This window comes from Eucalyptus grandis, chromosome 1 (genome assembly GCF_016545825.1).
Source record: "Eucalyptus grandis isolate ANBG69807.140 chromosome 1, ASM1654582v1, whole genome shotgun sequence".
Classification (NCBI taxonomy): domain Eukaryota; kingdom Viridiplantae; phylum Streptophyta; class Magnoliopsida; order Myrtales; family Myrtaceae; genus Eucalyptus; species Eucalyptus grandis.
This window is the reverse complement of record NC_052612.1, coordinates 26,766,946-26,832,962: the sequence shown is the minus strand read 5'-3', so window position 1 is coordinate 26,832,962 and position 66,017 is coordinate 26,766,946. Positions and strand designations below refer to the sequence as shown.

Below are 66,017 nucleotides of genomic sequence, written 5' to 3'. Positions count from 1 at the left end.
AAATCAACTATAATTCGTTTACCATTTTTCATTCTTCAACTTAAGGCAATCCCTTCTAAGATGCCCCCTCTTGCCATAGCTCCAACAGACAACATTAGCAGTCCTAGATTGACTGCGTCTGTTCATATTAGTACTACAATTACCCACACATGTTATAGATCTTCCTCTATTTTCACCTACTAGAGCAGTAGATACAAATTCACCAAATTCTCTTCTACGAATATCCTCGCTCAAAATTAAATCTCGAACCCCGTCAAACATCAAACTTGTTGACCCAGAGGAATTACTAACAGCAGTAATAGTAGTATTCCAACTATTAGGCAATGAGGATAGCATAATCAAAGCACGTACCTCATCTTCAAAATTAATCTCAATTGAACTCAATTGACTAACAATCACATTAAATTCATTAATATGATCTGCAACTGACGCACATTCGCTCATCTTCAAATTAAACAAGCTTCGTATCAAACAGACCTTGTTGATCGTAGAGGGCTTCTCGTACATATCGGACAAGGCTTGCATCAAATCAACAGTGCTCTTCTCCTTCAGGATGTTAAACGTGACGTTACGAGCCAACGTCAGCCGAAATAACACCCATAGCTCGTCTATCCACCAAATCCCAATCAACTTGCTTCATCGACTCTAGTTTCTCCCCATATAAAGGCAAGTGCAAATTCATCCGGTAAAGATAATCTCCAATATACATCTTCCAGAAACTAAAATCCTTCCCATCAAATATGTTGATTCTCACTTTTACTTCTTCTATCACCATCGATTCGCTTCAACTTAGCCAAACCTGGCTTCGGTACCACTTGTTGCGATAGGGCGAGCAATCGAACAATAATATAGACAGATGAAGAAAATAAATCGGACACCAGATTTACGTGGTTCAGTCGTAAAGACCTACGTCCACAGGGAGAGCAGTTGCGAATTTCACTATAGATCAAGCGATACAAGGAAATTACACACTCAAATCACTCAAACACTTTCTCGGTGTTTTCCAAACCCCAATTTAACCCCAAACCCAAGTGTTTATAAATAAACAACTCACTTGGAGATAAATTCACGGCACAAAATTACCGCGTGTTCAAGCTCAAAATACAATACTCTACGTACACCTAGTTCACGTACGTACGAAATTGCGTATCTCTTCAAGCTTCTCGCGAAGGACTTGCGGCTTCGTTCATCATTGAACATGCAACTTCTTAGGGTTTCACCGACTTCATGCAAGCCACCGAAAAAGGGAAATTAAATTATGCTTTTATACGTGTGCCCAGGTCAAACATTGACCTAAGGCCCACCACAATTTGTCTTTCACGTGCGGAGAACTCGGCAGCCCTTTTTTTTTTTCTTCTTTGCATGGCCGAACAAGAAATAAGCGTGAATGTGTGCCCAAGCTTTGGGCCCATGGCCAGATTCCTTTTTCAACTTTATTTCCTCTCTAGTAAATCCTTCACAAGTCCACCGAATTCCGCGTTTTAGCAAACGCTCAAACTCGAGTCATATTTAACAATAATAATAATAATAATAATAATAATAATAATAATAATAATAAAAAATCACCAAAAACCCTTAAACTTTTACCCCAAACTTTTTTTATATGAAAAATCTTGAAATTTACCAACCATAACATAATTACCTCAAATTTTTTTTTGTCACACAAAAACCCTAAACTTCTATCCATGTGACACATTTACCCTAAACTATAGTGCATTTTGGCCTTTTTACTTTTTAAATTTTTTTTCTTTTTTTCTTCTTCTTCTCTCTTACATCTGTTGACCATAGTGGAGCCAGTGGAGGGAAGCCGGCGTCCGGCGAGGGCTGTCCTCATTGGCGTCGGGTGAGGTTCGCCCTCACTAGGGTTGCCTAGGGCAACCCTCGCCAGTGTCAAGCGAGGGCGGCCCTCGATTAAGTACGTTGGCAAGGGCCTCCCTCGCCGACGTCGGGCAAGGGGTGCCCTCACCACATCTAGCAAGGGAGGCCCTCACCCAACACCGGCGAGGGTAGCCCTCACCAGACGCCAGCTTCCCTCTACCGGCAAAGGGAAGAGAGAAGAAGGAAAAAAAAGGAAGAACCAAAAAAATAAGACAAAAATATCCTTGATGGAGCAAATGTGTCACAGTTTGCAAAATTTGGGGTTTTTCATGTCATAAAAAAAATTAGGTAAATTTGTCACTTTGGGCAAAGTTTGGGATTTTTGGTGGTCTTTTCCCTAATAATAAGCAAAAAGACAAAAGAAAAGAGAGAGAGAGAGAGAGAGAGAGAGAGAGAGGAGAGGGGGAGTCATCTTCTCTCTCTGTTTTCTCCTTCCTCCTTCCCTCTCAGCCTCTACAACTCACGCGAAGCAACAACGACGCCCGAGAACAGCCTTTGGTGGAAAAAGAAGAATAGGTCGATGACAAATGGGACGGAAGGACAGGCATTTTCAATGCCATCGAACTAAGGAGTGCGAGTGGACGGTGAAAGGACGTTGGTTCATCCACGCCATGGCCGGTCAGCCCACCAAGTACCGGTAGTCCAAGCACCTCCATCAATCAACCTCCTCGCCTATAAATAGGACATCCACAATACCAAAAATGGGGCAACAAAAGTAACGAGCTCAAAGAACTTCCCTTGAGAGACATCAAGGGAGGCTTGAGAGCGAGCGAAATCTGAATTGGAGAGAGATTGGAGGAGTGAGCTCGGAGGACTGCCTTGAGAGAAATTTGGGGCATCTTGACAATGAGTGAGTCCAAGCAGAATTGAAACCTGAATAGAGAGAGAGATAAAGAGACAGAGAGAGCTTGTGACATTGAGATTCGAGAGAGGTTTGTGTGAGTGAGCGAGATTTGAGTGCAAAGGAAGAAATCAAAGCTGAAAGAGAGAGATATCCGAGGATAGAAGCCTCCCGAGCATAACCATGGTGCCTGCGTCGCGATGCCAGGTGGGGACACCACTGGCCACCCCTTTATTCTTCCCTTTCATGTCTTGCTCAGCTTCTCCTTTCTTTGTTCTGGGTATCCCGTTGCCGTCGTCGTTGTAGCTCGTGCGATCAGGGATGCCAGAGTCGACAACACCGCCTGTTCCCATCGCACCCATCGCCGTCATCCCTGCCGCTGCCCGCCTCCATCGGCGTTGCACCCGAAAGCCCTAATCGCCGCCCCCTGCATCTCAGACTCGACTAGCTGAGCAACTTGCTTCTCACTACCGCCCCTACCCCCCACGTCTTAGGCTAGGCATGCTCTCAACTGCAACCAAGAGTCGGGTTGGCGACTGAGAACCAGGTCGGGCACACAAGTCTTAGTCGAGTAGGAATCTAGCCAATTCGGGCCAAACAAGTGTGGGCTTGCAAAGTTGCGGGCGTTGCCTTTCTTTCATTTGAGATTTGCCTAGGAGATTAAATTCTAAGTGGGCTTTTCTTTGGAGCCTAGTCCCTCAAATTCAAGACAAAGGCCCAATTTGGCAGGCCCTGGTCAATTCAGGTTAGGCTAAGCCTGATTAGGCTAGGTAGTCCAACCCAGATCCGGTTCTTCTTATAAAATAATATGATATTATTTTAATGTTAAAAATATATTTTTGTTAAAAAAATCAAAATATATTTTATATTTTCCAAAAAATAAGAAAAACCAAAAAAATAGTTTTTTTAAACAAATACATGGAAATTCTTCAAAAACCAAAAAAAAAAAAAAATGAAATCAAGTTTAAGTTAGTGGAAGCAACTGTTAGCTTATCCAATTGCGTCATTATGATGCATGGATTTTTATTAATCTTAGGAATTGAATCTCGAGAACTCGTGTCACAACCTAAATTTCGGGTGCACCACCTAAAACTAGATTAATGGACTATTAAGTCTTTAAATTTAGCTTGGGCTCTCCCAAGCCCATACCAATTCGTAACTTAAAGTTCAAATATTTAACATGCAAAAAGTTATTAACTAGGAGTCGCCACTAATCGGTTTATGGTAGGTCGATTAGACTCCTACGAACTAGAGACTAAGGGTACGAGGATTTGGTTACACTAGATTTCTCTAATGTCCTATCGGTACCATTTCTTTTTAATTTTCAAAAAAAAAAAAAGCAGCTTGGATTTATTTTAACTAAAATTACTATCATGCAATGAGTTGATCACACATATGCTCAATCATTATTAAACATTCAATAAATGAATTGCATCATACAAAGCAAACAATTTCTTTTGGTTTTCTTGAAAAGCAGAATTCTTTTATAAAAATGCATTTTTTAACTAAATGACTTAATCTTATTAATATGTAAATTCTAATTAAATGGGCCTATTATGCAAACTAGTTATTATACACGTCATAACCTAACCTCACTAATAAACAAATTATGATTAAATGATCCTATTATGCAAATTAGTTAACATGCACCTAGTATTTTTGTATTGTTTTATTGAAATTCAAAATTAATAAAAACCCTAATTAAACTATTTAAAAAGGGATAATTTTCTAATTTATTCTAGAGATTAATTTGACTTAAACCCTATTCTATCTCAAAAAACTATTTTTGGAAAAATGAAATAGTTAAAATGTGCGAATATTATCTAAAACCCTATTTTAAAAAAATTATTTAAGTCCGACCCTAACTTATTTCTAAAAATGCAATCCTAAAAATGTAATCCTTAAAAAAGATTTCTAATTTACTAAACCTATATGCTCATATAAAATTTTGATTTTTTTAATTTTATAATTTCTTTTTAGTTTTTTTTAAGATAAGTAATTATTAAATAAATATTAAATCTAAACTATCAACAAAATAAATTATTAAAATAATCGAAAAAATAACTTGTTGTCTCACAAAAACAAATTAACGATTATTCTAACTCTAATTATCACGACAAAGAGTTCAAAATAATTAAAAATCTAATCCGAAATCTTACAGATCAAATTAATAATTATATTAATTTAACAATTAAAATACTATTAAAAAGCCCAAAAATTAATATAATGAAAAAAATAATCCGACATCTTATGAATCAAATTAGTAATTACAATAATTCCGGACAAAATCCCTACGGATAATGCCTACAAATATTCATAAAACGAACGTCAACATACCATGTTCCAACTACTTAAACAATAATAACTAAATAAAATAAAATAAAATAAACTAAACTACCTAAGATGGGGACTCAACCCAACAAGAGAAAACGCGGCCGCGCGTTGGTGAGTGGGCGGACCAACAACGTCAACGGGCGAGCAGGTCGCGGGCGGATGTGGCGCGAGCTGAGGCGCGAGACGGCGGAGCTGCAGACGTTGGCTGGGCGGCACTCGGGTGGAGGGTAGCGGAGACCGGCGGCGTAGAGCAGCGGCGCGAGGTGATGGGCACTGCTGGTCACGGGTTGCAGAGGGTGGCGCAGCTACAGGCGTCGGGCTCGCAGGTCGCTGGCGGCTGGCTGCTGGGTGGCGACGGCAGGTTGGTGCTCGAGCGTCAGGCAACAGCGAAGATGAGCGAGCAGCAGGTCGCTGTTGTGGGCGAGCAGAGGCGCGCAGCGCTCGGAGCAGTCGTCGGGCGTCGGGCGCGACCACTGGATCAGAGGTGCTGCCGGTGTGGTGGCGGGTGTTCGCGGGACGGAAGTACAGGCGAGCAGCAAATCGCGAGTCGACGGGGGAGAGGGGAAGCGGCGTCGAGCGGAGGCGAACAGGAGGTGTTGGTGTGGCGGCCGGTGCGGAATCGACGAAGGTACTGCTGATGCTCCGGGCAGCAGTGGACGGCAGGCAGAGGCTCAGCTGCTGCGAGGCATCGCTGGTAACGTGCGGTGGTGGGCTCGCGGCGGAGGTCTTGCAGGCGGCGAGCGGAAGCGTCGGCGAAGGGAGAGCAGCAGCAGCGGAGGCGTCGTGCAGAGCGACAGCAGCGGTGGTGAGCGGGTCGCTGCTCGCGGCGTCGAGCGGAGCAGAGGTGGTGCAGGCATCGGCGTCGGCAGCGAGATCGTGGGTGAGAGGGATCTCCGGCGGCTTGCGGGACGACGTGACCAGCGCGGGGAGCGGCTCTGGCACGGTGTCGGGTGGAAGTCGCAGGCGAGATGGGCTCGCGGTTCGGTTGCAGCAGAGGGCAGGGCAGGAGCAGCGGCGGCGGCGGAGCTGGGCTGGTGAGGTGGCGCAGGCGCGGCGGTAGGCGGCAGTTCGGGCAGCAGGGGGATCGCCGGAGGAGGAACGGCAGGAGGCAGGGATGCCCACGCGAAGAAGAAGACCTGTTTGCTTTTTTTCTTTTCTTTTTTTGTTTTTCTCTCTCTCCCTTTTTCGCTGGCCTGTCGCACGTCCTCTCTCTCTCTCTCTCTCTCTTTCTCTGCACTCACGTCTTCTCTCTTTTTCCTTCTTTCTTTTTCCTTTTGGCTTTTGAATTCCAAGGAAACCGAAGGAAGAAAGGCCTCAATAAGCTCTTTTTTTTCTCTTTTCTTTTGGCACGAATTTCCTCTCGAAATTTTTTTCGAATTCCCCCGCCCCTTTTGCTCGAAAATTTTGGTCTCCTTTATAGTGATTATGATCACTCTCTTCTATGGCAATTTTCGAGCTTCATTTTCCCATTGCCTTAATTCATGTAAATTGGAGCAAAATCTTGCAATCGGTTTGATTTATCCTCGGATGTTTCGATTCCTTCTCTTTTATCAAACTACTTACTTTTTTATTCATCTGATTTCTTTGATTGAGAATTTGCTTCCATATTTACTATGATTTAAATATTCACCAGAGCAAGTATAGCTAATCAAAATTTCCACATTCCATTCATAATCAAATCAAATTAATCATTCCCTTTTTTTTTTCCTTTTTTCTTTATGCTATGCAATTTTTATTTTATTTTTTTAATGTCGTCAAAATTTAAGTGTCAATAACTACTCCTTTGAAAGGGAGCTTGTAGAGGTTGCCTTCAAAGACAAATTAAGACTTAAATTTTGATCATGCACATGTACTAAATGATCTTCAAAGGTTTTTTTTTTTTCGGGAAAATGAATCCCATTTTAAAAGGCAAGTCATATGATGAATGGAAATGCTAATGATAAAGAAACTTACCTGGAATTACTTACCTTCAAAAGTGTAGAGTAACTCAAGATAGATTGGGGTTACATGTCTAGGACCCATATCATTTTACGATCGCCTAGTATGGCATTGTTTGGTTGTGTCTAGGACCCGTACTATTATATGGTCGCCTAAACGGGAATTCACTTTCCATAACTCATACCATTCTATGGTCGTTTGGATAGGGAAATAGATATAATCTAGGACTCATATCATTCTACAGTCGCCTAAACGGGGATTCACTTTCCAGGACCCGTACCATTTTACAATCACCTGAATGAGGAAATAGGTGTTGTCTATGACCCATACCATTCTACAGTCGCATGAATAGGAAAATAGGTGTTGTCTATGACCCATATCATTCTACGGTCACCTGATCAAAATGAACTTGGAAAAATCTTTGGGGGCAACTCCATCGAGTGCTAGTGCTTGAAAAGGAATACCCGTACGATGACAAATATTTAAGATATGGATAGAGATATACTTACCTGGTGGCATCTCTGATCCTTAGAGATATATCTCCCAAATTAATGAGGTGACTCTAGCTACGAAAGCACACCATGTCGAAGAAAGGGAAGTTCGGGCTACGGAAGCACGCCGATTTGATAGGGGGACTTTGGGCTACAGAAGCAAGCTAGGTCATATCAAGAGACACTAGGCTATGAAAGCACGCTGGATCAATAAATAAGACACCGGGCTACAAAAGCACGGCGGATCGATAAAAGGGACTTTGGGCTACAAAAGCACGCCAGGTCAATATAAATGACATCGACCTACGAAAGCACGCCGGTCGATATAAGGGACTTTGGGCTACAAAAGCACGCTAGGTCAATATAAAAGACACCGGGCTACGGAAGCACGCTAGGTCAATCTACGAAAGCACGTTAGGTCAATATAAATGGCGCCGGACTACAAAAGCACACCGGGTCGATATAAGGAACTCTGGGCTACGAAAGCAAACCAGGTCAATATAAAAGACACCGAGTTACGGAAGCACGCCAAGTCGATGAAAGGGACTCTAGGCTATGGAAGCACGTCGGGTCAATATAAATGACACCGGGCTATGAAAGCACGCCGAGTCGATATAAGGAACTCTGGGCTACGAAAGTACGCTAGGTCAATATAAAGGACACCGAGTTACGGAAACACGCCAGGTCGATGAAAGGGACCCTAGGCTACGAAAGCACACTAGGTCAATATAAATGACGCCGGGCTACGAAAGCACGTCGGGTTGATATAAGGGATTCTAGGCTACGAAAGCACGCCGGGTCAATATAAAGGACATCGAACTACGGAAGCATACCGGGTCGATGAAAGGAACTTTGATGCTACGAAAAATACCTGCACAATAACACGCCAAGTCAATATAAAGAATAACTTCGGGTGTTCTACACGGAAGCATGCCGGGTCGATGAAAATGGAAAACTTTTCCAAGCCTCGCCTCTTCTCTTCCTTCGGTTCTTGTTCTCTCTCTCTCTGCTCTCCTTGCTACGGCTCCGCCCCCCGCCGCTCTTGCCCGCCTGCTCCGGCCGAGGCGCGCCGCCACCGCCGCTCCCCTTCCCCGCGAAAGCACGCCAAGTCAATATAAAGAATACCGGGCTACGGAAGCATGCCGGGTCGATGAAAGGAACTCCAGCTCGTGAGATCGGCCAAGCCTCGAAGTGGCCACCGGTCTTGGTCGGCTCGGGCTAGGCGGCGACGGCGGAACGAGGAGGAAGAAGGAGGAGGAAGGAGGGGAAAAGCACGCCCGAAGAAGTCAATATAAAAAACAATTTTAAAAATATAAATAATTAAAAAAATCATTTTTTAAAAAATATAAATAAAAAATAAATTTTTTGGTCAATTAAAAATATTAAAATTCAATTTTTGTCAAAAATGTTTGCTGATGCACTTGGGAGAAAATACCTGCACAATAACAAGTATTTAGAGTATGGGTAGAAATATACTTACCTAATAATATCTCTGATTTTTGGGAATATGTCTTCTGGAATTTAGATATCCTGTGGAGGTCTTTCACATCCTGGTAAAATTTTGGAACATCAAGGATGGACCTTGAATGTTCGTGATTGTTCCTCATCTCCTAATATTATGAGGCATTTTCAAAGGAAGTTGAATGTCAGGAACTTGAATGTCAAAATTTCCACATTCCATTAGGAGGAGTCCACGAATTCTCTCTTGTGCAGATCACCGTGGATCAAAATGCGAAAGAGATCAAGGACACCGGCTTTCTCTGGGCTCAACAGCATGTAGCTGCCGGAGAAACTCTTGTCAGAGGCCATGGCTTTGAGGGAAAGAAGAGAGAGACGACAGCTAGGTTTCTTTTTGGTTTTTGAGGGTCTGAGTACCTGTTGTTTTGGATGAGACTTGTGCTGCTTCTTGAACTTAGCTTCAAAGGGTTATTTATAGAGGGCTCCTTGGCTGATTAACAAAGCTCTGTTTCTTGTTCTTCCTGGTTAGAAAAAATATAAGTGACAGGTGTGCTAAAGTCGACAATTAAACTGATATTTTAATCATAGAAGCAATTTTTGATGGGGTGTTGACTGTACATGGTCCAATTCTTGAGCTGTCCACCTGTATTTGAGATTACTCAAAAGTAAAAAAAAAATTATAATTCTTTGTTATGAAAGCTGATCTACTTTGATGGGCTCGTGAAGGGAAGCTAACGCGTTGAGGAGGAAGAGTCTCTTTCTGTGGTTATCTCCAACCCCCTTTCTGCATTTCGAAGGTGGTAACGACGTGATTAAATTTATTCAAGAAAATGGGTGACGACTACACTTGTCAAAATACATTCTAAACTTTTTTAAACTCATATTTAATGGGTTAGTTATGTTCATAAATTGATTAAGAATTGCAAAGCCCAAATATATAATTGTTAAATGAGTTTACAGTTTACCCAAACACAACTTACGTTCGTGATTTTCTGTTCACCCTTTATGAGAAAATAATGGCACTTTTCCCTGTATATAAACTTTCTTACCATAGTTGCAAATTAACGAAATTTAATGAGGCTACACGTCAAGATAGGAAGACTGCCACACGTGCAGAAACTCGTGTTGAAAGAGAGCTTCAAAATTTCATTGATGGAAATACTGAGATGAGAGGACTTATCCACAGCCAATGATTTTGACACTTGGGGCATTTTAGATGTAGATTAGCATGATCAAATGGGTCTTGATAGGTTCTAAGATAATCTGCATGCGTACCATCATAGCTAATCATAATTCACACTTGCATTTGGCAGACCACCGACAAAAATGGCCCTTTTTCTCCACAGAAAGAAAAACGATTTCACACGATTTTTGTCCATTTTTGGTCAACGTGAATGTCATGTGCTAAGGGGTTACTGTTATATTTACTGTTTCTCTGACCATATCCACAGGAATATCACTGCGAGTTTATGTGTTTTCAGTGTCGGACCCTTGCGCTACACAATTATTGAAGCAGGACAGCGACAACCAAAATAATCCTAGTAATTGTTGGCATTTGTATGTATACTTTATGTTTATTTCCTGAACTTCAAACCTCAATAATTTCGTCCCGGAAGTACTATTGTTCCCAAGTTTTTCTTGGATTATGTATGTTGTTGATGAGTCGACTCTCAACCTCATCTAACGCATTCTAGAGAGAGAGAGAGAGAGAGTGAGTTGTGCAGTTAGGGTTTGCATGAAATGCACCAAATTCAACGTTTGTCATCCAATGATCGGTACACATAAAGATATACAATGAATAATGGAAGGCCATCTCCATCTTCAACTCAAAAGCTTAACTCAAGATAGACATTTTGTTAAGAAATCAATATGTAAATAAGAAAATCAGTATCCATTCGAAATATATATAAATTAAAAAAAAAATTGAACTCACCAAAACGTTCCGCAAAATTTACTATTTTCCAAGAGAATCATAACCTGTAAATTTAAAACTTGAAAATTATCAAACATATAACTCGAAGAATATCGGTCCATTTCTACAATCAATATGTTTGAAAATCAATTTCTATCACTTTAAGTAATTGACCTAAGGGCAAATATTCATTAATTTAGCCATAATGGATCACTTTCCAGTAACTACGAATTCGGAAAATACAATTTGGACTTTCTTCTAATACGATACAAATAACCCAATTGACATTTCCACTTGGGGTATCTATTGTCTTCAAATTCTTGCATATTAATTGATGTAGGAATTTTCCGAAAGTCCCACTTCATCGACTCATTTTTTTGTTTTCTTTATGCATCGGAGCTACACAAGGACACAATGATATTTTCTTCTTAAAGAAAAATATCTCCAAATGATTACCTTGTGGATACTGCGCTTGATTTTTTGCTTTTTGATTTACTTCAATTCCTATTGCTTAGGTCAGAGATATCACGGAAGGAACCTCCCGACTACCCCAACCCATGTTTCAAAATTGTCAGTGGAAAGACTATCACGAGTGATTACAAAAGACACACTCTCTGCTCTTCAATGTGGAGGTGGCGACATTCAAACAAGTCTAGATATGTGGATTCCTATCCATCCATAATACCTTTAAGAAGAATTGTGGTGTAGCAAGTCTTGCTCAACAACCAAGTACAAGGAGCAATGGCACACCTGACGGAGGCTACTGGGGGCTCGGCCCCCTTCGTTCAAAATATTTTTACATTACTAAAAGTCGAAAATTTTCTAAATAAATTATATATAGGTGACATCTCTTTCCCTCACCCAACATGCAATTGGATAAAAATGAGATGTCGTGCTACAATATGATCTCATGGCCATAATTCAATACCATATATTGCCAAATAGGTGATTTTCTCTAGAAGATTAAACTATTAGAAATGCAGAAACAACATACATGTGGAGTGGGATCAACTTGCGGCCGCATAGTTGCATTTTAGTTTCTATCATTTTCTTACAACACAATTGGATCATGGTGATCCAATCTTAGGAGGCAATATCATATTGTATAAAACTATAACTATTCTTAGTCATTGTTGGTGTAGGAATAGCTGAGACCCTCCTAATCTTGTAGAATTTACATAATCCTGAGGAGTATGAGCAGGTATCCCTGGAATCAGCAGGCCAATCACTCTAACAATCCTCAATAACAATCCTTCCTTGTAGCTTGGTCCCTTCTCCCAAGTAATAACAAAGCTTCTCATGAGCTCATACCACGCATTTATCATCATCGGTATCATTGGTAGAGGCGAGAAGTAGTTCTTGTTCGGTTCTTCTGGGATGACCTACATATAAAAAATTAAGCGACCAAGAAAATTGAATGAGTAATCTTATCCAATTACAACATGCCATGGGCGGTTGACTCTTTCTTCTTTCTTCTGTTCTTTTGCCTTTTCAGCCCTGCAAAGCCAATTCCTGAAGTTCATGGACGTGACAATGTTTTTTCCTTTGGAGGAATTTTATTGCATAGACAGTCTGAATTGCAAACTCCTTCTCTTGTGCAATTTCAATCCAATGGTATATGATTTATCCACATCACAGTTTCGTTTGATATGAAATGGATGTACATAGCATTTAGCTAAAGCTACTTTGAGAACCACTTTGTCCACCAACTAATATAACTAAGCCCACAAAAAATAATTTAGGCGCGCGCGAGAGAGAGAGAGAGAGAGAGAGAGAGTTCCTCACCTTCCCTTCATATTTGCTATTGAAATAGCAACAACGCCCAAAGTGCGTGAACATGGAAGCTGAATCATCGAAAGGCAACCTAGGCACAATGTCATTGGCATAAACGAATCGAAAGTACGCAATCCGATATTCTTTCAAGACCCTCTCCATGAACTCCCCAAACTTGTCATCTCCAACCCTAGGTTGACCAAAGGTGTAGACCCCCTCCAATCTCTCCATCAGCCACGTCTCCCCGTGAATGGCCAAGATCGCTGGGAAGAGTATCGCCAACGCACCTCCCAAGCTGTGGCCGGTCAACACATACTTCACGTTGTCGTTCTCGCCAAGCAGTGACCTTAGTTTCTCCCTTATGGCATAGTAAGCGAACGGCGCGGGGGTTTTGAGAAGTGGGTCGAGCTCTTTCGGCCAACCTAGGGTCTTCTGGAGGCCTAGAGCTTTCATGAACCCGCCATGGATATTCCCAAGTCCTGGTAACTCGTACCGTGAGAGGTCAAAGTCCAAGCACCAATCGGCCGCATTGAAAGGTTCCGTGCCTCGGAAGGCGACCATGATGGTGTCACGGTCCCGTAGCATGAAGGCATGTGTGGTTACTTTCCTTTGATAATCTGCAGAAGAAAAATAACAGGTATCTGTCAACTGTTATCTTGGTATATTATCCACAGCTTTAGAGATGGCAGCATAGCTCCTTACCATTCCAAAAGTTGTAGGACCCCAAGAAATCCATCTGCACAAATGAGCGGACATAACTGTTATAAAGGACTAATTCGATTATTGTTCAGCAACATATGTCGCCTCTTTTTAGGATGGTATGGCCAGGTTCAGTTAGTATTAGGAACTTAGTCAATTAAGCTTTTTACTATAAATTATGATCAATTTTTGACACCTTTTAAGTTTAATTGTCCCCGACTAATTAAGTTGCACAGAGAGCGTGCTTCAAACGGATCAGCTTTGCGAATTCTTGTTTCTGGCCTCGCTTCTTATGTCTTTACGTGGTCACAACTTGATCCATGCTTTCATTTATAGATTAACCCCAAGCCAAGTAGTGTTTATTTCCGATTTAGATTCTGTCGTTTCACCTGCCAGTGGTGGGTGATCGTTGTTTGAAGGTAGGCCTTGTTCTCATAAGATACTTTCGAAGCCATCATGGAGAGAGCCGCATGGTACTCACTGTCCCCAGGCCTGATGCGGTTGTCCAGTTCCACTCTCTTGTCCAAATAGCCAACGATGGATGTATAGCTCCCAGACTCTCTGTCCGGCATCACTACTTTCCCTGTTCACAGCCCCACATAGTACAGTCAACATCTTTCTAAGCGTAAAGTCAACATATTGGGTAGACTAATCCTAACTTTTTAGCATGGCACTACTTGATCAATATCTTCAACTAGATATGTTTCCCAGAAAATACAGCAATTGGTCTGAGAATTTAAAACTTCTATTGGTTGGTGATCTAAGTCAGAAGAAGCTGTTCTCATGAAGACAAGATCAGTAGACCGGCGTTGATGAGTCAATTAGGTATCCGATAAGCTTAGTCGTTCTTAGTTAAATTTCTTTTAGGAAATTGATGGATCTGAGTGAACTAGATCCAAAAGGATAAAATATATCCAAATGCAATCAGACTTATTTCGAGTTGTTTTAATACAACCTTATTGTGCCATATTGCAATAACTAGATATGCAGACTGACCTCGAAAGCAGTTGACAAGAAGCCTTCCAAAGTTCCGATTGCTCGACAAGAGATTCAACAAAAACTTGATCACCGACCCGATCAAAGACAGGGGTTTGGCCACAAGAAGCAGAAGCTTCTGCACGAGAATGGATACAAACATGATCCACCTCCGCTCAAAGCTCTCCTCTCCTTCCTCGGAGGAGTCCAGGAATTCCCTTTTGTGCACATCGCTGTACATCAGAATGCGCAAGAGATCGATGACACCGGCTTTCTCTGGGCTCAACAGCAAGTAGTTGCTGCAGAAACTCTTGTCACAAGCCATGGCTTTGAGGCAAAGAAGAGAGAGGGGATTGCTAGGGGGCCTGTGTACTCGCTCTCTTGGATGGGACTTGTACTGCTTCTTGAACTTGGCTTCAAAGGCTTATTTATAGAGGTTTCTTTGTCATTGAATAACCATAGACGTAATTTCTGGTTTGGTATTTGTCTATCAATCTTTAGTCTCGGTGTACTTAGCATTACTAAAAAAAAGAAAAACGGAAGTTTTTGGCATGAAAGCCGATCGCCTTTCGATGGGTTGGTGAAGGGAAACTAAGGCGTTGTGGAGAAGGTGGGGACTCTCTCCGAGTTTCTCTATGACCCGCATTTCCGCATTTCGACGGTGTAACGACAAGTGCAATTAATATATAAGAAAGGCGGTTAAAACATGTCTTGATTTGTCTGTGGAAAATTTCATGATTTAACGTGAGACCATGTGATTCATTCATTCACGTTTTATGTTACCCCTATCATTTAATTGATGGGCACTAGAGAGATCTAAGTGGGACGCTACTAGTTCGAGCAGGGTTGGAAAACGAGGTTGTGCTAAATTCAGCGTCCTTCAAAACGTGATCAAGTTGACATACTGCTCGTGAATTTTGTGCAACGTGAATTTTGTGCCCCATCGCGTTGCACAAAATTGCTACTTGGACATACAAGACGGTCATGAATTGCCGTACTCCATCATGTTGCACACAGCTGCTACTTTGACATATAAGACAGTATGAATCATTCACTTTGAACTTGTGCGAATTTCATTTTAGAAAATGAACATCAATTATTCGGCTAAATATTAGGTCCGCAGCTTTTTTTGACGCGGCCCACATTTACGTTTTAAATTTGAAATACAGCTACATTTCTCATTATTTGGTGACTAGATCGATTCAATTTACAAATAGAGAATGAACTCTCATGCATCCAACGGATGCAATTGGTATTTGGGTCATTGTTCTAAGGGATTTTAGTGGGTTAAATTTAATTTTTAACCGAACTTTTCATTTTCTTAAAAGATATTTTTAGTGTGTATACAATATTCCACCATAGATCAAGTAATACAATAAAAATAACAATTACACCCAAGTCATTATAACAATTTCAGTGTTTCAAAGCTTCAAATTACACGCAATAATCTCACTATGTTTAGTCTCACGGTCCCTTGCAAAGGGGAAAATTGCTCAAAAAGCCCTAAAACTATTGTACAACGGCCAATTTAGTCTTAAACATTTCGATTACGTTAATTTAGTCCTAAAATTTTCTTACAATTTGCCAATTTAGTTCTAAATTTTTCATGTGCTAATTTAATCTTAAAGCTTTTGACAATTTGTCGATTTAGTCCTCGCGATCATTTTTAGACGAAAATCATTGACGTTGTAATAGAGTCAATGCCGGCCATCCTATGTGGAAGTGATAAATGATCACTTGCGTGGTGGTCATTAGTCATTAATGTAGAAAACTGTGGTGCTTTTGCTCATTAGAAAAGAGTGTCTATAGGTTAATCCCATCGGGGCCCTTTTTTATATTAAGATACATGTGCAAGTTGCGTTAGAGAAATCCCATATCCAAAAATTGACGTGTAGTAGAGCAATTAATATATCCTAGTTGGCCCATAATTCATTGGCTTAAACTTTTGAGTAAAAGTAAATTCAATTGAATATGCCGATAGGCTCAAATTTAAGTTCCCTCTTAGCAATCTCCCTAAGTGAAGATATTAGACTTTTACTACATGCTCCCAAAATTTCAATCCAAGGTGGTGGAAACTTCCCTCCTCCAAAAACCAGATTGGTGCATTTTTTCAAACACTAAGTGACTTTCACCTACACAAATGAAAAACACACTCAAAAAAACCCTAATCGTACTTCACGATAAAAAGTTTTTTTTTCTCACATAGGTCGACGGGGTCGCTTCACTTAAGATCAAAAGGACCCACAACGGAGATGCCTGGCAGCACGACAGAGCTGAGTGCTAGAGACGACATGGACAAAACGGTGGGCTGGAGCATTGTGATGGCGCGGCGGCCATGGTTGACTAGGGAGATGACCAAAAGAATAAGAAAACCAGTAGAGAGAGAAAGGGAAGAGATGGTGTTTTATTCCATCCTTTGACAGATAAAATGTACCCAAACTAGTCAGTCATTGAGGTCGCTCATGTTGTAACCCTTTGACAAACATATATTGACTATGCGATTGCTGCTTGTAAGTTTGACGATGGGGCTATCCTCTCGCCCTTTTTAGTAAACGGGACCAACTTTGCTAGCCATGCATCCTAGACCATGTAGATCAATCCCCATTAGAAGTTTTAGTTTGGAGACTCTTGTGGGGATGAGTGAATTTAGAGGGTTGGCCCATAAGATTGGATGATATGTTAGACCACTTAGCAAACCTGGGCTTGTGATTGAACTTTTCATGGACTCAAAATATAACCTAAGCCCGGCCATGCAAAGGCATTTTCATGATCCGTGCTTTAGAGGCCACGCAAGATCAGCACGATCAGGCCAACCACTTAAGGAGTTTAATTGACCTTCAGCTGGTCTGGTTAATTGAGCCTATTTCAAGGTTGTCTCTGGCCGAAAAGACTTCATTTCTGGCGTCTGATTTTTGATCCCGAATGGGTGTCGATATATCAAACAAATATATTTATTTCGTTGGATTCCAATCATATAAGCTGAGGTTGAGTTCACTAGCTTGAACAGTAGTAAGCTAAATAATACTGCTTAAGTGCTTTCACTACACGTTGATAATCAAATCGCTTAAATCTGAGATTCTAAGCTCTAGCTTAAGAAGGCTGCATTTCTCGCACCTAGAACCATCCATTTGTCATGGTTCTTTTATGTATAGTGCCATAGGACGATGATTGTAGTAATCTTGTCCAACAAGGAAAGAGGGTACTTGTTTGTCACGGCTAGAGAGATCGGATAAATTGGGACAACTTTCAATACCTTCTTGGATGGTGGAGAGACTAGGAACAAGTCAAATCTCATATATGACATCCACAAAGTGTTACCGGCAGCATATATGTGAAAGTGAATCTAAGGAGTTGGGCTAAAATTGTAATGGCGATGCTAATTGAGCTGTGTTAAAATGGATAAGTTCTTGGGAAAGTCCTTGCTATCACCTCACTAGTACCAAAATACAATTGGTGAGGACCAATATGAAATGAGCCAAAGTTGGACAATACCTATTAGGGTTTGTAAGTCGAATCAAATTGTAACGTGCGAATCATCCAAAATATAAATGTGAACTTCCATTACCTTGCGTCATCCTAGTTATAATGATGCGTTTATAGCAACACCGAACCTTTTAATACAATGAAAAAGCTCAACAATGCATGGCTTGAAAATAAAAATGAAATGGCCCTATACGATATATCGCGAAGGCTCTTTACATGATTTTTTTATGTAAAAACCCAAATATTTTCAACCAAAAAAAATTGTACATCAATAATGCACAAAAACTCTCTTTTGTATGTGTACGTGTATTATCATTTTATATAGTTATTATGTTGACTACCGATGTAAAACCTTTTTTATACATTAATCGCCGCCGGATGGGTGATGTGTGGATAATTTCATTTTTACAGCAATCTTTAAATACAAATGTCACCCATCCAACGGTCAATGTTTAAAAGAAAAAAATTCTTTACAATGGCAATGGACCTCATAAAAATCATTTATATATATATATAAATGTATATATATTATAAATTTATATATATTGGGGCTGATCTCTCCTTGCATTAGTAATGAAATAGCAATTAATGTTCAGAAGTCACTTCTACATCATGTATGATAGATGTTTTCTAAGAAAATATTGCCGTTTATTGAAGGAACCTGTAATATATGTGGACTTCAAATTTAGGTAATTAAAAATATTCCTTAAATAGGATTACCATTCAAATGTTAATCTCCTAAAAATTCTTTCGGAACTTCCCATGAGGGGGACGCTATTTATAACTTATTTTCCCTCCATTTAACTGGACGAAAACTGTTATTTGGACAGTTAAAAGATAAAATCTTTTAATAGAATAATGCACTGTAAAGAAACCCACTTACCAAAATCCATTTCAAAATGCATAAAATAAAGATTATTAGCAAAACCATAGTGGAAGCATCTGGAACCAAGAGAACCCATAATGGCCATGAATTGGTGAATACATTAATATTAGGACCTGCAATACAATACACCAGCATGTATAAGTTATCCTTATGAAATTTAAGATTATAATATACGATTGTATCTATCTTAGATCTTGTCCCAATCATAATACATCCCACCTTCGCTAAGGGACAAAGCAACGAAAGAATTTCGGTCAAATAAGAAAATTCCTCCTCACACCTGTCCTCTTCAAATGAGGAAATCCTGCCAAAACAGAATATGACCAACCAACAACAAAGTAATATATATACATATTTTAATTTTTTTGGCTACAGATGGCATTATATTTGTGTAGTAAACCATAGGAAGGCCGTATAAGGAAGAAGAAGAAAATGCTGAAAATGACTCGAAGATCTTGGTCACATGATCATATCTTCCCCGTTTAAAAAAAAATCTCCACATCTAGAAAGTTAATTTTTCATATTACTTTTTTATTTTTTGGGTTATAAGCCAAGAGGGTCGTGATGACCTTCCCAATATTCCAAATCCATACCGCAAGTAATTAATCACCTAGTACACAAGTACTCTAAAGGGTACCATGAGAGGTCATCATTGATTCTAGCTACACGATAGGCAAATAATTTCATACACCTGAAAAAAAAAATTACAACAACTAATGGATCAGCCTTTCTTTATACGAAAAATAAAGATTTGAAAAGTACTTTTTGATTATTTTTGTGTGATTAAAATAATTAGTTAATAAAAATATTTACATAATAAAAAAAAAATCATTGACTCATTTTTTAAAGAGACGTGATAAATGATTAATATTGAGCGCAAAATATTATTGGGAGGAAAGGACAAGTAGATTGTAAAGAGAGCTTCCTATAACCAGTGCATATGTGCAAGGTGCACCAATCATGCAAGTGCGTTAGGTCACACCATGCGTGAAACATAAATTTCCATCAATAAGTCCTGTCACAAAGAACATGAGAACTTATCTCGTTTTGGGAAAGAAACGATAAAACAATTTATTTATTTTTTAAGAAAAGGGGTATGGAATGTGTCAGAGATGCAATGCACTTATGCTTTCTAGGTGGTGGTGGTGGTTCCTAAATTCACGAAAGGGGGATCACCCCCCAAAACCCTAATAATAACAAATGATATATAAATCTATATATCTATGTCCTATATTGTAATGTTGGGACCTTTGTGTGATATCCCACATGGTGTCTCTTTTGCTAGATCAGGTTTGACTCACTTTTTTTTCCCAAATTTATTTGTACATGCTTTCTCTTTTTTAATATAATAAATGAGATTAGAATGACCCTTACGACAGGAACACTCATTCCACTCGCTTTTGTCTTGGGGAGCAACCTACCCTCTTGACTATCTAGAGTGATGCACAATACTAATAGTGCACAAGAAGGTGAACAATCTTGAAGCCAATATATAACGCAACATAAAATGTATGCTGATAAGATATTGGGAAGGCTTATGTCCCAGGTTAATATAATAAGTATGTTAATATAATATCATTGGCAGGTGCAACTAGATATAAAAAGAAACTAGTTAAGCTCATCAAATTCCCACTCTTAGGGCATTGAGATTAGTAGAGATGATATATGAGATGGTTGCCCGCCTCAGTCTAATTTATAGTTAAACAACTATTAACTCCATTAAAACCAAGAGAATCAACGGTTAATAATCTCAGTTTTGCTCATCTTTTTGGTGGATCGGATGATTGTCAAACATATCAATCTTGGATCAGATCATGGGTTCTTACTGAATCAACTCTCTAACATGTTTTCTTAATAATTTTTTATATTGTAGGTCTGTTTATTTTGGACAAAATTGACAATTTAGAAAACACTTTCCTAAAAATGATTGGTTATGTCGCTCAAAATAATTGCCAACAAAAGATATAATTCGTCATCAATAATAATTTATGCCTAAGCTTTTTCATAGACAATAAAAATATTTTATGTTCATACATTTTTTTTAAGTAATACTAACGGTCATGTTTAGGAAAATGTTTTCCAATCATGAGTATTCTGCAAAAATATATGGACCTTGTGTTTGACATCACGAAACGATATTGTTAGAAACTAGAGATGAGCATCAGTCGAGAGTTAAACTTGGACCGACCCCAGACCGGCCCAACCCTGCCGTTTTACTAGGTAAACCTCAGATTCATGAAATTCTCTACTAACCACATGATTTGGTTAAAATGCAAGGTAAAGGCCGGGTACATGACCTAAATATGACATTGTTTATATTGGTGGTATGAAAAATCGAACATATGTCATGCGCTTAATCCACACATACAAGTCAGTTCCTTAATTGCTTAACCAATCCCATGTGCCTTACTTTGACATGCCTCAAACACAAGATTGCACGTTTGCACGTAAAATCCCAATTTCGTGCCCCTTACCTATAGAAAGTAACGTTGCCATCATAGTTGGACTAACAAAAAGACTCAATTAATCGTTTACTTGGACATCACTTTGTCTATTTCTGCATTCAAATGCGGGATGACTTGTTGCCTTTTGAAGACCTAATTCAACAATAACAAAGTGCTCCTGTCAACCAGGGATCTATGTTATATCCAATGTCCTCGTTGGTACATTTTTGTACTCATGTATAGTCTTAAAAAGAAAAGATATATCCATATATATAATGCATATAATTACTAAAAGTAACAGTATAAATAACTTCCTAGTCGACTGCTAGGGAAAATTGAGGCTTTTTAACCGCCTGAGGACGAAATAAAAATCCCATACAACTATCTATCTATATATATTTAAATATGTATGCGTGTATATTTGTAGTTGCAAATTCTAACGACAGTCCAAAACGAGATATTATTATAGAGTACAAACCACATACATACAACAAAATCATTCATGCGTAATCATTTTCCCATCTTTGTTTTGGCTGGCCAACGAGACATCTTCTGGCAAAGGATGCAAGAGTGTGAAAGGTTCTTTTATCTGTTTGATACAAAATAGATTTATCAAAGCATAATTGTCTGATTACTTTGCAGGAAGAAGGGTAACACTCCACTCATCACAATCGTTTTGAAGAACATCACCATTCATCGCTAACTATTAAGAAAAAAGGGCAAAAAGAGGGGATGAGAAAAGATAACGCATATGAAGTTATCATCCAAATATCTGCATTGACCCCACCACTTGCCCACTCTGGAAATCCTTCCCTAAATGTGAATAATTCAAATTCCCCATTGCTGTCGCCGCCGCCGCCGCCGCCTCCGGCGAAACTGGAAAGCCAATGCCCATTCGCTTACCCGTGTTGCTCACGGCAGCCTCCTCTAGACACTGCACTTGCTTCTTCAAGAACTTGACGTAGTGAATCGCCTCGTCCAGCATCGAGGCCGTGTCCATCTTCGTGCCACCTGGGACGAGTCTCTGGAGTATCCTTATCCTCTCGCTGATCCTCTCCCTCCGGTGCCGTGCCGCCACGCTTTGGGGGTCCTTCGATATCTTCACGTTCCTCCGCTTGGGCGGCTTAATTGACTCCTGATCGATGTGGATTGGCTGCATCGCCGCTATCCGGAATATCATCTCCCTCATCGCCGCCATCGAATTCCTCTTCTCATGTAATGAATTGCCGGACATATACACACCCATCGACCCGCCCGCCGGCACCGGGCCACCTCCGCTCTTGTAAAAATTGGCCAGCAGTGGGGCGGAGGCTGGGTCATGAACCGGGTGGTTGCCAATGAACGGGATGGTTGCGGGACTTTGAGATATCGGCGCAACAGGGCTTCGTTGGTGGAGCGGCGGCAGGTAACTCCCCGCCCCCAGGCCGGTCGAACCGGAGTGTTCGGACAGGTCGTGATGCGAGGTGTCGTAGAGGTCGGGATACTTTTCGGGCTGCATCAATATCTTCATGATGTCCATGTGATCTTCTGGTGACAATTTGATCATGTCGACATCCATGAGAAGACAGAGAGCGCGAGAGAGTTGATTGTTGTGGGTCTTTCAGGGATGAGAAACGAGATGAAAGTACAAGGGCGTCGAAGATAAAGATTTTCTTGGCAGAGATAAGGATGTGAGAGAAAGAAAGCAAGAGGATGTACACAGCAATGGAGGTTAAAAGCTTTGTGGGGATGGATTATATCTCATGGACCAACCATCAAAATGGAGCTGCGAAGGTCGAAAGTGGACGGAGCCTTTATATAGCAAGTTGAGGCAAATATAATATAATTAACTGGTAAAATAAACCCAGCAAGTAAAAAATAAATAAATAAAGAAAAAAAAAAGCCTTCTCTCTCGTTTATGATGAGCCTATGATTTAAGCTCCATTTTTGTGGGGGCTACCCACTAAAAGAAAAACCCTAAATATATAAAGGCTAAGTTTAGGGTTCTGAAATTCTGGTCAAATCATGTGTGTTGTGATGAAATGTGTGGGTATCAACCACACTACGAACTACAAAATGATTTTTTGCCTCGGACATAACAAGATAATTAGATTTGAAATTTCAATGCCCATTGGTCGGAGTTGAATCAGCAGTAAGGCATCACATGCGACGCTTGAATTTAGAAGAACACAGTAACCATTCGAGTGAATTTGAAAAATACATGTCGGTCTATAGGGAAAATGATTTTTTTTCAAACGAAAGAAGGAAAATTAAATTTAAGGTACAATGCCGTTTTGAACACAAATAAGCAAAAGTCAACCATAGGATGAAGGTCGGCTGCATGGTTGAGACTTGGCTTGGGAAGTATGGGGAGATGAGGAAAACGGAAGCTGGATGTGAAATTTGGAGAAAAATAATAAAATCGATTAGTTCTCACTTAAACTAGAAATACATACATACATACATACATACATACATACATACATACATACATACATACATACATATCAATTTAAAATCTAATTTCATGAGTCTAGGCAAGTACAACTCATCTGAAAAGGCCGACGACTGGATGGCTGGAAAGAGAAAGTAGGAGGAAAGGTGCATGAACCCAATTGCTTTCCCACGAAGAGAACCTTTTTATTTGATAATTTATAAAGTATCGATTTATAGTATACTTTATGCTTTAGGGAAAAAATAAATTCACCTTTTCATGCCTGAAACATTACTACAAAACCCCACAATCACATGACCTTTGTCAGACGAACAGCCCCCTCCCTCATCGATCTCAGCTTTGCACGGCGGATTTCATCACTCCCCACCGGGTGGCTCCGCCTCCGACGGTGGATCACTCTGGCGACTTCTTGTTAGGTCTAGAGATGTTTCTATTTCGCCGACACTGTTCAACAAGAGACAAGAAAAGGTACTAACGCATAACGAAAAGGATGTGATAGCTAACCTTAGTATTAACATGTTAATCATTGAGATGCTAAGTCAAGCTTTTTGCAAAAGCGTTAAAAGTGATGATGGATGGAACTTAAACAATGAGACGTTTTTACCGATAGCCATGAATTTCGAACATGGATTATGCCCCTTATAAAAAGCCATGATGATAATACTTGAAAGGTTCAAGTCACAAAAGACCTCAAATTAATATATGTGTGATAAATTTATCCTAAATAAATTTTTTTATAGTAAAAAAATTTTAAAAGCTAAATTAGATGACACATGACAGTTTATAAATGTATCGTTTTAGAATTTTACTTTTCATTTATCACAAGTATATTAATTTATGATTTTTGCGGTATTAATACAGTTTAATATAAACTAATAAAAATGAGATTATCATAAATATATCAATTTCGGATTTTTAATGATAAACATATCAATTATGTATTAGTTAGAAGTTTTGTTGTAATATTAACTCTAATGGTAATACTTTAAACAAAGATGAATATGGAAAATAAATCGAGCCTTTTTCTCCCTCTCCATTTAGCTTCTTAAAGGTGCAGTGGCTTTGGTGGGTTGGGGGACCGGTGACACGAGCGCAGGTACTGTTAATAACTCGAAACCGTCGTTATTATCCGCAAGAGTTTCACCGGCACGCCCTTCAAGGCGGATCAGGGGAAGTTGACGGTGGAGCAAAATGCTGTCCTGCAACCCGGTAACCATGAGCTCGGGCTCGCATCCACCGTCGGGCTGGACAGATCTCGTGCCAAGGCCCGTCTCATCCAACGGCCGCACACACGAGGTGAGCTCACGTGGATCGAGCTCCCTCTGGATTTCGTTCCTGACAGCGACGGTGGCGATGCCAGCCCCGAGATTCAGCAGGAGCGATGTACTTCTCTTGCAGTTTTTAATTCCCTCTTTCGAACTGGGGAAGCGCTTCCCCGGTTGGTGGCCAAGTAGCAGCAGCAGCAGCAGAGAACCAGCAAATCTTTTTCCCCAACAATCTGCTGCGACCGCTCTTCTCTCTATCTGTCTATTCATCCTTTTTGAATTATGGATTTGCCTTTCTCCAGTTTGCAACAACTTGTGAAAGGGTCATTGGTGGTGTGGATCTTGATGGTCTTGACAATTCGAGAAACCCACCAATTGGCAATTGTGGATCTGTCCACTTCGATAAAGTCGGGGCAGATAAGTAAAAAAAATCATCTTCAAATTTCATATCTTTATCATTTTGTGACTTGTCCTTTTCAAAAATATGTATATTTGTTTTCCGGATTAAAGTTAGTCACTCGGAAAGAATGATAAAGGATACTTTAGAAAAGAAAACGACGATTGCTAGAAAAAAAAAGTGTTTGTGATGAGACGTAATGTGGTGCCTAAGAATGCAAATGAGGGTGCAAAGGTGCATTTTGAAAAATCAAGAGATGCACGGAGGTATGAGAGTGAAAACTTATGATAGTTTTAGAAATTCTTCCATAAAGTTTTCATAGTTTGAGATGTTAGATGTAGAGGGCACCAATCTGAGCATGTTTTTGCTGGTCATTTCCTCAAAAAAAAATTACATCTCTTGACACATGAATAGATATATATAGACATGGTCTTCTATGGAATAGTATAGATCTAAAGGTTTTTGTGCTTTAAGAAAATTTACATTGAAATTAATACAAAATGCATTTGGGTATGAGGCGTTAATTGATCCCTTGAGAAGTCTCCATTTTTTTGTTGTACATAGTATTCGAAGTCTGCATCATGGAGTTATGACATTCTCTAGTGTTGTCTATTACCATGTTCTATTGGGATGCACGTGTGAATGAATTATGTTAGAGAAATCTCATATCAAAATTTGATATGGTGTAAAGCTATTATTATATCTTAATTGGTCCATAACTCATTTGCTTAAGCTTTTGTTAAAGGTAGATCCAACTAGTATATTGATCGACTCAAATTTAGGCTCCTCTTAGCAATTTCTCCACATATTGATATTGAACTTCTACTACGCACTTCCAACAAACAGTATCAGAACCCATAGTTGCGCTTTCCAAGCAGGTGAGCATTGTGGTGTAACAATGTGGGCCCGTAGGAAGTTGATGTAGAATGTTGCCTAAATTAAGGAGGAGTGGACCTAACACTAAGCTCACATGGAAAATTGTTAGGATGCATGTGTGAATGAGTTGTATTAGAAAAATTCTACATCAGAGAATTGATGTGATGTAGAACAATTAAGTGGAAGCAGACATAACATTAAGCTTACACGTAAAGAGGAAATTATTAAGATGCAAATGTAAATGAGTTGTGTTAGAGAAATCTCACATTGAAGAATTAATGTGATGTAGAACAGTTAATATATCTTAGTTGACTCATAACTTATTGGCTTAAACTTTTAAGTAAATGTGAGTCCAACTAAATATAATAATGGACTCAAATTTGGGCTCCCTCTTGACAATCTCTTTACGTAAAGGTATCAAATTTTGCCGCACCAACATGTTCAAAAGAGAAGTTTGAAAAACCCCAAAACTGAAGTTGATATGAGAAAATGTGCATAACAAGCTAGTGCAATAAATATATTATAAAGAATAAGCGCACAAAGTATCCTTAAACTTGCCAAGAAAATATGAACAAAATCCTAAAACGTTAAAATAGTGTAATTATATCATAAAACCTGTTCAATCAATAACTCATACTTACTCCGGACTATCCAGGCAAAGCAAATGCGAATCTTTTTAACTTTTTGAGTGTGCGTGGTGCCCGCCACAAGTGTCACTACATCCACAAAATATATATATCAAAAACTGAAAATAGAATAACAAAGAAAAAGAAAAAGGGGGAGTAAAGTCAAAGCTCAAAATTCCAATCTCTTGAGCAGCTTGGTTTAGTTTGGTGCACCAAACGGTAGGCACCTCTCGTCAGCAATGTCGCTGAACATTCGATGCCTACAAAAAGCATCAATGATGCAATCGTCGATGCAAGACAAGAAGTTATGAATTTTATCCACGGTTGATTTTGGGTTCGAGATTAGCGAGAAGGGAAGCTTATCCTATGATGGATGCCATGAAAAGCTCAAGCACTTTATCAAAGAAAAGAAGCATCCCCCTCAGTCCGGGAACTAGTATACACCCAGCGATCACTTACGTATCTTTGCCATTTAAAATACAGAATACTTACCTAAATTTTACCTTCAAAAACCATGTTGCAGCTTGTACGTTCACATCAATTGTTCCTTAGGTCCTTATTTACGAAAACTCCATGTTTTTTTTAAGTTCATCCCTAAATTTTAAATTCTACTCACAAAAACATTCAAAACCGAACCACTCAAAGCCTAAGATGTTACAATGAGTTTACAAAGATATGCACTCTTTTTAATGTCAGATTTTGCTTAGAGAAGTGTGAATAATAATTGACACGAAATATAGAGAAATGCTGATAGTCATTAAATCCAAAGTGGGGTATCTTCTTTGTATATTTTCTTGAGATGGATTTTGGTAGCAATTGCACATCATTCTGTCACTTGACTTTCAGATATGGGCTAGCACTTGGGGCAAACTGTTGACTATGGGGAAGAACAAATAGGATCAAGTTCTCTCATAAAAATTTTCAATCTATCTTTTGAAAGTTGATGTAACTTTAGCCTTTATCTTTATAATCTAAGTCAACGGCCCATCTACCTTCGAAGGCACTTGCCTAGACTCATTCCACCGTATTACACAAATCATTTCTTGAATATTCGGAGTAAAAACAAGGAATATATATATGCTCAAACTCATGGAAATAACCCCCTTGTTCGAAAAAAACTGAAGCTTATTTCCTCCGTAAATCTAATTTTCAACTTGTAAAGTAACATGTTTATGCACGTGAAGAATGAGTGCTGTTGTCAGAATATTTCCCAAAATTATTATATTCAATTCATAATTCTTCCGCGCCCTGTTGGAGAAATTAGAAAATTGAATGTTGAATGTTCAGAAATCTCACCCCTTATCGTGTCCTGCTGACGGGCCCGTTTCATGAGCAGAAGATAACAAAATTTAATGCCACAAAAAAAAAGTACAATAAACAAAATTATCACTGCACAATAATAAAAAAATTTTAAAAATAAATTGTTGAGGAAGCGGTCCAAATTCTAAAGTCTCTTTCCATCATTACATCGAAGAATTCGAAAAATTTTGTTTGCCCATTTTGGGTCCACTTCTCCAATCTTACCTTAAATAGGCAATACCAAAGAGTCTCTGTAAATCCTGTCTATTTCAGATTTGTCTGTCCTTTTTTGTTTTAATTATTTAGATATCATTTCTGCAGGCAGGCAGAAAAATAGTTTCACGCTCTTACTCCTGCAAAAAAAAAAAAACATTAATGGCGTGTTCGACCTGGTACCGAAGTTGGGTTTTAATTAATTACGACAGTAAATAAATAGTTTTTTTTTTTTATTTTTCCTGCTATTTCCGTGCATTTCGGTGGATGAATTTATGGGTGCGCGAGAAGCGTGTAGACTCGAAACGCAGTTAGCACAAAAACGACAGTTCGTTTCATCAATGCCCTGCGCTTGGGATACCGCGCAACTTGGTCAACTCTCGTATTCAAGTCTGGCGGTGCTTTTCTGAGAAAATATGTTTTTTCTGGGTAACTTTACTTATTAGTTATTGGATATTTAAAAATTAATTTCTGGAAAATAGTTTCTCGTGTCATCTTTACGTCAGTTAAATGTCAAGTGCCTCGTGATGATTTTTTTTTTTTTTGTAACGTTAACTTTGAGATTTGTTTGGTGTTCAAAAACTGCTTGGCCCTTCTTATGAGATATATCTGCATGGAAGCACTTGGTGAAAAACTTATAAAAGTCGTCATATAGGCACGGGAACCTAATAATGTTCATCTCTAGAACAAACAAATATTGGTAAATCCATATGAAGTTATTCAAGTTAAGTATGTGATATTTTGTTCCAAAAAATTAAGGATGTGAGATAAGGACGCACAAAATATGTTTTATTATTTTTTTTAATATCTTAAATCATATATAATCTTCTCCAATTATCCAGAAACTATATTTCATCTATTTTATTTTATTTATTTTACTCTTTGGACATGAAAGTCTTTTGAAGAAGTTTGAACCATAATAAGAAAAATTTACGACAAGCATCACATAATAGAAAAAGATTAGGTTCTTTGCAACTCTTCTTTGACTTATTGATGGTAATCAAGGCGTTAACGGTGAGAAAAGATGCTAACTTCAAAACTTTAAATTAAATAAACATGATATACATCTCCCTTTTGAATAAGAATTTGATATAGTTTTACAAAAGCAAGAAATTTGCAGGGGCTTCTTTGCAAAAGGAAAAAAAGAACTCAAGTAGGAAAAGGAATCCAAGGATAATCGAGCCACGAAATGTTGGACCACACAACTTGGAGCGTTCTCGAGCTATTTATTTCAGCCCCTGGCCATCGAATTTTTTTTGTTCTTGATCATTACTGGAGTAAGTAAGTTGGTCAGCCAATGAAGCTTCGAGGCGTCCAACATGTGGAGAGCAAGGCTGATAGAGAGAGAGAGAGAGGAATTAAATGAAAAGAGAAATTGCTTGTGGTCCTTCCCTTGTAATTTACCTGCAAATATAGACATATTGTGGAGAGACAACTTGGAGGGGAAAAGAACCTTATCCTCCCCTTTCCTCCTCATCTAGAAAGGGGGAAAACACTAACTTTAAAAGGTTTGAATTCAATGGAAGGCATCTAATTGGGAGATAGGCCCCTTGAACTAAAGCTCGTGCATCCTCCCTATCTATGATCTTGACAATTGATGGATTAGGGTGGAAAGTATCCATAACTGACGTCATTCGTTACCATCTAAACTTTAGTGAGCATAAACCATGATCACAATCCACATGAAATTTCGTATTTAGTCTTTGTATCTCATGCTCTTTGATCTAAATTTTCCTCCTTCACCGCCGATCTCAAACCCCTTATGTTTTTATTTTTATTTTTTCGTTTTCTGTCTTTGTTTCTTAGCCTTGGATGTCCCGTGCGAGTTGAACCAAACTCTTCTTTGTTGCTTCTTCAGCCCATCTTCTGTTTGCTTTTCCTCCCCTGTTGGGCCCATCATACATTTCAATTTCAATTTCCAGAAATATCCACAAGCTCAAACTCATTCCCAGGTTAGGCCCAACAAAATCCTCTTTCGAGATATAAAAGTCTAAATATTCAATCGTCACAAGGGCAAGATGGGCCGGTCAAACCCATTTTCTTAACAGTTATTTTATTATATAAAAATAATATGGAAAAATAGGGTCAAAAACAGCGCCTGTGGCCTATGGATAAGGCGTCTGACTTCTAATCAGACGATTGTGGGTTCGAGTCCCACCAGGCGTGCCTCTTTGCATCGCCAATTTTTTACGACATTTTGTTTCTTTCTTAACTTTTATTTTTCTTGGATAAATCGACGTTTATTTAGCACAAAACAATTGTAACTTTTATCAAAATGTTAAACTGCAGACAAGTGGGCAATATTATTTTCTCTCGTGTTGTAAGGTTAAAAAAATTCTTTTACATTTTCAAATTCTGAAGCAAAAGTTGTAAAATTAAAGCAATATGTGTGCACAAAATACTAGCTCCATTCCTTGACTTTTCCACTCAATTCAAGAGTGCCAAAAATTTCGTGGGGCCAAATTCATCTATTGACATCCTAAACATAAATATAATAGTTCAACACAAGATGTCCAAATAAGAACATTCACGTCAAGATTGAATGAAAATTTGTACCAATTCATCTTGAGGAAAGGTTTAACTTTAAGGTAGATTCGAATAGAAACAAAAGTAGATAATGCTATTGTGCCTTAAATTACTAGAGGTGCATAATACAAGATCGGCAGCATGGTGCAAAATTGATTTTGAAATTATAAAATGCAAAAATCTACCTAAAAAATTTGAAAGTGCTTTTCATCTTTCATAATAGAACTTATTCTCTTTATTTCGACATTCATGCCAAGCAAATGGAATATGTCTTATTAGTTCTCATCACTATCAAACTTGGGTTTACGATTTGCGTGAGTCAATATTATCTTTATCTAATGAAATTAAATAATATATATATCATGAAATCTTTAATTTATATTGATATACATACCGAGTATGTTATGCTTAACTTTAAGGATTTTGCTTTCTATACTTGCACTTTTATCTTACTTTAATTTCTCCACTATCTGATCCTATCTAAAAGATGTCAAAATCCGTTCCAACAAAACAAATTGCGAATCGAGATCATGCGAAGGAAAAGAAAGAGATCAATATAGAAAAATGAAATTAGGGAAACAAGAATTTCCAGAAAACGACAATCCACAAGAAATTCCAAAAAAAAAAAAAAAAAGAAAAAGAAACTCGAAGACGCAGGATAGGTGGGCCCCAGCCGCTGGCCCAGGCGACCGGCCGCGTCTTAAAAGTTTCGTCCGACATGCCGCGGTGTCTCGGTCCTCCCGGCATTCCAGTGCTTCGCGGTACACCTCATCTTCCCCGCATCCCCAATCCCGTCTCGAAACGTAGTTAGGCTCGTGGCGTGGCGCCAACCAGGAGGCCCGAAATCCTGCGCCTCGCCGTACCCAATCGCGGAGGGAGGAACGAAACGGAGCGCTGCAATGGGGACACGTGTCGGCGGTGGGGGAACGGAACCGCGAATAGCTGTAATCCAATCGACGCCTGTCCTTTCGTGCATGTGACCCGTCTTCATCTCGGCAATAATGACTTGTCTCACCCGTCAACTCACCTCTTAAAAGCCCCCATCCCCCCAAAAAAAAAAAAAAAAAAATTGCCGCAAAAACAGATAAGTCAAATTAGGGAAAATGACATAAGAATTGCGAGAGCCTTCAACCTATTCAGTGTAATGTGCAATGTGTTTTATGAACATATATCGAATATTATACATTAAAATTTATAGATCATTTTGAATAAATTAAAAATTCGAGGATCACATTATATGTTATATGTTGAGCTGAAATTATGAACAATTTATGTCATTTTCCTTGAAATTATTATTTACGCGGTTTGGTGGGGTGGAGTCATGTGAAGTCAAACCAAATCATATTGCTTCCTATGCTCTCAATGATTCAGAATGAGATCGCCTACTTTGTTCTTTCTTCATTTTCTTGATTTATTGGATAACAAACCCATAAACAAAAGAATTGAACCTATGCTGATACCTAAAGATGCGATTGACGTTACCGCATCTCCAATCTTCTCAAATCTTGTTAGGAATAAGTGCCCCCGTAGATCAATCTTGATTGTTCTATTTAGTCTCTATTTTGTAACCATAAAATTCTCAAAGAACTAGAACGAGGTGTAAAGACCATATGCCTTACCCTTCAGATCAAGTAATTTCAAAAGTAATGATAACGTGGGTCTATCGCATCCGGCGACAATCACTCGTCTCTCTGATCGATCGGGTCCATGCAACTATATTTCTGATAAGTTCTGACAAGAAAAAATCGAACTATCGTTGGCTAAGTTGGAGTGCCCAACTTACCGGTTTGGTTTAGATTAACGAAAAGAAATCATCAATGCAGAGGGACATAACTCGTACAACGGGGATTTTGCATGATTCGATATGATGACTTTTCTTATCTTTTCGAGGGACAAAAAAGTAGTAACTTCTTTCTATGAATAAGCTTTGTTGACTTTTTAGTCAAAGGGTTAAAAATTGTCCATGCACAGTATCGTGAAGTCCTTTATTGCGAAGAAAGAAGAAGAAGAAATTGCTACAGACACGAGCACCCACTTCCCATCACCCATTCACTCTCCCTCTCTCTCTCTCTCTCTCTCTCTCTCTCTCTACCTCGCTCATGGCCTCCTCCTCCGTCTTTAGCCTCGCCCTCCTGGCCTCCCTCCTCCTCCTCCACTCCCTCCTCGCCGCCCACAGCCTCGCGGGAGCCCAAGCGGTGGCCGCCGACGAGGCGGGCCTGAAGATGATGACGTCCGACCCGACAATGGAGTGGCCGGGCGCGGCGTCCCTGTACGACGGCTTCTTCGGCGACGGCGACGGCGAGGGGGTGGGGGAGGGGGAGGAGGAGGAGATCGAGGGGGAGGCGGGCCGCCGGTCCCTGTTCTGGCACAGCATCGTGAAGTTCTACATTTCGTACGGGGCGCTGTCGGCAAACCGGGTGCCGTGCCCGCCCCGGTCGGGGAGGTCCTACTACACCCACAACTGCTTCAAGGCCAGGGGCCCCGTCCACCCCTACAACCGGGGCTGCTCCAGGATCACCCTCTGCCGGCGATGAAAGCCGGTGCCGGTGCCGGTCCGACCGCGGCAACATTGTGTTCTCTTCTTTCTTTCGTTCGGGTTGTTTTGTTGTATCGCTTAGTAGCGTGGATGCTCTGTTTCTTGATCTCGCCGGAGAAGTTGCTTAGCTGTTCCTGTCGCCGTCTGTCCTGCAGTAAGGTCGATGCTGCTAACACGTGTGTAGATTGTTGTTGTTGTTGTGGTGTTGGGACTTTGAGATCTAGTTAAAAAATATCTGAAAAATCGATTCGTTGAGAACTTTCTGAGATTTACGTGGTTGATTACCTGTCTCCAAAAGGCGCTTCAAGATCGTTCGCCGATTGGGAAAGTGTTGTTGTTCGCGCGTGGCGTACACGAGATTAGTGCTTTTGACGTAATGTTATGTCGAATTCGGGTGTGCCCAAGTACCTGACTGTGCTTAAAATAATTTGTCTGGTTTCTCATTCTCTCTAGCGATGTTGTTTTAGTACACGCACTAGCAACCTCACAATCGATATCTTAACAAATGTTTACAATGAAGTAGTTTTCGGATAAGAATGTTTGACGAGTGTTCCGAGAGCAACTGACGATCCGTGGTGGATAAATGTAGCCAATGGACCCTTTTGCCTTATGTGTGCTCATGGGCAGCGCTTTGTTTTGAGAAGGAATCGCTGCTAGATTACAAATGAATTATGCCCTTTTCTACGGTTAGAAGTAAGAAGCAAGTTTCCCAACTGCAAAATCTCATTGCCATATATGTTTTCTTTAAGTTTCCCCCATTGGCCTCTTCCTGTTCCCAACTCAAGTGGTTGGTTCGGCTTCCAAATCTTGTGTGCGCCTGAAAATCTTACTCGAACCACCTTCACATGTTGAACTGCAATGCACCTGGCTGAGAAACTCTATAAAAGATTATGTGGGCATTTCATCCTCTTGAGGTGTCGGCATATGTTCAAATAGAGCAGTAAGGTCAATGACCATTAATGTGGAAAAACTTATTCAACTATAGGATTCAAGACAATTTAGAAGATTTCACTCAAAATACTTCTGAAAAGTTCAATGATAAATTGTTACCTGAATTTCCAGTCGTGGCCAAGCATTCCAATTTCAATGTTCTTCCCACAAATTTGACCTTCAAATCTGCATTTCGCAATAATAGAGGTGCAATATCAGTACTTGCTGAGAATTTAAAATTATCATGCGAGGTCTACTGGCACAGCAGAAGTTCCAAGAACAGTGGGAAGGAAGCCAGAGAGATGCATGGTAAATGAAATATTTCCAAGAACTAAACCAACAAGAATTCCTGTTCTCATGTGGCGCTGTGAATCTGTGATGTTAATTGTCATTACCTTTAACATGTATGGCTTTGCTAAGCAACTAACACTAGCCATTAAAATTTCTCATCTTATGCCAAATTTATTTTGGTCGATTTTACTTTGTCCCTGCAAACTGTATTTTAAGGTACATATCCTATTAAATCCAAATTTTCAGTAACCATCTATTAACAGTCAAAGCATGCATCGCAAACAGACACATATGTCTTGGCTTTTTCCAAACATTAAATTCAACATATACAAGCCATTGTGCTATCAAACAACTCATTCAAATGTCATAAACGTCAATGCACTTATTAACAACCAAATAAAAGGTTGCATCTTCGCCTAATAAATCGGTGCACCGGTTTGATCTGACATGTTTAACTTCATAGCTGGAGCGTTTTTTAATGCAAGATTCTGGATAAGTCACGCTTTATTCTGATTGAGCATAAACCCAGTTGTCCAAGGTCGAAAATTATTGCAAAGGCAGCTTTTCTAATTCTGAAGTATAGAAAAGATTGCAAATGCAGCTTCCCTCATTTTAAAGTAATAAATCAGATAGCCAATGAAGTTAAATTCCACTTACAGATACTAAATCTCGCTTCTGCCCCATCTATGATGTAGCTCAATTTATCCCGACTGAGTAAACTCCTGTGACAGCTTCAGCTTCCCTCGCTAGTTGTATGATGGGCATGGGTTCCTAGAGTTCAGGAACAATGGGTCAGTGATACTGATAGATGAACACATTAACAACAAATTAGGGGTGTTCATGGTTTGGTTTGGTTCAGTCGGGAGGTATATTTAACCCAAAGTGAATACCAGTTTGCAAGAATCTCAACCCAAAACCAATAAAATTACAACACAATTCCAACCAATACCTTCGTTTATTGTCGGTTTGGTTCTGTTTCAAACAGTATCATCAAGCTAATTTATAAGAAACAAGTTTAATTCATACTTAGACTATCTCAATTCAATGTGAAATTAAAATTAAAATAACAAGCACCTCTTTCTATGCACTTACTGAAAAAAACGAAGAGCACCAAAGATCATGGAAAACTCTTTTGTGAGTATTATTTGAGATAAAAAATCAATCGATAATGGCAATCTGAGAAGTAGATTTGATGAACTTGCAACAGCAGAAGCAATTGACAACCGACACAGTTAAATGCATATAAAAAAGAAAACCAGAAAGAGGCACACAAGTGACAAGAGATATTACTTCTCAAGCTTAAAATTACAAGTTAAATGTTTCCCTTCAATCGACAACTCCATAGAAACTCTACATAATATGGGTTTCACCTTTTTCTGTAGTCCTGAGCCAGACAATGATATGTAATTACAAGTATATGTAACGGACATACACAGACACACAATGTTGTGAGGTCTTTGACAAAGAAGCCACTCAAGAGAGAGAATGCTAGAGTATGCATATCTGCCTGTTGCAATTATTCAAAACATATTCAAAATCCTGAAACAGAGGATATCCAGCTATCATTTTCATTAGGTATACCTGTACAAGTAGTTATTTGGATGGAGACATTTGACAAAAACCACTCATTCTCATCTCGATTCTTGACTTTGCTCAAGCGTCAAGAATCTTGTCAAGACAATCTGCTACCTTTGAAGTTACATGCTCCTGAAAAAACAAAAAAAACAAAAGACAAAAAATGTAAAAAAATGAAACAATAAATCAAAACCAACAAAAACATCAAAGTTTAGAAATATAGACCACCTTACATTGAAGGTGTGAGAAGGGTGATACGCGAATGGCACCATTTGTGGTTATTGATAGGGAAGGAAAACTTGAGAAAATCCACCCTCTTATGTCTGAAGGAGTAACAGCAGGATAACATCATTAGCCATGCTGCAGAAGTGCAATTCTCTTCTTTGTGGGTAATAAATGGCTGTATCCTGGATCTTTCTTTAAGCCCATCTTTTCCATACAGGACCACGTGTCTTGAGCATATCTCCATGCTCCAGTTTCAGCATATATGCTTGCTAGAAGAACATAATTTGCACAATTTTTTGGATCTAAACTGGTAAGATGTCTAGCTGCTATTTTTCCAAGTGATGCATTGCCATAAATGTGACATGCCCCCAGTATAGAAGCCCAAAGAGAAGCATTTGGTTTGATATCCATCTCTTGTATCAAGTTATACGCTTCTTCTAATTGACCACTACGAGCAGATAGATCTACCAAACAGGAAAAATGTTCTGCTCTTGGAACAATGCTGTATTTACTGATCATGTTAGTAAAGCAATCCCATCCTTCACTGGTCAATCCACTATGGCTGCAAGCAAAGAGGAGAGATAGAAATGTAACATCATTTGGCTTCAGTCCTTTAGATTCCATCTGCCTATAAAGAGCAACTGCCTCATTTCCGAAGCCATGCCTCCCATAAGAAGCAATCAATGAAGTCCATGAAATGACATTTTTCACTTGTATCTCAACAAAAGCATGAGTAGCATCTTTGATCTCGCCACATTTCCCATACATGTCAACTAGAGCATTTCCAATGGCCACATCTTTACTGGCCAGACGTTTCAGAACAAGGACATGTATTTGTCGTCCCAAGATCAATGATGCTATATCAGCACATATATGAAGTATAGAGCATAGTGTTATGTCATCAACTTCCAATTGCATACATGCTAATTCCTTCAAGATATCCAGGAAATCATTCCCAAATTTACCTTTCCGAGCATATGCATTAACAAGGGCAGTGTATGATATTAAATCCTTTTGTGCCATGCTCCTATATAAATGATGAGCAGTTCGGACACTCCCACATTTTGCATAAGCATCAATCAAAGATCCAGTCAAATCTTTGTAATATAAGAAGCCCCATTCTACTATGAATTTATGAACTTGGCTTACTTGGAGAATAGTGCCACCAACAGCACAGGCTTGTAAAACACTTCCTAGTGTGAAGCGATCAGGGGCCATGCCTGCTGAGTTTGACACAGAATATTAGCAACTAGGATTGTTGAACTTCAATAATATTATATTCTGAACCATGCAGTGGTTAATATAAAGGATTTTTTTTTTTTTTGGGAGGGGGGAGTCAATGCATGCATTCTTGCTCAATCTGGTTCAGTTAGACTGCAAGCTAAAACTTCCTCTTAAAACTCGCTCAGCTTCTACTTTGCAAATACATTTACATTTCAATCATGTACCACAATCATATTATCTTAAGTTTTCATGAGTGACTTTTCTGGGCAGCATATATAAATTGACTAATAAGATTAAGTACCCCTGCAATATATGCAACCTGCACCACAGAGTCTTTGTTCTCCTGATAAGCACACTGTAAGAAATTCATTACCATAAGGTCAAGAAACAGCAGCAAACGTTCTTTCAGCTAAAAATACCTTCTCTCATCATTAAGCGAAACAGTTGAAAAGAATTAGCAACAAGACCGCGAGTTGCATATCCTCCGATCATAGTATTCCATGTAACAGTGTCCCGCTCTGTCACTCCCCTCAAACAAGCGCTCTGCATCCTCCATCTTTCCACATTTGGAGTGAAAATCAATGAGAGCACTCTGCACGAACAAGTTACCCACCAACCTTCCCTTTTCCACACACCCTTGCACCTGCACTCCCACATCAAAACACCCGATACTAGTACAAGCCCGCAGCACACTCCCGTAAGTGAACTGGTTGGCCTTAACACCTTCCCTGCGCATCTCTACAAACGTCGTCAAAGCATCTTCAAAGCGCCCGTTCTGGCAGCACCCGGAAACCATAGCGGACCAAGACACGACACTTCTCTCGCGCATTTCATCAAACACCTTGCGCGCACTTTTCAGTTCCATGCATTTGGCGTAAAACACGAGCAATTTAGTTCTCAGGTGGACATTCGACGGAAACCCACTTGCGATGATGTGACCGTGCACCTGGCGCCCACACCCGAAGGCATTCCTCGCGATGCAGAGCTGTAAAAGTTTCATGTAAGAGCCATGGTCGAAGGGGCATTTCGGGTGCATCGGAACGAACTTGTAGAGCTTCGTGGGATGTGCCCATGCGTCAGATTACCCACACCATCTGCTAATCGAGGCCTTCTTGAACGAGCGCAATCGAATGAGTTTGACTTGGTGTTGGCTTCGCCGGCAAGCTATTCGTGCCAGAAGCCCAAAAGGGGACAAGCACACGTACATGTGCGATGGCGCTCTGATCCAAAACGAAAACGCGCCTCCTTTTTTAACGCCCTGCCCAAAAGGGCACTAACCCAAGACGCTTTTATCATCATCATCAATGATGTCAAAAAAAAAAAAAAATGTCATCATCAATTAATATTAATAATTTATTTTTAAAAAATTTAACTTAAATTTTAATAAATTCTATAACTATTTGCTAGTCTATTCAACTGCCCTTTTTTCTGTCATTTCTATTTTTTCAACGGTTTACCTAGCCGGCAAAATTAGGGGTCAAAAAATATTATAAAAAACCTCAAATTATAAAAATTCAAATATCCCTAATTTTTTTATCACTAAAAATCCAATGAGGTAAATGTGAAAAAGAACTTAATAACCCTTGATGGAACTGAAACGATGTGTATATGTGTTATGCATAAATAAGTTGAGGTTTTTTAGTGATACAAAAAAAATGTTGAAGATATTTATGTTACAGTTGACAGGTTACGGGTTTCAAGGACATTGAAAAAAGTTTGGAGTATTTATATTAGAGTGTGCATGGTCTAGGGTTTTTTATATGGTATTTGCCCTTAAATTAGAGATGGGTTTTAAAGTTAATGATGTGTTATAAAAGTTGTTCGGATGTTCCTTTATAAGGAATTTAAGCAATCTTTCAAAGTGATTCTTATCTTTTCGTGGGTTTTAATAAAACTTCTAGAATTGCATAAGTCCGGTAATCTAAGGCTCCTAAAATCCCACAACAAATTAGCCTCTTTCTTTTCTAGAAAATCCAACTTTAACTTTAACTTTAACTTTAACCAAGAAACCAAGAGACAGTTTGGAATATCTTGCTTTAGAAAGAAAGCCAGGCCTCCTTTAGTTCTTATAAATAAGGCTCTCCAAGCCCTCGTTGAGGTATGTAAAGAAATAACTTACATCCCATTCTTTTTCGTTGGCATTAATTAAATTTCTCTTTCTCCTCAAAGATCTTTCCAAGTTTATATTTTACTTATTTTCATCTGGGTTATAATTCTAAATTCCCACCTCATATGATCAAAGGAGGTTACAAAATCACTTCGAAGCATCGAAATGAAGCCTCGAAGTCTCGGTCTTCTGCTTCTCCTTCTTCTTCTATTTGAAGAAGAAGAAGAAGGAGAAGCAGAAAACCAGGACTTTGAGACCAATACGTGACGGGCCCGACATGGAAGAAGACCACAACGAAGTACGAGAAAAACTGGGGGTAGTGCTGGGGTCTCCATCTCCTATTTTTCTTCCTTTTTATCTCTGTGTAGAATTTTATTAAAAAACCTCCTTGGAAATAACATGATCCTTAATCAACAGGCTCCTTGGAGACTCGATTCCAGGTTCTTTTCGATTTCTTGATTTTCTTGTCCGTTTTCTTCATCGATCCTTTGCTTGTTTGCTTCAGAAATGTCCCGCCAATCTCATTAAAATCAATTTCGTGCTTGACAAATTAATGTTTAGGAGAGGCTAAATCTCCTTATCAACTAAAGACCACAGCTTTTTACAGCATTCGACAGGTTCTATTGATGAAATGAGTAGTCATAGTGTTAGAATATTTAAATAATAAATTACCTATTCATCTAATAGATTAAGCTTTGACGCGACTTACCCCTGTTTAGAGGTATTGCTTAACAGACGAACCTAAAGCCTATAATTAGGCACGAGCTCTCCAAAATCCATATCTCACGCGATATTAGAGTATTCTTAAGAATTTTGTAGTAAGGAGTTGACACTGATCTATTAGGGTCGGCTAAAAATCAAGCGAGACATGGGGTATGCCTCACTTCTAACACACCAAAATATTTAAAATCGGAAACTTGATTACACTAATTGACCAATTAATGTCCTTTCGATATCTAATCTTGTTTATTTTAAGAGAAAACATTTTTGTCAGACAGTTTGGATTAATTTTAGGCATATCTACTAACATGTGAAGTTATCATACTGGTGCGTAATACTTAAAATAACAATTAGCAGCCAATTAAAGCATTTAAATAAATTACATGGAAAAGCAAATATCTAACATTAAGGAAAAGAAATAATAATCTTAACTAGACTAAAGGAATCAAAATAGCAAAAACAGGCAAACAAGGGTAATTATCTTTGAGAACAATTGAAACTCTAAAGGTTTACTCAATTTTTAGCACAACGCACTTCATTTCTTGAGAAAACCGCTCATAAGGTCTTTTTGTAAAAAAATTCAAAAGAAACTTTGAATTTCCTGACATTTTTCAATTTTTATTTTATTTTCTCCTACCCGTCGTCTTCTTCCTCGGCCGTCTTCCTCAACGAGCTCACGCCCTCACCGAAGCTCCTACATTTTTAGACAAACCTCGGCCAAATCACAAGCCGCCGCCGAGCTACCACCCTTCACCGGTCGTCCACTCCGCCACCACTCGCCGGCCGACCTCCCTACCGCCGGCCGAGAACCACACCACGGCAAAACACCAAACAAAACTACGGCGACGATGGGAATGTGGCGAACGACTACACGGCCGACGCCCAGGATCGCCGAACACCACTGGAACATCCCGATAGAACACGACGCGCCCGGACGATTTGATTTCGGCTAAAAACGGGAGGACGACGAAAACTAGATCTCATTTAAGCATTTCGTCGAACGGGTGAAGGGGCGCTCGCGAATCATGAGGTTTTTCGGCGCAACTAGGAACGGAACCCAAACCGAGACTCGCCAAACAGATGAAGAAACACACGACGACCAGAGGAGGAATGGACGGGGCCAGAGTTCGCGCGAGCCGGTCGGCCGCGACCCTCCGGCTGTCGTACCCAAAAACAAGGCAAGAAATAGGGCACGGGACGAAGGGCTTACCGGTTCGGGCTCGATGGTGCCGACTGGAAGGAGTTCGTCGGTGGAGCTCGCATGCGGGGCGAGGTGTCGGCTTAAAGCTCTGCCGCTCTAGCTCCACCGCCTTCCCTTGGACTCTGTCGCTGTTTTGTTATCTTCCGGCCCTCTCTCCTGCTAATCCTCCTCCCTTCTGCCCCTGCTCCCCCGTCTTTTCTCTTCTTTTCCTGCAGGTTTCGGCGCGAAGATGGTATGGAGGAGGGAGACAGCCGGGGCACGCTGGGCACGCTGGGCTGAAGGGGAAAAGGGCCGGGGCCAATGCAGGGTAAAAAGAGGCGGGTGGCGGGTCGGGTCGGGCCGGTTTCCCTTTTTTTTTTGGGTTCAAAAATAAGTGTCAATAAGCTTTTAGAATATTCGGTAGTAATCTCATAAAATCTCGTATATAAGAATAGAATTGATGGATGTGGATCCAACTAATGATTTATGTAGAAAAACTAAATGCTCTCTCTCTCCTCATCACTGACCATCGCGACAGCTGCAAGTGTCACTATCATGGCCTCTCTTGAGTGGTTGACGGCGTCAGCAACTTGCTCTAAGTCCAATCTCCGATTGCATTCTCAGCACTTTTAATCTGTAAACGTGATTCATGTACTTTGATACATGTTTAATTCCATTCATAAACCATATGAAAATATTAAATATTATATCTAAACTTTAAATATTTTAATACGGTTAAGGGATTAGAATGAACATACCAAAAATTCAGGGACTGCATTTAACAAATGAAAAATTCATAAATGAGGTTTCACATTGAGCCAAAGTGATGATATACATCTTTTACTTCATTCTCTCTTTCGTTTTTTGGTTTTTTTTTTCTCACTTGCGTCCAGTAATGCTCTTTCAATGTTAAATTATATTTCGAGCATGAGTTGTGTATGAAACCTGACCCATTTGGAGGATTTAATTTTGTTTTAAAATCTAGGGTGTGTGTTCTTTTTTTCAATCCCGAGCGAATATGGATTCTTAGGATAGTGGAAATTGATGTTCTTTTCTATTAAAAAAGGCGATCTTCAAGTTGGGTTGAGCGGTCTGTCCAAAAAAAAAAAAAAATTGGGTTGAGCGGTACCAAGTTCTATCCAACTTTCACTTGGAACTTGGCCAGTGGAACAAGTTCTCTAATTTTTTAAAATTGAAACCTATCTTGCATACTTAGAAATCTATAACTTATCATGTCATAGATTTTAGGATTGATTCATGGATCTTCTCAAGTTCCATATATACTCTCAATTGAACAATTAAAGTAAATCACCACATTTAATAGCCATCATTTGCTAAAATTCACCAATTCCAACTCATATTTAGATTAACAAAGAATATGCAACGTTCATAAAATATAAGTATTAATCATGGATATTAATGGAAACTCATATTAGTGATTTCAAATTATACACTCATCATTGCATGTGATGAAATGCTATAGGACCGCATGAAGACATGTAATAACTAATAAGAGAAACACAGAGACTTCTTATAAGTTCTAAGTGAATCGAAAACTCTAACCTATCTATCGGGACAAGTTCTTCAATTTTTAGAATCTGGAACCTATCCTTCATATCATATAACCAATTCTATTTTCAAAGTCCATATTCTATTTTGGAACTATACCTTCTCTATCTTTAAATGGGTTGACTTCTTGGACTTCTCATTATGTTGCCACGCAGGAACTTCCTTTTGACCATACAAAAAGAAGAGGGGCTCACTTAATATTATCTATACATATTTTAACTCGTTGGTCCTAAATAAATCCTTAAATTATTTTTTCTAAGGTTTCGTGCAGACCTTAGCATTGCTCATACTTAAGCACTAAGAGGGTAGAGTCGGGTACAAGGCTCAATAAAGATACTGTACCAATGGGGGAGAGGGCGTATGGGCACCGACATGTTAAATGGGCCTAGGGAGTAATAGCATAGGTTTTGCTTTTATTTTCTTAAGGCCTACAGCTTCCGCATGAAAAGGGAAGAAAAAAGAAGTCATGGGTTTCCCTTAGTGAAAAAAGCCACCACTGGTGCTTGGAGAAGATAGAAAAGAACGTGAAGGACGGGCATTCTTGGTTGAATCCTACCTAAAACCTTTGCTTTGGGCATCAACATTGAGATTTACATCCAATTGAGTTATTTATTTTTAAAAATTCTGTGGGTGGATTTAATCTAGATACAAAAAATACTTGAGAGTGTGAGTAATTATAACTCCAATTATGAGCGGATTATTTATTGCCGGCTTTCCTCATGAAGCACGTGGCGACACTTGGATCAAATCACGTAAATTTCCAGTGTTTTTATTGTTTTTCTTTCATTTCTCTAGTGATTTCAAATTGATCTAATTGTAAGATCCCATCAGTTTCTATATTGATATTACACTTAGTAGAGCAGTTTCTAACTAGGTGGTCGTCACCGAAAATGGACGAACGTGAAACCACGCGGTGAAATAATTGTCTCTCAAAAGAGAAAGGTGGGTCAATGTTTAAGGATAAGTTTTTATCTTGTTGGCACCCAAATTAGCTTATTGGGCTTCGGAAGCTGTAAAGAGTAAAGCAGGCCCAATATGCGGGAATCCATGGAGAGTGGGCCAGAATGCCAACAGTTGAAAAATAGGTGTTTCAAATAATGTGACAAGGGCCTTGTCAAAACTAATGAGATAAGAATTGGAGCAGTTACGGGATTCAATACTAGCAAGAATATTGGCAAGGCAAGGTGGTCACCGATCAGGAGCCGAGACTTCCAGAATATTATAGATATCGAAATGGTAACTCTTAAAAAGCAGTTACCTGTGGAATACCATTATAAATAGCCGAAGATGCATCAATGTAGAGACCTTTTTGGCAAATCAACAACCGATCATTCAGTTTAAAGTCGTTATCTTTCCTTTTGTCGCACTTTTACATTCAATTACACTTTAATTTTCTCCTGTTTTCTGCACTTTACTTTTGCCAGTAATTTAGATCAAGTGCTTACCGGAGCTTTACCTCTTTAGTGAAAGAATTTTGTCGAGGGAACTTTCCCTGGCAAACATATCTTAAAGACTATATCCCTAAAAATGTGAGATCGCGTTATAAATAACACCACCCTCTCCCCTCTCTCTCGCAAAACTTGCAACAACGGCTGGAGGAGCTTGCTCAAGCTGCAAGCTCGACCGGAATGAGCTCAAGTGATACGATGCAAAACTCTTTTATGTTCATCATCGTCTTCTCCCAAGTCAATATCTTTCCTTTGCAATTTTGTGATATGATTCATGTCGAAAATTTTGACTTTTTCGCAAACTTAGATACCTTTTAACGAAACTAATCGCAAAATTTAAATCTTTTTGATTTTCATTTTCACTAACGCTTTAATCTTTTTTTTCCCGACAATCTCACTTAAGTTGATAGGTGCATAATAAGGTTCCTCTCCTTCAACACTTCTATCCATAACCATCCGAGACTAATCAAGTTGAAATGTCTAGATATCCCGTGTTATCTGTAAAATTGGACCCATCCAGGGTTATATTCTTAAATTGATAATTAGCTTTCATAGATCATGACTGAAACCGACATATAAAAGTTAAAATGAAAGTTTCTAATAAGATGAATTGGAAAAGAAAAAACCAGAATTCTTGCCTTCTTTCCCAAGAGTAAGGATATGAACAAGCTCATTTGAGACAGAGCAACAACGTCTCTCCTGCATAAATGCCGAGATTGGCTTTGTTTCATTTCATGTCTACCCATTTATTACCCCCCGCAAGGTTACCTCCCATTTTCACAGGACACATTCTGACAAATCCTCTTTGGAGAGTTTTTCTATATTTACCTTAGAAATCTATTCGAAATTACAAATTGCAACCCAATTCCCACAACAACAACAACCAAAAAAAAGAAAAAAAGAAAAATTGTTTTCATTATTCTAAAGTAAATATGTCAAGACAGAAAATACTAATGAAACACGAAATGTCCTTACGTTGAGTGCTTCGAAATAAAAAAGAAAATGGTATTTTCAGTCTAAGAATATACGTGTTCTTGCATTATTCTATTTCACTATTGTCTTCTATCTCATCAAGTTCACATTCCTTTAGAACGATTCATATTGTCATCAATAAGTTCATTTGATCAACATTTCAGAATCAATCAGATAGTGCTGTCGATACGTTTATTTCTCTTACGAATTCTCACGGTGAGCAATTTCTTTATTATCTAAACCTTTGAGGTTATCATTTATAGCCCAATGGATCAATTCCTCTCAAATGAATGCTAACGTAATTGTACTTATCTAGAAAAAGGCATGGCATTAAACTAAAACACACCTAAAGAACCCAAAAAGATCTTCTTTAATTTATATCTCGCACAATAAGTAGGTTTTTCCTAACTCTTATCAAAATCTAGAAAATTTTCCATATCTTCCTTAAAGAAGTCGATCGTGGTAAAAACCAAAAATATCAAAAATAGAAATTCAAAGAAAATAAAAAGAAATGGAAACTACGGGGCCCTGTACTTACGCATATAATATAACGATCAAATCATATGCATCTTCCCCTCCCTCTTCACTGGTAAGTGCACTTGTCCTTCAAGGAAACGACGACGCTCATCTTCTTGGGATCCATGGTGACCGAGCACTGGATCCTCCGGTGGAACCTGGGCTTCACCAGCTTCCCGAGGACGTACGCCTTCGACCGGACCAGGAAGGTCAGCACGAGCGGCACCGGCTGGGTCGGCGCCCCGTTCACGCTGCTCAGGTCGGCTCCGCCACCGTATAGCGGGATTTTGTTCCCCTTCAGCGTCACCGCAATCGATCTCGAGCTCTTCCTCGACTGATAGAACTTGTTTATCTGTTAATGGGAAAGGAAAAAAAATGACGATGCCCGATCAGATAGCGAAACGATAGTTATATTGTACATTTCTCTTTTTCAGTTAGGAACAGCCCTCGTGATCAAATCCGGGCCGTGATAAACGAGTCGATCTTCTTTATAGTACAATACAAACCGTGGTAAATCGAAAACACCAATCTTGATCGAGACTGATATCGTCATCTACACGTTCTTTCATTGTTAGGAATGCGTCGAAATTTCATGACTTGTAATATTTCGATCATAAAATAATCATACATCCGAGCTCGAGATTTACTGGATTTTCGAGTCATCTATGCTGATTAGGTGCATCTACCATTCTGATATGCGTGCATGGTCTGATGCTAAACCGCGATGCGAGTGGTTAATGACATTTGGATCGACATTGAACAAGCCAAGGTCGATGGAACAAGATCATCGAAGGCATGATGCACTTACAGTTCCGGTGGCGAGACTGAGCTGGGAATAGGAGAGGTCGAGAGGGGTGGCGGCGACGTGGACGCCGAAGAAGGTGGCGGTGTTCTGGAACGTGAGCTTCACCGTGGAGTTCATCGACACCATGTCCGTCGCCACCCCGGTGAAGTCCGCCCCGGCCTGGACCACGAACTGATCGAACACTATGCTCTGCAACGAGAACCGTTCAAGGACGAAAACGAGAATATCAGGAAGAGAGAAATGATCTCGCACTCAGAAACGCACGTACCTTCATGGCGATTCTTGGCTTCTGGGGCCGGCTCGCCCCCCACAGAATCAACGCGAAGAAGAAGAACATCACGAAGAACCCCAGCACGAACCCCGCCACGTAGCACCGCCGCGGCAACCCCCGGATCCCGCCACCCTCCCCGCCATCGAGCAGCCCCTCCTCCTCGATCGCGTCGAACCCCTTCCCCCGCCGGGCCCTCCCGGCCCCCAGCTCCTCGCCCGGGTGGGCCTTCCGCTGGGCGGGCTTGAGGGAGCCCGAGTACCGGGTGGAGGAGGAGGAGCCGCGGGAGGGCGGGCCGAGGGAGGAGTGGTGGGAGGGGTGGGAAGGGGAGCCGGAGGGGCTGAGCAGCGCCGGCGAGGAGTGGAAGGAGTTGGTGGTCTTCTCGCCGTCGTGGGAGGAGGAGTCCCGGGAGGGGCTCTGGACGTAGTAAGCCGGGTGGGGGCGGCGCGGCGGTGAGCGGCCGGGCGACGACGGGGTGACGCTGCTCACCTCCGAGTCGGTCTTCGACAGGTGCGTCGACATCGCTCGTTTTCTCGATCCCCCGGTCGAGCAGAGCACAAGAGAACGTGTGGGCTTTAGGGACTAGCACTAGATACGACCGAGCAAACTAAGACAAAATGTTAGATTTTGCACATAATCACTAAACCAAATCCATGCATTAAATAATGTGTCTGACCATAATTGAGCAAAAGAGAAATTCTATCCTAGAATGAAGAAATTCATTAATTTGTCTTTTTCATCTTATTTTATTTTAATTAAATTTTCATTGCATATTTATATGGGAGATGCAGAGTTAGGGTTTCGATATGTTTATTGATTTTTTTGGGAACAGTGTGGTTTACGAAAGGTAATTAATGGAAGGAGGTGGGTTTGACAGGGGCTGATGCCAGTTGATGAATATTGTAATGGGTTTTTTTGTTTTTTCTAACTACATGAATAATTCAAAGCTGATTTTTCTTTTGTTTTATGAGATAAAAATGTGACAAAAATATTAAAGAAATAACAAGAGGAGGCAACAGCCAGGAAAGAGGCGGGAGTGCAGGACAAGCACAGGAAAATTTGGATCCATGTCTGCTTCTTCATTTTAATATTAATTTCTCAAGCAATGAAAATTCCTGGTACTTACTTCAAGATTCAATGAGCTTCTTCTTAATGAACTTTAAACACGCTTATTAAACTAATCACGGCATCGTTCGTTCGCATTTTCAAGGCACCGAACATGGGCAAAAGCCTAGTCATTTCCACAGATAACAAGGTAATTAAATGTATGAACACGACTTCAATAGTGGTATTTGCTTAACTCATTATGAAAAACGATAGGAAAAATTTCGGTTGCAAAGTACATTTTGGCTAGAACTCGATCGGCTGGGCTACTGAAAATCTTCTCAAGTTTGATTACCGGATGCACTGAACTGGCGCCACTCTTTGCCGATTGATGTGCATTGGCCATAGCTTGAACAATATTCACAAACAAATTATTGATGCAGGGGGTGGTGTGGCAAATGACACGGCCTTTTGAAGAGCGGCCACGTGTCGTCACATCAATAGCTTACCTGAAAATTGGTCGAATCATAACTATTTATGTTAAATTTCAATAAGGTTCATCAAAAATTTTACCGCCAATATTGTCCAAATCATTCACAGAACCTCGGTTTGACTTAAAACAGTTTGTTTTATTGAAGTTAATCTCATGTAGGACTTTGTGTATAGATTTAAATTGAACTATATTAAAGATACTCTTTAATTTGAAGTAGATTTATCTTTTACTTAAATGAATTTTTTTTTAGTGAACTATATTACTGCACGACACAAGCAAAGCCAAAAGGAGGAACTCGAAGCCTTGATTTCAAGGGAAAGGCCTGGCCGAGCAAGCATGTCACAACTGGGAAAAAAAGAAAAAGGAAAGAAAAGTATCTATGATATAAATCCCATCCTGAAAATGTGAAATTTAATGATTGATCATATATTAAATATGACGCCTAAATTTGGAAAATCCAAAGAATGATCCATCACGTGTAGAATCAAAGCAATGAGTAAAGATCCGCGCTGTAAAGCCATTTATCTTCGAGTCCTACCCATCAATGAATTACAAGTCATCCATTTTAATTTCACTAATCGCATGTAAATTGTTGCTACATAAGTTAAAGGTCTAGACTTGACCAGTTCATGGGACCATGAGATATTTTACAAATTTGCTAATGGCCGAATCTCCAAGCCCAATTTCGCAAATCATTGATATTAAAAAAAAAAAATGTTACTTGCTCTTAGCAAAGTACAGACAAAGTAGCAATCTTTAAATGCACAGCTCATGCACCCTCATTTATGACCTACAGAAATAGCAATGGACATCTCCCTCTCTGTATCTCTCTAGCTGGAAGAAGAAAGATTTCTTCTTGTGTCTGTGACCTAACTTAACCTTACGAGACAAGCTAAGGATCTCTATACAGAAAAAATAAACGAGGTTCAATTAATATTTTTACATTTCTCTGATCCTTCTTTGCGTTGAATTTGAGCTGCAATCAAGTATCTGATTGGAACACCAAGACAGTCACCAATTCAACTTCGGACAAAAACCGAAGTCAAGAGACTAGAAACCTCGAGTTCTGAAGAACTAGGGACTGAAAAGTCACTAAACTACAAAAAATAAAACCTTTAGACAATGGAGTTGAAAGTGCCACATGACTGAATCATTGAAGTTCCAACACCTATTGAAAGATGCCGCTGAAAATTGATGCACCATGTGGGCCTCTCATAATAACATAAGAAGAGCCAAAATCGTAAAACGGACCTCTCGCAGAGCTATTATCCAAAAAGTAAATGGACCACCCTCGCCATCAATTGCGAGGGGGGGGGGGCTAGAAATTTGAGAGATTCCAAAGAGAAAAGAGCCATAAACAAACCCAGCTGTGAAAAAACTCTCGAGTGTCCACACCGTGGCCTTTTCATGCACTCATGCACCTTTGGGGACTAACAAGGCCATGTTAGTGGAGGGACCCAGTCAGACTGCCAGTTCTTGATCCAACCAACCTTACTCTAAGCAACACCATTAAATTCTGGGACTTGCATGATTGAATACTCGGTCCCTCCTTCGTTTTTCTGGGTATGGTTTCACCATAGCAATGATCATCTACAAGACATTCACTCAAACTCAAGACAGTTGCAGGTAATTCTCTGCAGCAACAGCAATTGCAGCAGCGGTGGTATTCAATAGATATTGCCAGAGAAGGGAAAATTTAATCAAGGTTGGCTACATTGTATATAATACATGCTGAAGCTAATATGATAGCTTTTGAACGGAAGGACTTGCGAGAAAATCAACTACATGAAACGGAATGGATTGAAACACTGTTGTAATATAAACTTATCTGAAAGCCCCCCGTCGCCAAAGAATGACATCTTCTGAATGTAGCATTATTATATTAACCACAAGAATTTTTCTCTGGAAGGACATTGGAATTTACAAGTTCTGCTCTTCGGATTCTTGTTGTCTAGGTGCCTCATTTATAGAAGTTACGTTTTCTTGGGCACTGCCACCAGTTTCCGGCGCTTTAGTCTCTATCGACCCAATCTGCGACCTGTTGCCATTAACACGCCCCACGTCCCTTCCAGCTCTACGATCCTGAGTAAATGATAAGAGAATTAACAAAGCATGTACAGTAAGATAAGCATAGCTAGATAGGAAATGCTTCAAGTGAAGATCAAGAGTCAAATCTTGAGGGTACAAATTAAGAGTCCAAACTTAAGGTAAATCTCGCAGACCCACGAAGAGATTACAGAAAACCAATCGCCCAAGGCAAAGTTAGAAACCATCACTATTATCAGATCAATCATAATTAAAGTATTTGTAACAAACTGTGCGGGCTATCGAACTTATCATCTGAAGCAGAGAGGACGGAACAATAACAGTTAACTCCACCCTCATAAATCATCAATCTTGTGCCACTCAATTATATACTAAGACATCACTTAGCATTACCGCACCTTATTGTGAATACTAGAGCAAATTCTGAAGACTGGGAAAACAACAAAATAAGCTAAATCATGTATGTTAGCAAACGCACATGTGCAAAAAGCAAAATATTCCAATGAAACAGAGACATACATCTTTGAAAGGAGACTCCTCAGCTTCAAGCATGTGTACTACGTGACCCATCTTCGGGCGCTTCTGTGCAGTAGGGTCAACACATTTTAGAGCTACTAGAAGTACCCGCTTTAATGCCCTTGAAGTAGGCTTCTCAGGCAACTTGGGGTCCAACACTCCCTCTGGGTTCTTGTCGGTAACCATCTTCTTGAGCCAATCAACTAAATTCACCTGTCAATTTTTCTCAACTTTTAGCAAAACAGAGAGGGTGGAAAATGGATAAAGTCTAGTTAACTGGAAAAAAGAGAAGATTTTCGCAAAATTTTATTTGTTTGACGGGAACTAGGAAAAGATAAGTCACTATATAATGCACACCTCTTCTGGAGGGCGGCTATAATCAACAGGGTTTCTCCCAGAAATTATCTCCATGATCAGAATTCCAAAGCTGTATATATCACTTCTTTCATTAAGCATGCCCGTACTCGCATATTCAGGGGCTACATAGCTGCAAAAGCAACAATAATGAAATTGAGTTCATTTTGGCTTCAAGAAAGACATAGAACGATTGGATTAAGAGTGTGAGAAGTTATACAGACCCGAATGTTCCCATCACGCGAGTTGTGATATAACTATTCTCTGAACAGAGCAGCTTGGCAAGGCCAAAGTCTGAGACTTTAGGGTTCCACTGCTTGTCGAGCAATATATTACTCGATTTAATATCGCGATGTACCACTTTCGGTTCGAGTCCCTCATGAAGGTAAGTCAAACTGTATCCATAGCAAGAGGAGAGAGAATCGTGAGAACAAGGAGAGTGGACGAGACAAATGCTAAAGAAAATCGTGTATGCTGAAGCTTACCCTTTGGCAGTTCCCAAGATAATTTTCATCCGTATCTCCCAAGTCAAAGGACTACAAGGACCAACATCCCCATGAAGCCACTGCTCTAAATTCCCATTATTGACATACTCATACACAAGCATCCTGAATGACAAGAACCAAGATGTTATCTGAAAATTACTTGGAAACCTCGCACCAAATTTCGAATAATAACAAATCAGAATACGATCAATAGTGAACACACACGCTGAACCGCAATTACGGCACATTTTCTTGTACTCAGCATGAGCAATTGAACCGAAGGAAACAAAGGGAGATGAATGTACCTATGAGCTCCTTCAGCACAGTAGCCAAGCAATCTCACTAAGTTCTTATGCCGAACGCGCCCAATCGCTTCGACTTCGACTTTGAACTCCTTCTCAGCTTGCCCCCTAAGATACCGATATACACGCATACACACAAAGTCCAGGATCAACCACTTCCTCTGACATTAAAAAACAATACAAAAAAGCATCCACATTTCCCAGCAAAAACCCAAACCCCACAATTCCACGAACAACACAGCTGCCCGAAAGGCAAGATCGAATTTCACATAAAAACCAACAAAAACGAAAATTGAAATGCACCTGTTATTAAGCAAGTTCTTGACAGCGACCTGAGTCTTGTCCTCCAGAAGACCGTAGTACACAATCCCATACCCTCCTTCGCCGATCACATTTTCATCAGTGAACTCGTTCGTGGCGGCCTTGAGCTCCCGGAGAGTATACCAATGCCCCCAGCCCAAGTGCGAGACCTCCGGCACGACCGCCGCCACCTGATCGCCGCTCCTGGGGCCGCCCTCCCCGCCGCCGCCGCCGCCGCCGCTCCCGTGGGAGGACGACCCGTAGTACCTCTCCGGGTACGATATGCGGTGGTCCTTGCCGATCTCAATGTGAATCCGGTTGTACCCAATGAGGCTCTCCTCCTCGGGGAGCGGGTCCGGGGGGTCGGGGAAGGGGTCGGGCTGGACCTGGGAGTGCTGGATTTGGATTTCCTGGATCTCCTTGGAGACGGCGGGGATGGAGGTGAGGTGGTGGCCGCCGCCGCCGGAGCCGCCGGCGGGCAGGGGGCGGGGGGCGGTCCTGGACTTCCGGGAGGTGAGCCAGAGGGAGATGAAGAAGAGGAGGAGGACGATGGCGACGCCGACGCAGATGCCCACCACGACCCATAGGTTGAGCCCGAAGACGGAGGTGGCCTTGGAGAGCTGGTCGCTCATGTGGCCCGAGCCCCTCGGCGGCGGCGGCGGCGGAGGAGGCTGCTCTTCCCGTCGCCGCTCCGGCGATCACGCGGCGGTGCGAGGTGGGGTCGGGTTCAGGAACGGAGGAGGAGGAGGAGGAGGAGGAGGGTGCATGGGAGAGAGAGGCTGGGGAGAAGAGAGCGAGACTGAAAAGCCATTAAAAGAGAGGGGGGAAGCAAGAGGAAAAGAAGCAAGCTGGCAGTGATGGGACCTTTTGGAATTGTCACAGCTGAGGTGCTCTGCTAATTACGGGGTTCGTCCCGTTCTCGATCGAGAGGGCAGAGCTTTCTGCTTTTGGTAAAATCTCGAATTCATTCGCGATGATGTCGTTAGGCAAAAGGGAAGATTGTACCGACAGTCCTTAAATTTCGATTCAATGTGTAATTTGATTCTTGAGCTTTCAATTTATTTAGTATGATCCATAAACTTTAGCTCATTATAGAATGAGATGCTTGAATTTTTATTTGTTTGATATAGTAATTGAATTATATGGAAATATTTAATGATATCTCTGGTCTTGAATTAATAAAATGACTATATTAAATATTTTCATATAAATTCAAGGATTATAGAACCATATTACATATTAAACTAGAGTTCAAGGATCTATTACGTACTTGACTAAAATTCATGGATCGCATTAATCAATTAAAAGTTCATTGATCAAATTATACGTTAAACGAAAATTCAATAATTGTTTGTATCATAATCTTGCTTATTATCCCTTAAGTCACCGCTTAAGGTGATCAATTCCCAATTCCTACAAACTTCAATTCTGATCTAGTTTAATGAAACCAATCATTATCAATTCGATTCAGTTCCAATCTAGTTCAATGAAACAGACCATTATTTTTCTAATGTTTCTATTCGAATATCTCACTTTTCAATTACAAGCTCTTATTTTATTGGAAATAAGAAATTAAACCCATTAATTTTTTAAATAAATAAAAAATAATATATATAGTTGATCTAGTTTGGTCTAGTCTAGTTTCATTTAGAATCGGAATCGAACTACCGGGACACTAGTTCTACTTTTAGGAACCAGGAACCAAACTAACATTTCTAGCAATCGAACCAGTTCAGTTTAGTCCGGGTAATTCCCATTTCAAGCTGTCTGTTTAGACACCCCTAATCGCTACTAAATTTGGACATTGGAAAGGCTTGAATGGAATGATCACCTCTAGTAATAGCTCAAGCATTCAAGCCATGAAAAAGACAAGACTTTTAATGCGTCGCCTCTCTCATTTCATATGTAAATAGCATATATCAAATATCTAAACGTCATTTGTTAGAGCATGATTTACCTACCCAAATGCCCTCGGGAGCACTCGGTAAGTAAGACCCGATTTACTAATCACGTAACGACAGTGAGAAATCGGATCCGTGTCGGGACTTGCATTTCCATCGGATGCTATCGGTGGCTTTTGTTCCTTTGCTGTTGGCTTTTTGTGGCCGAGAATGTTGTCGAAGCTTTTGGGGGTCAGAGGGGAGAGTGATTAAAATGGTGTTAGTGGGTTTCCTTTGCTAAAAAAAAAAAAAAAAAAAAAAAAATCCCTCTCTCTACTTTGTTGAGAAATTGATTGAATGCTTTGGCCTTAGTTAGCGTTGGTGACCGCATTTCCCATTTAGACCGGTGGTGGTGGTGCTGCGAATAGGGACAATTAGCAACCACCCCATCATCATTAAAGGTGGTCAGACCATTTGACTCTAGTTAATGCCCACGGCCTTTCCATCATTAGGTGATGCGTTTTGGGCAGCATTACCGTTGAAAAAAGAATTAATGATAGGACAAACCCCGAATTTATCCATCTGTTACAAATTTATTTTAAAGTGAACCTCAAATCGATATATTTATGATAAATTTACCCTTCATTAATTTCTGTTAAATTTTATTGTAAAATTATTGAATTGAAGGATATGCGATATTGATAAGTGTACAAATTTAAAGTTTTATCCTCCGTTTGTTACTGTTATAACGATTTGTAAATTTTTTGAGAATTAATCCAATTTAACATAAATTAAGAGGAATAAATTTATCAAAAAATTAATTTAACTTAAATTTGTTGTACATATACTAAATTAGGATTTTTCATAATATCGAGTCTCGAAAAAAAATTCTCCAAAAAAGGGAAAAGAGACTTGCAATTTCAATGATGTTCTAAGTCAAATTACGTTTTGACATAGAAACCTGCAGGTGAGAATGCAAAGAAGTGGTTGTGTCAATGATGTGAAAATGTCAAAGGCTCTTAATGGATTTGCTTGCATTTGGACAAATCAAGGACACGGTTGCGTTTAGTTAGGGCGCAAAATTAGGTCTAAAACACCACTCAGCCCCTCCTTTGAGGACAATAAATCTTTTCGGGATTAATTGCGGCGGCAACAATAACGACAACAATAAATCACACTAAATCAGCTTGACTTATGGGTAATGTTATGTCATTGGACTCAGCCCTTTATAAGTTTTTTTTTTTTTTTTTTCTGTGAGTTCCAGATAGTTGGCGTCCTTCTACATCCTTCTAAACCTTGTCGATCCTTTTTAACTGATGTGTCCAATTTCCGCTCACATCGCCTTACCGAAACATTTGAGAATGCCTTTATTCAACCCATTCGAACAAACTCAAACAATATTTGCCCATTTTATTCTCAATTGGAGTAACACCTACATATTCCCTAATACTTTCGTTTTTAATCTTATCCCTAGCCAAGTGCCTGTACATTCAACAAAACATTTTTGTATCTACAACAATTGTTTCTTGCTTATTGCCATTCTATGTAATTTGCCCTTGAGCTTAGGTGCCATCCAACGGTAGCACAAAACCCCGAGTGCACTTTTCCGCTTCTACACCCTATGGGTGAGATCTCCATCAATTTCCTGATTTTTCAACCATCTTATAGAATTTTTCTAAACCATTAATTCCCCGTGTTCGCTCGAGAAGTAACTTTTTTGTCCAAATTATTGGCTGGCAAATATGAACACTGATTGATTTTTTATTTTTTTTTACATACAACGGTGAAATAACAACCTGGTTACTCACGGCAGTGAGGAGAAATTCCTGGCCTGCCGACAAGAAAAATACAATGTTTCTAATTATCTTTCAATTTTCTCCATCCTAGACTAACCAACAATTTATATTTTCACATATCTTTATGGAAATCGTACGCGAGAATAATGTCTCGGACACGAAGGGAATCGTGTATGATGACCTCAGCATTTTCCCCCGGGCGAGGGGGTTGGCGCTTTGCACCGATTGCTAGTTTACAACTTGTTGGCCGGTGGAGCCCACGCCAAGTTAAGTATATTTGGCGTTGCGTACTAATTTATTTCCTTTTTCTCGAGAAAGACATCATTGTCATATCTTCACGATGGATATTTAAGTGACTCTAGAATAATCGAATTTGCTTCCCTCAAAAAGCTAGTCAAATCACAATTAAACGTCTCAAACTTACTCTTAATATCTCATGATTTTCTGTGATACGTGCCATGTCAATTTGAGGCCATGCGAGGCTTCTTTGCTAATTCGACGATCGGAAATATAAAGGACGAACTTTTTTTGTATGAAACTCTAATAATCAACTCACCGGTCCAAAAAAAAAAGAAGAGTACTTCACAAATTAAAAGAAAAGGTTACTCTCTAACAAGGGTCCTTAATAGTAAAAGCGGCAGCTCCTAATTACTTTCTCTTTTGGACAATTTAAGATCTCAATTGCTCTTTTGAATTTCAATTGTTTTGTTTAAAGAATCACGATCTTCCCTCTCTCCTGTTGGACCCACCGACAAAAATCACGTTATTGATTGTCTCTTATGATCAAGGAGAAACAGCATTTTCAACAAACATTGGTTTTTTTAAGGAGCACTGGCAAGTAGAATCTAGATGTTCTTATTTGGATAGTTTCTAACTTAATTATCATAAGCTCCAATTATATGATATTCTTCATTCTGGTGCAACAAACACAATATGATATTTGCTTGAACAAACTTAATCTTTCCAACCCGTGTACTTATCATAAACCTTATCTGCTTTCATTTCCTCTATTAGTATGTCGAGGCCAAGAATGCTGAGATTTCTTATTTAAGGTAGGTATGATTTGAGTCTTCCCACCAAGTGAGCCCACTTCTTTAACTTATTTTCAATAGTAGAACACTCTCAAACTTCTTTTCCTAATTTAGAGGTACTCCGTATTAAAAAATTACCCGAAATTTCTCTAAGTCTATTCAATTGCGTCCTTCACATGCGAGGAAAAATAAATTATGTTCCGATATCAGAAATATAGTGAAGTCATCTTTCATATTCTTTCCCCGGACCCCGCTACTAATAAAGATGTTCACTTCTTAAAATATCCCATATATGTAGGCAGAACAGAGGAAGGGGTCAGATTTATCTCAATGGGAGCAAGAGCAACAATACAATTTATAATGCTACAACGGCTGGTGTAGTAAGTAAAATCATACAAAAAGAAAAAGTAAAATGAGCACTTGTTAAATTTATATGCCCAAAAAATCATAATCCTCTCGAGTCATGAATATCTCCTTCTTGACACTCAGTTCCATTAATATCTCATTCTTTTTCTCATAAATATGAATAATTGTTGTGATACCTCAACTATCAAAATTCAAGGGCAAGAAAAGGAACATGAGCACTTGTTAAAATTAATCATCTTTTGTTGTTGGTTTTTTTTTTTTGCTTTGTTTGTCGTGCAAATGACTCTTTAAAGGTTATGCACCGTGCTAAAATATTCATTGCTAGTGTGATCGAAGGCAATATATAAATGTTCAGTGTAGAAGATTTCGCAAATGAGGCCCTAATTAGATAGATATGCAAACCACAAATTGAAATTTCACACTTTCTTAATCGAGTCCCAATTGTCACCAAATTGCCCTAATTTCAACCCATCTCCTCCCAAAACAAGACAGTCTTACTGTTCATTCTTCGGCAACATTGTGACCCAAAAAAGAAGCTCAAGTGAAAGAACAAAAAAAATTGCATCAAGTCCCTATTAACACCAATTTGCCTTAATTTAAATCAAGGAATTTACCAAAAAAGTCATGTGTTTTTGCACTTGTGACAATTCAGTTTATCCAACTAAATTTGGCTTATCCGCGCTAACATGAATAATTTTTATAATTTTTAATTTTTTTTTAATCTTTTTTTTTTTTTTTCCTCTTCCTTTTTCCTCTGATCTGAGCAATTTCTAGTTCAAGCAATTAGTTTCACATACCCTAGCCACCACTAAATTTGAACACCAAAATGGCTCGAATAAAACGGTCACCTCTAATCAAAGCTCGAGCATTCGAACAATGAAAAAGATGCAGTGCATAATGCGTCGTCTTTCTCGTTTCATACGTAATTAGCATACACCAAAAATCAAAACGTTACTTGTCGAGCGTGATTTACCGTCCCAAATGCCGTCCGGAGCACTAGTTAAATAAGACCCGAGTAGAGAGAGAGAAAGCGGATCCGTGTCGGGATTTGCGTTTCATCGGATGCTATCGGTGGCTTTTGGTTTCTTGCCGTTGGCTTTATGTGGCTGATAATGTTGTCGGAGCTTTAGGGGGTCAGCGTGGGGGTTGAGTAAAATGGGCATTAGTGGGTTTCATTGCTAAAAATCCTTCTCTCTCCTTTGAGAAATTGCTCGAATGCTTTGGCCTAAGTCGTGTTGGGGATTTGCAATTTCCAGTTAGACCAGTGGTGGTGGGGCAAAGAGGGGCAATTAGACCCCCATCATCTTAAAGGTGGTCAAAGCATTTGACTCGAGTTAACGTACACCGCAATTCGTTCATTAAGTGATGTGTTTTGAGTAGCATTACTGCTGGAAAAAAAGAATTAATACCATAGAAATTTATGAACCGATACATCTCGAATTACTGAGTTAAATAACACGTAATAATTAACTAGTATACCGATTTCGGGTTTTATCCTTTGTTTGCCATATATGTATCGGTTTATGAATTTTCGTAATATTAATATAATTTAATGAAAAATAATATGAACAAAATTTATCATAAATGTATCAATTTATAATTTTTGATAGTCAAAAAATTAATTTGCCATAAGTTTGTTACGAATATACTAATTTAAAACCACCTAGCCGTTGCGGCATGGATGGTAGATCCTTTGCTCTCCCAGGTGGAGGCTAAGGTTCGGCTCCTGCAAAGCAGCGGAGGCTTGTGTCGCCGGGGTGGTGGTTTCGCTTGCTATCGACACTTGGGGTTTATATACTAATTAATTTAGAGTTTTTTATGATATTTTCTTTTGAATAAAATCTTTTCCAAAAAAGTGACAAGAGAATTTCAATTTCGACGTTCTAAGTCAAAGTACGTTATGACATGGAAACATGCAACTGAGAATGCAAAGAAGTGGTTGGGTCGATGATGTGAAAATGTCATAGGCTCTTGGTGGATTTGCTTGCATTTGGATGAAATAAGGACACGGCTACATTTAGTTAGAGTGCAAAATTAGGTATAAAACACCGCTCATGCAAAATTAGGTCTAAAACACTGCTCAGCCTCTTCTTCAAGGATAAAAAATCTTTTCAGAATTAATTGTGGTGGCAGCGGCAATGACGACGACGACGATGACAACAAGGCTCATTGCACTAAATAGGCTTGACTTATGAGTAATATTAAGCCATTGGATTTGATCCTTCATTAGATTTTTATTTTTTTTTTTTTTGCATGAGTTCTAGATGGTTGGTTTTCTTCCACATCCTTCTAAGCCCTCCTCGATCCTTTTCAATTGATGTGTCCAATTTCTGTCTATATCGCCTCGTTGAGAGATTTGAGAAGGCCCTCATTCAACCTGCTCAAACCATTTCAGACGGTCTTCACTCATCTTATCATTTATCAAAATAATACCTGCATTTTCCTTGATACTTTCGTTTTTGATCTTATCCCTAGTTGCGCACCCACACATTCAACAAAACATTTTCATATCTTCATGCTTGCTACTGTCCTATGTAATTTGCCCTCGAGCTTAGATGCCATCCAACAATCGCACAAAAACCCTAGGGCACTTCTCTGCTTCACCTATCCCGCCTATGGGTGAGATACCCATCTATTTCCTGATTTTTCAACCATCTTATAGAAAATTTCTATATCATTAATTTCCCGTATTCACTCAGGAAGTCAACTTTGTTTTTTCTAAATTATCGGTTGACAAATATGAACACTAATTTTTTTTTTTTAACATACAACGGTGAAATAATAACTTGGTGCTCACGACAATTAGAAGAAATTCTTGGCCGACCGACGAAAGAAAAAAGTACGATGTTTCTAATTATCTTTTAATTTTCTCTATCCAGTACTAACCAACGATTTATCTTGTCTGAGCCCTTCTCATTAACAACCTTTTTTCACCAAAAAAAAAACGATTTATATTTTCACATATCCTCAGACAAGAAGGAAATCTTATACGATGACATCAGCAATTTTTTTTTTTTTTTTAAAAGGGGGTGGGGGTGGGGCCTTTTACACCCAATGCTAGTTTACTACTTGTTGGCCGGTGGAGCCCACGCCAAGTTAAGGATATCTGGTGTTGCGCACTAAATTATTTCCTTTTTCTTAAGAAAGAGATCATTATATCTTCGTACTGGATATTTGGGCAACTTTAGAATAATCTAATCTAATTCCCTCAAAACGCTGGCCAAATCACAATCACAAGGCACTGATTCAGAAGCTGTGCTCCCTACAGAATTGGACCCAAAACATATAAAGAGTTCGCCACCGTCATCAATCGTTGAGTGTCTTGAACTTACTTTTAATGTCCCACGATCTCTGCAACACGTGGCATGCCAATTTGAGGTCATGCGAGGCTCCTTTGCCGATTCGATGGTCAGAAATATAAATCATATGGATCGTGCGAGATCAAATACATATAAAAATTTGATGATCAATTTTGATTGATTAGCTTGGATGCAATTGTATAGTGAATGGACTTCTTTCGTACGAAACTCTAATAGCTATCTCACTGGTCCAAAAAGAAGAGTAATTCACAAATTGAAAAGAAAAGGCCACTCTCTAGAAAGGATCATTGATTGATTGTAGATGCAGCGGCTCCTAATTACTTTCTTTTTTGGGCAATTGAAGATCTTAATTGCTCTCTTTGAATTCAATTAAAATATGGATTTTGTTCAACTATCTTCTCTCTCTATGTTATGGATCGTGTGAGATCAAATACAAGTAAAAGTTTGACAATCAATCAATTGGCTCTATTGCAATTGTACAATGGACGAACTTCTTTCTAATAATTATCTCCCAAAAGAAGAGTACTTTACAAATTAAAAGAAAAGGTTACCCTCTAGCAAGGACGATTAATAGTAGAAGTTGCTCCAAATTACTTTCTCTTTGAAGTTTTATCCTCTATTTGTTACCGTTGTAACAATTTGTGAATTTTTTAAGTATTAATCCAATTTAACAGAAATTAAGAGGAATAAATTTATCACAAATATAAAAAAAATTAACTTAAATTTGTCACACATATACTAAATTAGGGTTTTTCATAATATTGAGTCTCGAAAAAAAAAAAACTTCTCCAAAAAAGGGAAAGGAGAATTTCAATTTCGATGTTCTAAGTCAAATTACGTTTTGACATGGAAACCTGCAGACTATGTAGTATTGACACGGACACGTAACACGCGACACGACACGACACATCAACACGTTATTTCTCAAAAAATATAAAATTTCGACACATTCCGACGCGTTATATCTCAAAAAATAGAGAATTCCGACACGTTTCGACACGTTAAATATTAAATATATATTTTTATATATAAATACAAAAATAAATAATAAAAAGAGCATAGAATTAATTTATACTAAAAATATTAATTCAACATTTGTTAATATCATTCATTGTTTTAATTTGACAGAGGTTGAATAAGAAATTCAAAAATTGCAAACACAAAAGAGTAAATTTGAAGGAACATTTCATGTTTTCTTACACTTGTCAAAAGTTAGTAAGATTTCTTATAGACCCAGACAGAGTTCGGAATTCATGATATAGACTAGCTTAGAGCTCCTCTGCAAAACAAGATTTGAGAAAAATGAAAATTTAGGACAAAAACTCTCAAAGTATGACCAAAAGAAAAGGAAATAACTAAATTCGCTATGGAAAATGTAAGAGATAACTCACAAGCTAATAACATAAACTCAAAGGTGAACTCACAGCGACGCTGCGAGAGGCGGAAAGAAGCAAAATAAAAATAAAAGTCACAACTTTAAGTTTGCGAGGGCAGCGAAGCGACACCAATGAGAAGAGGAGCGTTCCATCATCACCCATGGGAATGTCAAAATTTATAAGTGAGAAACTTGAGAGTGAGAATTTTCTTCTTTCCCCTTTATTTTTGTTATTTTCATTATTTTTTCATATATTTATATTTTGACCCGTCAAGTATTGAAGATTTTAAAATTGACCCTATGCGTGTCGGAATCGCGTGTCGAAATTTCGGACTCGCGTGTCAGAGCACGTCGAGAAGAGTTGACCACGTGTCGGATTTCCCAACACTCGTTGACTGCGTGTCGGAATATGTCGGAGCATGTCGGAGCATGTCGGACACATATCGAAGTGTCGGACATAATACGAAGACTTTCAGAGAGTGTCAATGCTTCTTAGCCTACAGGTGAGAATGCAAAGAAGTGGTTGTGTCAATGATGTGAAAATGTCAAAGGCTCTTGGTGGATTTGCTTGCATCCGGTCAAATCAAGGAAGCGATTGCGTTTAGTTAGGATGCAAAATTAGGTCTAAAACACCGCTCAGCCCCTACTTTGAGGACAAAAAATCTTTTCAGAATTAATTGCAGCGACAACGGCAACGACAATAATAACAGCGACAATAAATCGCACTAAATCAGCTTGACTTATGGATAATATTATGCCATTGGACTCAACCCTTTATAAGATTTTTTTTTTCTGTGAGTTCTAGATAGTTGGCATCCTTCCACATCCTTCTAGGCCTTCTTTGATCCATTTTAACTAATGTGTCCAATTTCCGTTCACGTCGCCTTGCCGAAACATTTGAGAAGGCCTTCATTCAACCATTCAAACAATCTCATACAACATTTGCCCATCTTATTCTTAGTTGGAGTAACACCTACATATTCTCTGATACTTTCGTTTTTAATCTTATCCCTAATCATGTGCCCATGCATTCAACAAAATATTTTCGTATCTACTACAATTGTTTCGTGCCTATTACTATTCTATGTAATTTGCCCTTGAGCTTAGATGCCATCCAACGGTAGCACAAAACCCCGAGTGCACTTTTCCGCTTCATCCATCCCTTCTACACCCTTATGGGCGAGATCTCCATCTATTTCCTGATTTTTCAACCATCTTATAGAATTTTTCTAAACTACTAATTTCCTGTGTTCTTTCCAGAAGTAGCATTTTTGTCCAATTTATCGGCTGGCAAATGAACACTTAACCACCGGGGTTCTCCAGGTGAGGGTTCAAATCCCCACCTTCTCGGGGAGGATAGGGAGTAGGGACGCGTAAGTTTGAGAGTGGGTTGCGACTTGCCCCGCGAGGCAGGGGGCCAAATTATCGGCTGGCAAATAGGAATAGAGTAGGAAAAAAAAAAAAAAAAAATGAACACTGATATTTCTTTTTTCCACATACAACGGTGAAATAACAACTTGGTTTCTCACGGCAGTCAGGAGAAATTCCTTGCCTACCGACAAGAAAAATACAATTTTTCTAATTATCTTTTAATTTTCTCTATCCTAGACTAACCAACAATTTATATTTTCACATATCTTTATGGAAATCGTACACGAGAATAATGTCTCAGACACGAAGGGAATCGTATACGATGACGTCAGCAATTTTTTTCTTTTTTGGGGGGGGGCGGGTGCGCTTTTGTTGGCGCACCGATTGCCAGTTCACTACTTCTTGGCCGGTGAAGCCCACGCCAAGTATATTTGGTGTTGCGTGCTAATTTATTTCCTTTTTCTTAATAAAGATATCATTGCCATATCTTCAGGTGAGATATTTAGGCTACTTTAGAAGCTTCCCTCAAAACACTAGCCAAATCACAATAACAAAATACTGATTCAGAGTCTATGCTTTCTGTAATACGGACCCAATCCATTTAGAGAATTCGACCAATATCTATTGTTCATTAAGCATATCAAACTTACTCTTAATATCCCACTATTTTCTGCGGTGCCATGCCATTTGAGGTCATGTGAGGCTTCTTTGCTAATTCGACAATCGGAAATATAAACCATATGAATCATGTGAGATCAAATATATTTAAAAGTTTGATGATTGATCGATTGGCTTAGATGTAATTGTATAGTGGATGAACTTCTTTTGTATGGAACTCTAATAATCATCTCAACAGTCCAAAAAAAAGAGTACTTCACAAATTAAAAGAAAATGGTTACTCTCTAGCAAGGGTCATTAATAGTAAAAGCGGCAGCTCCTAATTACTTTCTCTTTTGGGCAATTTAAGATCTCAATTGCTCTCTTGAATTTCAATTAAAATATTGGTTTTGTTTAAAGAATTATGATCTTCCTCTCTCCTGTTGGACCCACTAACAAAAATCACGTTATTGATTGTCTCTTATGATCAAGGAGAAACAGCATTTTCAACAAACATTGGTTTTTTTAAGGAGCACCGACAAGTAGAATCTAGATGTTCTTATTTGGATAGTTTCTAACCTAATTATCATACGCTCCAATTAAATGATATTCTTCATTCTGGTGCAACAAACACAATATATGATATTTGCTTGAACAAACTTAATCTCCCCAACCCTTGTACTTATCATAAACCTTATCTGCTTCCATTTCCTCTATTAGTATGTCGAGGCCAAGAATGCTGAGATTTCTTATTTAAGGTAGGTATGATTTGAGTTTTCCCACCAAGTGAGCCCACTTCATAAACTTATTTTTAATAGTAGGACACTCTCAAATTTCTTTTCCTAATTTAGAGGTACTCTGTATTAAAAAATTACCCGAAATTTCTCTGAGTCTATTCAATTGCACCCTTCACATGCAAGGAAAAATAAATTCTGTTCCAATATCAAAATATGCCCAAAAAATCATAAGCCTCTTGTCCTCCTACGTTACCCGTAATATGTGGAAGTATCGACGTAGTTTGGAAAAAAAAAAATACTATGTTAAGATAAGAGAATTTCGGGAATTGCCTCTTCTTTGGTGTGAAGGTAAAAGCTATACGAAGGCTTCTTATTCCACAACAACGAAAGCACTCGCTTCAGCTTTGTCCACCCCTACTCTCGCGGGTTATTTACTTTGTTTATTGGGGTCGTAGGAATTCCCTTTGCACGGGATTCCACGTGCCCCATACTACTCAGGTCAGAGCATAAGCGCTGATACTCAGATTAGAGCGTAAGCATCAGTGCCTGACCCTGAGATGTGGATCATCCAAGGCAAATGGATCTTGTTTTATCGTTGATAAGAGATTTCTCTATGAAAAATCAAGTCATGAATATCTCTTTCTTGATACTCGATTCCATCAATATCTCATTCTTTTCCTCATAAATATGAATAATCGTTGTGATACTCAACTATCAAAATTCAAGGGCAAGGAAAGGAACATGAGCACTTGTTAAAATTAATCATCTTTTGTTGTTTTTTTTTTTTTTTTGCTAGTGTGATCAAAGGCAATATATAAATGTTCAATGTAGAAGATTTTGCGAATGAGGCCCTAATTAAATAGATATGCAAACCACAAATCAAAATTTCA

At 39.3% G+C, this 66,017-nt stretch overlaps 6 protein-coding genes and 1 non-coding gene across 7 annotated transcripts; 2 read left to right on the top strand and 5 right to left on the bottom strand.

Annotated features, from left to right (window-relative positions):
- Positions 1 to 11,979: 11,979 nt before the first annotated feature.
- Positions 11,980 to 14,614, bottom strand: LOC104416790 (triacylglycerol lipase OBL1). The gene is made up of 5 exons (XM_010028134.3): positions 14,321 to 14,614; positions 13,714 to 13,907; positions 13,328 to 13,361; positions 12,638 to 13,242; positions 11,980 to 12,234 (listed from the first exon to the last, which is right to left on the bottom strand). Exons 1-5 carry the CDS (start codon positions 14,538 to 14,540, stop codon positions 11,980 to 11,982), a joined length of 1,308 nt encoding a protein of 435 aa, XP_010026436.2. The 5' UTR covers positions 14,541 to 14,614.
- A 6,962-nt stretch (positions 14,615 to 21,576) lies between these two features.
- Positions 21,577 to 22,865, bottom strand: LOC104457111 (transcription factor HEC2). The gene has a single exon (XM_010072050.3). It carries the CDS (start codon positions 22,668 to 22,670, stop codon positions 21,873 to 21,875), a length of 798 nt encoding a protein of 265 aa, XP_010070352.2. The 5' UTR covers positions 22,671 to 22,865; the 3' UTR covers positions 21,577 to 21,872.
- Positions 22,866 to 30,316: 7,451 nt separating this feature from the next.
- On the top strand, positions 30,317 to 30,388 carry TRNAR-UCU. Its single transcript has one exon. It is a non-coding gene; the product is annotated as a tRNA-Arg (tRNA).
- A 2,344-nt stretch (positions 30,389 to 32,732) lies between these two features.
- On the top strand, positions 32,733 to 33,542 carry LOC104457288 (protein RALF-like 34). Its single transcript, XM_010072227.3, has one exon. The coding sequence runs from the start codon at positions 32,848 to 32,850 to the stop codon at positions 33,280 to 33,282; it is 435 nt and encodes a 144-aa protein (XP_010070529.1). The 5' UTR covers positions 32,733 to 32,847; the 3' UTR covers positions 33,283 to 33,542.
- A 218-nt stretch (positions 33,543 to 33,760) lies between these two features.
- Positions 33,761 to 41,752, bottom strand: LOC104457113 (pentatricopeptide repeat-containing protein At3g20730). The gene is given in 7 exon segments (XM_039301095.1): positions 33,761 to 34,400; positions 35,163 to 35,276; positions 36,087 to 36,212; positions 36,314 to 37,525; positions 37,949 to 38,057; positions 38,059 to 38,787; positions 41,567 to 41,752. Coding segments are annotated over 3 exon segments (1,710 nt in total). The 5' UTR covers positions 38,566 to 38,787; positions 41,567 to 41,752; the 3' UTR covers positions 33,761 to 34,400; positions 35,163 to 35,276; positions 36,087 to 36,212; positions 36,314 to 36,431.
- A 4,160-nt stretch (positions 41,753 to 45,912) lies between these two features.
- LOC104416646 lies at positions 45,913 to 47,678 on the bottom strand. Its single transcript, XM_010028005.2, has 3 exons — positions 47,115 to 47,678; positions 46,850 to 47,035; positions 45,913 to 46,393 (listed from the first exon to the last, which is right to left on the bottom strand). The coding sequence occupies exons 1-3, from the start codon at positions 47,634 to 47,636 to the stop codon at positions 46,109 to 46,111; spliced, it is 993 nt and encodes a 330-aa protein (XP_010026307.2). The 5' UTR covers positions 47,637 to 47,678; the 3' UTR covers positions 45,913 to 46,108.
- Positions 47,679 to 49,749: 2,071 nt separating this feature from the next.
- On the bottom strand, positions 49,750 to 53,474 carry LOC104457115 (probable serine/threonine-protein kinase At1g01540). The gene is made up of 7 exons (XM_010072053.3): positions 52,658 to 53,474; positions 52,358 to 52,462; positions 52,053 to 52,175; positions 51,792 to 51,962; positions 51,571 to 51,700; positions 51,217 to 51,426; positions 49,750 to 50,733 (listed from the first exon to the last, which is right to left on the bottom strand). The coding sequence occupies exons 1-7, from the start codon at positions 53,284 to 53,286 to the stop codon at positions 50,572 to 50,574; spliced, it is 1,530 nt and encodes a 509-aa protein (XP_010070355.2). The 5' UTR covers positions 53,287 to 53,474; the 3' UTR covers positions 49,750 to 50,571.
- Positions 53,475 to 66,017: the final 12,543 nt, after the last annotated feature.

Excerpts from the sequence above, each read along its gene's own strand:
- LOC104416790 (XM_010028134.3), bottom strand. The coding sequence starts at position 14,540 with ATGTACAGCGATGTGCACAAAAGGGAATTCCTGGACTCCTCCGAGGAA. Across the intron at positions 13,362-13,713 it reads CGATCACCCACCACTGGCAG|ATGGATTTCTTGGGGTCCTA; the intron begins GTGAAACGACAG and ends TCATTTGTGCAG. Across the intron at positions 13,243-13,327 it reads GTCCTACAACTTTTGGAATG|ATTATCAAAGGAAAGTAACC; the intron begins GTAAGGAGCTAT and ends TTTCTTCTGCAG.
- LOC104457111 (XM_010072050.3), bottom strand. The coding sequence starts at position 22,670 with ATGGATGTCGACATGATCAAATTGTCACCAGAAGATCACATGGACATC.
- LOC104457288 (XM_010072227.3), top strand. The coding sequence starts at position 32,848 with ATGGCCTCCTCCTCCGTCTTTAGCCTCGCCCTCCTGGCCTCCCTCCTC.
- LOC104416646 (XM_010028005.2), bottom strand. The coding sequence starts at position 47,636 with ATGTCGACGCACCTGTCGAAGACCGACTCGGAGGTGAGCAGCGTCACC. Across the intron at positions 47,036-47,114 it reads AGCCAAGAATCGCCATGAAG|AGCATAGTGTTCGATCAGTT; the intron begins GTACGTGCGTTT and ends TTCTCGTTGCAG. Across the intron at positions 46,394-46,849 it reads TCAGTCTCGCCACCGGAACT|ATAAACAAGTTCTATCAGTC; the intron begins GTAAGTGCATCA and ends TCCCATTAACAG.
- LOC104457115 (XM_010072053.3), bottom strand. The coding sequence starts at position 53,286 with ATGAGCGACCAGCTCTCCAAGGCCACCTCCGTCTTCGGGCTCAACCTA. Across the intron at positions 52,463-52,657 it reads AAGAACTTGCTTAATAACAG|GGGGCAAGCTGAGAAGGAGT; the intron begins GTGCATTTCAAT and ends TCGGTATCTTAG. Across the intron at positions 51,427-51,570 it reads ATAGCCGCCCTCCAGAAGAG|GTGAATTTAGTTGATTGGCT; the intron begins GTGTGCATTATA and ends AAAAATTGACAG.